Source organism: Stegostoma tigrinum, chromosome 15 (assembly GCF_030684315.1).
Source record: "Stegostoma tigrinum isolate sSteTig4 chromosome 15, sSteTig4.hap1, whole genome shotgun sequence".
NCBI classification, from domain to species: domain Eukaryota; kingdom Metazoa; phylum Chordata; class Chondrichthyes; order Orectolobiformes; family Stegostomatidae; genus Stegostoma; species Stegostoma tigrinum.
Genome location: NC_081368.1, coordinates 63,564,446 through 63,636,534, shown reverse-complemented (window position 1 = coordinate 63,636,534; position 72,089 = coordinate 63,564,446). Strand labels below are relative to the sequence as shown.

Here is a 72,089-nt window from a genome sequence, read left to right as displayed (position 1 = left end):
CTGCTTTTCACCTCCCAGAAGAAAGAATGGAGAAGCAAAGGTAATACTTGATAATGAAGGTAATGATCATATTGGAGTGCCATTTTGAGCTACAAAAAAGACCAGTACAGGTATGCGTCATTCTCAAATTTCATTTTTTTCCTTTCTCGGCAGTGCAAAAATATGCAATGAGGTTAAAGTAAATTAATCACATGAGAAACTCAACCCGTGCTCCACACAGAAGTACCTCCCAATTTTAGGCTTGCCTATGCACTTAGTTTCAAATAAAAATAAATGAAGTAATGCATGATAAAAATTGGGCAGTCTGCACATGCACTGATGCTGACTTCAGTGTGCATGGAACTGCACATGCACAGATACATCCTGAAACCTATCACAGTCAGCTGATGCCACACGACGAATCTGTGCACATGACAATATTCAGTGTAATCACTCCATTCATTTATTGGCGACCTGCCACTTATGAGCAGGTAGCCCTGTTGCAGTCACCCTCTACCTATACACATTCAGAATTGTCTGGTCATACTGAAATTACTGGGGGTCCAAAACTGGAGCTATTGAATGTGAATGGGGTGGTTTTACAATTACATCCTCTGATTATATGGTTGCTGCATCTAAATCTGAACATGTGAAGCTTTGAATCAACACTGGATTAAATTGCTATTTTTAAATTTCGTAGTATGACTTCATTCTCCTAATCTCCTCAATCCAAGTCATCAGAATTCTTGAACTAAGTGGATTTGAAATATTATAATGCAAGTTAATGCCACAGAAAGTATAATCAAAATAAGCTCAAGTTTGAAGTGAACCCTGAAGATACATAATTAAAGACTTTTACTTTCATTGATGTCTCACATCTGCTTAGAATCAAATGGTAAGGATTGGAGGTAACCATTAAAAAAAAAGCTATCAAGTTAATAGAAAGTCCCTATTCTTTCCCAATAACATAGCCAAAGTTCCCCTCTTGAGTTCTCTTTTGAAAATTACCAGTATAACCTGATGTGTCAGCTGTGATTCACGTGATAGCATTCTTATCTTCCAGAAAGAATGTTGTGGATCCAAGTCCTCGTCCAAGGTCTGAGTTTAAAAACATAAACTAACACTTTAAAGCAATGCTGAAGTACAATTGTTGGAAGTGCTGTTTTTTGGATGAGACATTAAGCAAAGATCCCACCAACCCTATCAGGTGGACCTAAAAAGGCTCCCACTACTTCAAAGAAGAGCAGAGGGTTCCTCCCTAGGGTCCTGACCAATCAATATTACAAAATCAGCTAATATTGTCATTATCATATTGCCGTTTGTGGAAAAAGAGCAAAAATTGGCTCTTGTTGTTTTTAATTTTACAACACCTTTTAAACTTAATTGGTGGATGAAAATTTCATTTGTGAATGAAAAGTTCTATATAAAATCAAGACCTTCTCAATCTTTTCTTTTCTGCTTCTATCATCCTTGCAGGCATTAAATTCTGAATAACAAAACAAAAAAAACTGGATAAGAAACAAAATCTCATGACAAGTCTGGTTCTTTTTCCAGTTACCTTAAATTTGTATCCCTTGGTTACCAATCATTCTGCCAGTTTGAAATTTTCTCCCCTTCACCTAAAGTATGTGAGAGAGGTAACTGGAGTGGGAAAGAAGGAATTCTTAATAGGTCGTTGATGGGGGAACGGTCATTTTCACTTACTGGCAGGGCAGTGAATTTGCGAGAGGCTGCAGTGAAAGAAAGCTAAAAGGGTAATGGCGCAGTTGGTGACAATCTTCGTTTTCTAGGCTCTGAGGGGTGGCCTATGAATCTGAGGAATCTGGCTCATTTTGTTTGCACTTATCCTCTTTATCCATTCAGTGGGCAGAGTGATTTGGAAGAGGGCCTTGTAAGACTATATTGATAAATTAGTACTTATAACCTAATACATAAACCCGCTAACTGTTTATATTTATAACAACTTCCACTTATATATTTTTTGTTGTAAATATTATTTTCCTTAGGTACGTAAGAAACAGATACCAGGCAGTAATATGAAAAAGTACCGAAGGAAAGCAGGGATGGAGGCTGACTAAAAGTATTATGATCCAAGATGACGCTAACACTGGACTAGTCATATTTCAGAGTGAAACCTGGTTTAATGGACTATATGTTTTAGTTTTAAAATTTGGTCACCATAGTGGTGAGTCTTTGAACATTATTACAAGACGCTGCCACTTTAACAAGAAGACACATGTATGAAACAAGATTTTTTTTTAAAAAAACAAAGATACATCAGACAATTTGGAAAGATCTTATCATAGCAGCACAAAGAAAGATTCAACCCTTTTACTCCACCAATATTGTTTACATAAGGTCAAACCACCCTAAGAATCTTTGACACCTTCACCTTCAAACTTCATACTCAATAGAAAAGGCTGCAAGTGTTTCCTTTCAGTCCATTTCTGCACATTCATCAAAAGTGCTTCTTCCCATTACGTCTTGAAACACCGACGCAGACAATACTCACTAATTTTTTTCACAGAATATTAAGAATAAAATCAGGGCATAAACTACTTTCAACCTGCAAAACATCCCACCTGTTGATATTGATCATTAGTTCTGTATTGAACCTGCCTTTAGCTTTTAGCTTTTCTTTCTCTTTCTTTAGGACATTGAATCTCAACGTACTAAACATATCAATAATTATCTCGCCAGATAGCTTCTCTAGTCACGTGGTTTCTTGGCTAGGCTGTTTTGACTTGCTGCCAAACAAAACTTTCTGACTCTCAAAAAAATTCTTTCAAAGAACTAGAAACCAAAAGTCCATTTACCTCGATTTTTATATCCAAGTTTCCAAATGAAACTAATCATATATGGGTAAAGAATAAGCTTTGAGACAAATTTAAGAATGGAGAAAAGAAAATAGTAGAAAGATGCCTGTCATGCTCTCAGATACTACACCACAATATACTAATATACTTTCTGGCTATTGAAATACTTTTGAAAAATAATAAGTATTATAATTTAGCAACATGGAAGCTTCCACAGTATGGGGAAAAGAAGATGGAATAAAGGACAGATGTCAGTAAGGGATGTATTAGAAAGCAGAATTAAAACAGGAAAAGGTTAGCATTGCCTTCTCAGACTGGAGGAGTTCATAGAGGGAGGACCAAATCTACAGGCATTTATAGAAGACGCCTGACAGCACAGCTATGGTGGGCCTCACTGCATGTGATGGCATATTCTATAAATGCACATATGTTCCTTGCATATAACATTACTAGGGGCAAATATTAGAGCAAAAAGACTTGAACTTACACAGTACCTTTAATGCTAATCTGAATGCCTCCTGGTGCTTTACAGAGGCTTAAGTAATAGGAGTGGCTCTTGTCATATTCTTGCATTATTTTCATCAACATTGAATTATCATATGGGATTGATTAGTAGATTAGGCTCAATAAACCTGCCAACGTGGAACAAGTTAATTAATTGACAAATTGATAAATTGTACTTCCAGAACAATTTATGTACACGTCCTCAGTCCATGCTGCTGTTTGGAGTCCTCATTGCTACTTGTCATGTGGTGTCACCCTGGTCAGTGGCTCATTGCCATTCAGCTCTGAAAGCAGTAACACCACACTCCTTCCTTATAAGATAAAACTGCATTCTCAAAGACTGAAAATATTATATTATGTAGTTTCAAAGCTATTTATACAGAAACAACACCTGTAAAATTTATGAAATTAAGAGTCTAAGAGTCTGTATAACTGTGTACTTTAGATATAAGACCATAAGACATAGGAGTAGAAGTAAGGCCATTCGGCCCATCAAGTCCACTCCGCCATTTAAATCATGGCTGATGGGCATTTCAACTCCACTTCCCTGCACTCTCCCCATAGCCTCCCTGTATCTCTGCGAGTTCCTTGGATAGGACGTCTGACTCTCACCTTCTGTCCTAATTATAATTTGGACAGTTCTACACTTGCATGTTAGTCATGAACAACTATGTTTGGTCCTCACAGAAGCTGTCAGGCCTGCTGAGTTTCTTCAGCAATTTCTATTTTTGTGTCAGATCTCCAAAATCTGCAGATTTTTTTGTTATCTCACTTCTTTGTCGAGAAGTTGATGTACTTCTGAGAATCTGTACAGGTGATGCCTTAGCAATATTGTCCTAACCTTGCCTTCCCACATGATCCTTACTGGTGACTATCAGTTCACATTCCAGAGGGGCAGTTCTTAAGTGTTGCATAGAAATACAAACATCTAGTTTTGCCACCCTCCACTTCACAGTAAGTGCTCTTACAATGTGAACAGTTCACTGAGCATGACTGTTGGATCTGTTGGGATAATGTGGAGAGGCTGCCACATGATTTATACCACATTTGGCACATATACCCCTAAAATGTCTGTTTATATATTGTGGTCCATTATCAGAAATAACCTGTTTAGGTGTACTGAACAATCTGAACATGGCACTCACTGTGTCTAAAACAGCAGGCTTGTAGTTTCCTTTAACTATCAGACAATTAGAAGTTTGAAAAATAATTGGTGGATGGAGAAAATCATCACCACGTATGATAATTAAATCTGTCGTGATTTAGATGAATGAAATGTTGGTATCCTGTGAGAGTGTAGCGACTCTTTGGGTTACAGTGGTTGGTTACTCTGAAATACCTCACTCATCCTGTCTTCTCCATTACTGTTAATTCCTGGCCAATGCACTTGTTCACTTGTTATGATCATATCTCCCTGACGTAGCGGTTCTGGGAGCAAGTGCTTGTTCCCCTTTCAAAAGTGCATTCCTCATGACATACCAAGTTCATATCTCTACTGCGTATCTAGTTCATGACCAAAAGCATCTGACAAAGTCCGTCACTGCATGTATCATGCCAGGCCTTTCTTCTACAACAACTTTCCATACTACATCTTCAGTTGTGAATCATTGGCAATTTCTTCCTGAATTCGGCTGCATTTGTGCTGACCAAAATTCATCAAATGGGACCTTGAGCATATCTTCCACCTCATTGCTGTATCATTTACTGTCAAATATAGTGGAATTTCTACATTCTTCCTCACATTCAGTGATCTGCTCAGTATGTTCAAGTTAACCATTTTGGTACTAGGTTTGTAAGTGTCAAAGTCACACTCCTATATGAAAAGTTGCTACAGTCTAGGTGAAATACTGTCAATGGTTTGCACCAAACCATTTCGAATAGTTGGTGATTGATGAATTGCTAATTGACAAAATACTATTGAAATCTTGTGATAATGAGTACGGGAGTAAATATTTCATAATGGAATAATAGTTTGCACTTGTAACAGACATTGGATATAAGTACAACCGGTTTACCACCTTGCATGATGCACACTCCAAGGCCTTTCTAAGATGCACAGACTTTCAGAATTGTCTTTTTTAGATCATAGTGCTGTAGACTACAGATTTCTGCTGACGATACTTAAGTGGTTACAACTTGTGTTACTGGTTCTCCTACTATACAAATGGTGCGGGGAGAGGGTCTTTCCTTATGATGATGCTTTGTGGGAAAGGCTGGGTACCTATTGTCATAAGAAATTGTAAAAATCAAGATCTCTGAAAATTGTCTTACCTTGGGGAGTAGGCATGTGTCATACAACTTTGAATGGGTTGGGCTAGATCATATAACCTGAAAATGTAGAATCAAAATGTAGAATCAAACCTGATTGACATTTACCAGCACTTCTTGCTGTTTAAGATAGGTCCTTCAGAATAAGCTACTGCCATTAGGAACTGTTGATTTTTGTCATGCTCTTCTTTGGTCTTGCAAGTATCATAATATCATCAAAAATGCATACGCATCTAGGAGCGCTTCCTGAAATCATGTCTGACTGACAGATAGACCAAGAGGGAGCCTCTGGAAGAAAATCTGTGAAACGGTGATCTGAAAATAATGGTTTCTTGAAGTTCTTTTGCTGTGTTAACTACCCAGCATCAACACTGATTATCCTGCTTGTGCAACTGTAGAAGGATTGTTACTTCTACGAAGCAGTCGAGAAAGGTGTCAGGAAATACAAGTTATAGAATTCTAAAAGAACACAGTTTCAAAGGGAATTCCAATTTCAACAAAAGTCCTTAACTCAGTACTTACCTCTGGATGACTAATGAATGCTAGGAAACTTGGTAGTCATCTTGTCTTATTCAAATATTATCGATGCACAAGGCATTCGCAGTAGCATGACTAAAAGGCTATTCCATGTGGAAATTCAGCAACGCTGCAGTGCCTCTATTGTTTTTCACTAAGTCATTTCAAGTTCATACAGCTGCCTTCATTTTTAAGAAATGCCACCACTGATCACCAAGATAAATTCTTGTGTTTCGTATCACAAAAGTACCACCCTCATACTGGAATTATAAGCAGCACAGGTTCAATATTTTCAAAAATCATAAACAGGTTTACTTAATTGATAATCTGCTGTTCCAGAGCAATTTACATACATATCCTTAGCCTATCAAGCTACTGCTTGGAATTTTCAATTATGCCGCTCATGTCGTGTAATCCTGGTCATGGCTCATTAGCATACTCAACTCTTAAAGCAGTAACACGATGCATAGTGTCTAAAATGTGGAGATATTAATCTTGCTAACCAAAATTCTAGTCAGATTCACTGGTTTTAAAATTGAAGCTAAAGAGGGAATTGGGAAACTGAGTGATTTGGTGAGGGAATTCCAGATTGTAAGGCTTGGTCACTGCAACCGATGGTGTGGGAAAGAAAGGAGGTCAAAGTCAAGGGAACAATACTTTCATGGAGGAGGTAAACATGTCATACAGCATCTTTTCTGCCCTTGCATAATGTTACAGCATAGCTGCTCATAAATAGATAACAGATTATATATGTCCTTTGTCACTGAGCAGATATTGGTGAAAGTGGTGTGTATGAGCAAACATCTGTCAAATTCACTCTTTAAAAAGATTTTCCACATCAAGCCACTGGGAGCCAGCATTTCTCCAAAGAAAAAGGTTTTTCATTTCCATGGCAGTTTATAATAATTTCTATGTATAATCCTTGACTAGTTGACAATTGGCAATGAGTCTGGCTTTTGGAGAATCAGTTCAATAACCTCAGGTTTCCAAGGTTACTAACAGCCTCCTTCTGCAAGACTCGCACTTTGTGACAGGAAACAATTGACTTCTAAAACAAATATTTATTAGAAGAAACTCTTATCCCAAATAATTGACTCTAACCATGCAAACAGTCTTCTTCATGAATTTGACATTATTTATCATTGCTGGCTTTTGCTCACTGAGCAAAATTAAAAGCCATGCTGTGGTGGCTGGCTAAAGACTAACCAGGATCCTTCTAATAATGCTTTGTCACGAGCTACTGGGAATTATACAAATATGACATGCCAACTAATTTTCTATTAAAGTGTTCTCTTCCTGTGGGGAAGCAGAGGCTCAGTCTTCCGCTGACACTGGGGCCATAAGAGGCTTTTACAAAACAAAAATGATTTGGATATATACAATGCTTTTAGCTCATATTTAAAAGAGTTTCGCTAGGCGTTATCAGGAAGAATTTGACACCAGACCACATAAGGAAATAACAGAACAAATGACCAAAATCTTGCCTAAAAAGCTAGGTTTTAAAAGTGTCTTAAAGAAGAAGAGATTGGTAGAAAAGCAAATAGGACAAAGCACATCTCTTAAAGCCACAGCATCATCACATTATATATAAGAATATAAAAGGCAAGAGCAGGAGATTCAGTCTTTTGGACCTACTCCACCATTCATTAAGATAATGGTTGATCTGGTTGTGGTCTTAACTCCACATTTTACCCTGCCCCTTTTAGCCATCAACTGACAATCCTGTCAATTCTTGTCCCCTGTATGAAAGGAAATGCAGAGCTGGAGTCTAAACAGTTGAAGGCATAGCTAGCAACAGTGAAGTGATGAAACTCAGAGATCAGGAGGCCAGGAGTGCAAATAGCTTTCATGGTTTTAGTGCCAAAAGAGTTTGCAGAAATAGAGAGAGGTGAGAGTATGGAAAGGTTTGAAACCTAACATGAGTATTTTTATATCAATTTGGTGAGTGATTGGGGCAAATGCAAGTTAGGCCACTCACAGCAGGGTTTCAAGTAATCTCGAGTTTATTGTGGATGAAATGTAGGAAACCATGCAGGAGTGAATTAGAAATGTCAAGTCTATAGATAAAAGAGTATGAATGAGAGTTTCAATAGCAGACTATCTGAGATGGGGCAGAATGAGAGCATGTTATGGAAGCAGAAATAGGCAGTCCGTGCAATGGTGCAGACTTGAAGTTGCAAAATCACCTCAGGGCCTAAAGTAACATAAGGTTGTAAACAATCTGCATTAGTTTCTGTCAGTTGCAAGAGAGAGGAATGGACTCAAGGGGCAGGGAACAAAGCTTGTGGCGGCTCTGAAAATGAGAGTTTTATCATTCTTTTGCTAATCTGAGAAAATTTCTGCTCATCTAGTATTGCAGTAAATTTGAAGTTGTAAGACATTTTGTTATCAAACAAAATTAATGCACGGAAATTACTATGTCAGAAAATATTAAGATCAAAGGTTTGGACTAATATATAGGTTTTAACTATATGTACAGAAGTGGAGATATACATGGAGGAAATCCCAAGATATGGCCACCAATAGTAGAACAATTAACATTGGAAATGCTGAAGAGGTCAGAATTAGAAGAGTGCATGTTATAGTCATAGAGTCATACAGTATGGTTACAGAAACTTTGATCCAACTACTTCACGCCAACTTTGTTCCCAAACTAAACCAGTCCGACTTGCCTGCATTTGACACAGGTCACTCCAAACCTTTCCTATTCATGTACTTATTCAAATGCCTTTTAAATGTTGTAACTTAACCTGCATCCACCGCTTCCTCTGGCAGTTCATTCCACACACAAACTACTCTCTGTATAAAAACGTTATTCCTCACATCCTTTTTAAAACTTTCTCCTCTCATCTTAAAAATATGCTCCCTAGTTTCAAACTCCCCTAACCTAGGGCAAAGGTCCTGCTATACAACTTATCTATGACCCTTGTGATTTTATAAACATCTAAAAGGTCACACTGTTGGAGCAGACTGTAGAGATAATGCCGGGTAAGACCATGGAAGGATTTGAAATGTTATAAAGACAGCTGCATAAAAACACTGCATTAAATTGGCATTTCCCATGTTAGGGGATTAGAATTCCTTTGTCTAGAAAGTGATAAGATCAAGAGTAACAACAGTAGCATAACTTCACAAATTAACTATCCTCCACACCATCAGCTTATGGGTACCATTATGATAGGGGATTGGGCCCAGTGACAGTAACATGGAGGTTGTCAGATCAGACAGAGGGGTGTGTGTCAGATCTTGGGACGCAGGTGTCAGGAAGGAGTGTCTAGTCCTCGGACATGGTTGTCAGGTCCTAGGAGCTGTCAGATCACAGTCTTGGGTGTGTAAGTCATCAGGAGAAGGTGTCGTTTGGTGTGTTTGAAGGAAGTATGAGGTCAGTTTAGCAGTAAATCAGGAGTTCAGCTATGTATTTAAATGTCTAACATTTCCTGAGTAACCATTTTACTTAATTCACCATCTAAAGCTTGTGATTTTTAATCATGAATTTTAGTAGATTCCAGGTATATAGAAATTACCCAGAGGAAGACTAAATTTGCTGGGCACTTCCTTCAGAGCCACCACAATGAGGATTCTGCACCATGCCCATGTACAACACTGATTTACGCTTCCATAATGACTATTTGGTCAGTGTAAAATCTGCTCAGTTATGTTTTGGAACTGTGCCTTTAACTTGGAGTAAAATGAAGAGGGTCAGGTGACATGTTTTGAAATATACCTGACAACAGGTACGGGTGACGTGGTTGTTAATGATTAAGGGTAGGCCCAAATAGATTTGCTGGGAAGAAGGTGAAAGCTGTTCACATTTGGAGTTAACAGCATTTACAGTGGTAAGATTGATGCTGTCCAGAGTCATGGAAGATACTGAAAATATACAATTGCAAATCGTAATGGTTTAAACGTTCAAGGTAAACGAGAAATTACATCTGAAAGATAGCTGATCAGCATTGTTTCCTGGAATAAAGACAATGTACCGAGATTTAAGAAAATCCTCCTCTTTGCAAGGCAATTTATATAAAATTCACCGTATTTTTGTTTTTTTTTGGACTTCATACTTTGCAAAGGCTTTTCTGATGAAGGGTCTAGGCCCGAAATGTCAGCTTTTGTGCTCCTAAGATGTTGCTTGGTCTGCTATGTTCATCTAGCTCCACACTTTGTTATCTTAAGTGAATTATACAAATGCATTTTTCTCAGTAATTTGACATCTGATGTATGTATGTCTTACATCTCACAAAAGCATGGTAATCTGACAATCTGTCAAGTCTCCCTGTTTACAAGGACCTCAAACTCAGATTTCCTTTTGGCTCAGAGATCCAAAGGAACAAACGTATGATGGGTAACTTAATTAGTTTGCGTGACTGAAAGAATCAGTTATGTTTCATAGCTAAGAAGTCAGTTTCATTGGCACCCCAAGTTGCTCAATCCAAGTTGCAAAGCAGAACTTCATTACTTATATCTATGCATGTCCAACCGCACAGCTGTGTGGCACGATTAGATGAAATGATGTCCAACCAAGTATCTGTTTGTAAAAGGGAACTGCTGAAATTCACCCAAGCTCAGTCAGATTCAGAAAGGGAGAAGAGAGAATAAAGTTGATAAAGAACATATGTTCATTTTTGTTTTTGACACACACTTCTATTTATTTCAAGAGTATTTTCTGAACACAAATATTTAGTCCTTAGTCCTGCTCTTTCTTAGCACCAGCTCTTGATTATCACCGCTACATCATATTTCCAGTGGTTATTTGTACCTGCAGCTCACCAATGTATTTAACACACTCCATGTGTTTACATACATGAACAGTAAATCTAATTTGACATTATTACAATCTCTCTTACTTTATCTCTTCCCAATAGCCTAATATTTTCTACTCCAATGACATCTATCTCTCACCTTTGTTTTTCCTCTCCAATGTTACCCACTGGTTCCAACACTTCTGCCAAGTTAGTCTAAACACATTCTTTGCACGAGCAAATTCCCCAGCAAGGACATTGATCCCAGTTCTATTCAAGTGCAACCCTCTGACATAACTGTAAGTGTCCCAGCTTTTCCAAAACTAGTCTTAAAAAATTTCAAAGCACCATGTCTCCAGCTACACATTTATCAGTCCTACATCTATACTCACAAGTACTGCAAGGACTAATCTAGAGATTACTACCTTTGTGATTCGCTACCTGCTTGGTAGTTTTGTTTCCCCTCGCTCCCTACACTCAACCTATAGAATTTCATCTTGTTTTCTAATATGTTTTGGTTGTTCATTGACCACAACTACTGGCTATTGACCCTCCCCTTCTTACATGACCCTATAATCAGGGAAGAAGCACACCATTCTGAACTCATGATTGCAAACTCTACCCCCATTTAAATAGGAGACTATTTGGAAATGAGAGAGAGAGGGTTTTACAAGAAAACAGCAGGAATTTTATTTCTGTTGCTTTGGCTTTGCTCCAATCTGGCATGCAAATCTATCTTGATCATCTCTCAACAACCCTTTCTACCAAGCCTGTTTGATTGCATGTTCCTGCAGTCACAGGGTGTTGATGGGATATTAGTGCAAAAATAATTCATCACAGGACTTGCTCTTTACTCTGGTGTTGGTCAAATCTATGACTGAACATCCTTTGTCATTTACACCACAGCCCTTTTCTTTATTATTCTCACATAGTCGGCTTGCACTGAATAGCTTTCTAGTGAATTGTCTCAAAATGTCTATGGTTTAACCAAACACAATGAATGTGGATTTTAAAATAGAAAGCCACTTTTAAAAATTTATTTCTGACTTATGATGCAACACATTATTTCTGTTAATAAATTCATTATTAACGATATCAACTAAACAAATATTAGGTGTTGAGTCATAACTTCATTCCTTGCCCTACCTTTCCCTTCATTGCCCCACCTATGGTCTGGTTTGCCTTTGATAAAAGGTGACACCCTGTGCTGGTGGGAACTTATACAGAAGCAGCAATAATGGTCTTATTATTTTCCTCTTTCAAGCTGAGAATTGTTTTATTTTAATGTTGAAGGAATTGTCATCATGAAAAGCATTGGGAAGGGATGGCACTAAGAAATGTACAACATTTCAGCTATGATGTTATATGAAGAGAATATTTCCAATCAGACCAAAACATTCTTTGATGCAAAACAATCAAAATCTAAAATGGTGTCAAACAAAAACAGAAAGAACTGTGGATGCTGTATATCAGAAACAACAACAGAAATTGCTGGAATAGCTCAGCAGGTCTGGCAGCATCTATGGAGAAAAATCAGAGTTAATGTTTCGGGTTTAGTGACCCTTCCGCAGTCACTCTTCCTTAGAACACCTCTAAAATGTTCACAGTTCACCTCTCAAATTATTCACAGTGCAAAATTTGGAATCAAAAACGAAACAATAGTATTTCATATTTGTTGTCTCTGGGATGACATTTCATCTTCCATTTCAAAAAGAAATGTGAAAACCTACAATGCTGTTTGAAAAAGCACAGGGGATTTCCCCCCTAATATTTTGTCCAATATTTATTCTTCAGTCAACATCAATGAAATCAATACTCTGGTCTTTCACTGCTGTATGTGAGATCCTGGTGCATAAATTGACTATCATGGTTTCTGAATTAAAACAGTTTAGTTCAAGAGTATGTCACTGATAGTAATGTGCTTTGGAACAAGGTTGTAAAAGGCACTTCTGAAATATAACCTCTGCTTTGTTTTAAAAAAAAGGACGACATGTGCCTGAAGTTGATGTTCGAACAGACCTGTTGCCATCCCTCAAGACTGCTGTGACAATATTTAAGAAATCATGGCACAGTTTCCACAACAATGTTTTGGCACTGCAGCCTTTTAAATATTTTTCAAACCTAATTTGGAATAGGGCAGATAGCCAAGTATTGGTGATATTAATGTTCTGGATCTACAATAATTCTTTGGGTAATTTTATCTTGTTTGACAAAATGTATTGAATGAAAATCTTAGATGATCAATTATAAAAGTTATACGTGTAGGAGCTTCCTTTTTTTCTGTACACCAGGAAACACATTACGTTCTTTGTAATGCATCAGATTGAAAGTTCTTTCTTGACTGCAGACATTTGCAGGGCCCAGAATTTTCAATAAACTCATCCTGCTCCCTCACTGGACTAATTCTAAAGTGTAGCAAAAAACCCATCCACTGATACAATGTTTTGCCACTTTTCCGGTAAAACTGCAATACTGGGTAAAATATCCGTCCAAAGGAAATTAACAGCTGCATTAAAATTTTTCTCCACCATTCTAATTTTTGGCTTAAATCCATTTTATACATTTATTCTTTCATGATATATGATTGTTGCTGACTGGGCTAATATTTGATCCCCCTTCATGACTGGCCTTGATGAGATGGTGGAGAGCCACCTTGATTAACCAGTGCAGTCATTTGGTATATGTAAATCTACTGTGCTATGAGAAGAGGATTGCCAATATTTTAACTCAGCCATACTATCAAGACAGAATGATGTGTGGCTTGGAGGGATACTTGCAGTTGGTAGTTCTCCCGTGCATCTGCCGCCCTATCTTAAATGGTAGACGTCATTACTTTGAAAGGTCGTGTCAAATGAGCCTTGGAAAGTTGCTGCAATGCTTGTATAAGGTACACACTGCAGCCACTCTGTACTGGTGCAGGAGGGAGTGAACGTTCAGGGTGGTGAATGATGTATTGATCAGTGGATTGGATGGTATTGATGGCAGCACCAGCAAGGCAGGTAGTGTTTAGGCTCCTGGGCTCATCTGCTCCAGGCTGGCTGCTTCCTTCCTCTTTCCTTGCCCTTCTCAAGTTCCTCACCCCTTGTATCTTCCTTATTTTTCTTTTTCTTCATCTGCTTCCTGTTTATGGCAGTGAAAAGATGACATTGCGGAGGACGGCGGCCAGAGTGGGAGTCTTGGCAGGACGGCGGCCCAGTCTAGCAACAAAGCCAGGGACTTCTGGTTGTGTTAGGCCTCAAGGTGGCAGCAGTGTGGTATGCCTAGACAGGGGGACTCCAGGTGTCAGTGAGACAGCGATAACAGTTCCTGATTGTGGTGGGTCCAGAGCCGAGGGCGCCTGGTTGTGGCACAAGTGTGAGTGTAGCCTTGGATTGGTGGCTTGTCACTGAGGTGGGCCCAAGCAACGAAGAGATAGTGCGTGAAAGTGGCTAATCTGACATTGGTAGGTGCGTCGCTAAAGGTGTTGGTCAGCCGGCTCAGGGCTCAGGACTCGTGCTGGATACGGCAAAATGAAAATGGAGTTTCTATCAGCTATATCTTTTTATTCTTAAACTGTTCAAAATGGTGCTGGATTGTGGTGGCAGTTGAAGCTTTTCATTCTATTTTACAATGTTGTTTATTGTCCAGTACAAATGACAATAAATCATCATACATTCTTTAGTGTTGCCAGAACACTCATCAAGGCAAGTGGTAATTATTCCCTCACACTCCTGACTTGAGCATATTAAACATGTTTTGCAGAGTCACGAAGTGAGTTACACTTTACAGAATTACCAGCTTCCAACTTACTCTTTATTGCAATGGTATATGTATGGGGAATGAAATTAGATCCAGCTCAATGGTGGCCCTGAGGATGTTGATGGTTAGGGACTCATCAATGGTAACATTATTGAATCTGCTCAGTGTTGAGAAGCCATATCATGGCATCAATAGTCGTTGAACTTCAAGAATTAATCATGCATGTAAAATGTTTGGAGGTGTTTCTCAGAGATATGCTACTTTTTTATATCTATACATGGAATATGAGCATTACTGACTGGGCCAGTATTTATTGTCCATCTTTACTTTGCCTTGAAAAGGTGGTAAGCTGCCATCTTGAACTAGTTCCAGTACGTCGACAATGTGTTAGGGATGGAGAGAATTCAAGGTTTATGATCCAGTGACACTGAAGGAAAGGCAATACATTTGCAAATCAGGATGGTGAGTGGGCTAGAGTGGAACTTGCAGATGCTCATGTTCTCATGTATCTGCTGCACGTGTCCTTCTAAATGGTTGTGGTCATGTGTTTGGTAGGCAGTGTCTGAGGAGACTTTCTGCAATGCATCTTATAGATGGTATAGATAGCTGCTACTGTGCATCAGTGATGTGTGGGCAGCTTTGTCCTGGATGTTTGGGGCTGTGTTCAGACAGGTAAATGCAGAGTATTCCATCTCATTCCTGACTTATGCCAAATAGATGGCTGGCAGGTTCTGGGGTGTCAGGAGCTGAGTTATTCACTGTAGGGTTCCTAAAGAACAAACAACAGTACAGCACAGGATCAGGCCCTTTAGCCCACTAAGCCTGCGAAGACACATGACACCTTTCTGAACGAAAAAACCTTCTGTCTCATCACAGTTCATTTCCCTCTATTCCCTGCCTATTCATGTATCTGTCAGGATGTCTCTTACATGTTGCTGTTACTATCTCCTTCTATCACTAGCTAAAAGACTTAGCTGTCACATCTCCTAGTTTCTAACCTACTGTTGTAGCCACAGTACGTATATGGCTGATCCAGTTCAGATTCTGGTCAATAGATCAAGTTTTCCTTGATGTTCAGTGTATTCAGTGATTGTAATGCCATTGAATGTCAAGAAATGATGGTTAGATTCTTGTTGGAGATGAAAATTTTCTGGCACTTACATGGTGTGAGTTACTGCGGCATGTTTGCAAGGAATACTGCCATGTTTTCAGTCATAATGAGATTGGTTAGTTTTTTTTCCAGATATATCAGTGCTATGCCATAGAGTAGATGCACTGCCCCTGTAGCCACTGGCAGCTGTAAACAGTTCCTCATGGTTGTTAGATAACAAGGTGTAGAGCTGGATGAACATAGCAGACCAAGCAGCATCAGAGGAGCAGGAAAGCTGACATTTCAGGCCTAGGCCCTTCTTCCTGCTCCTCTGATGCTGCTTGGCCTGCTATGTTCATCCAGCTCTACATCTTGTTATCTAAGATTTCCAGATCTGCAGTTCCCACGATCTCCTCATGGTTTTTGCCAGGTACATTTGACAGGAAATAGCTTATATGACTGATGACTGCAATATATTAATCTGCGACCCAAGGTTCCTCTGCATAACAGCAGCGGCCACCTCTGCTTACAATCTGTGAAAAGAGCTGTATAGTAAAAAAAATTGCAATGGTCCCCAGCTATTTTCAGGGGCAAAACCCAGCTCAAGTGCCAGGATTGTACGTTTAGCCCTCGTGCTATTTGAGAGGTGTAAGGGGCTGAAACTTCCTATGCTGGACAACCTCAGTTTTACAGAAGGTAGAATGTTGGAGGCATGCTCAAATAATCAAGTACTGAGGTAACAAACGAACAGAGGGTCTCAATAAAAGATTAGGTAAAATAGGGTAAGGTCAAGAGATGTTAAGTTGAAAACAAGCAATTTTAACAGATGCTCATTGTAGCTGCAGTCTCAAATCATATGAAACTGAAGTTGCAAACAGTCCACGTCAGCCTGAGCTAACTATCAGAGGATGAAATCAGGCACATGTAGGTAGAGTTTGAGGTAGCAACTGTTGATAATGGCTGCTGCTTTTCCAATTGTTAATTCGACAAAGTTTCTATTTGTCCGGTACTTGAAGCAAGAAAGGTAAACTGACAGTGTACAGACTGTAGATGGAGTGACAGGCATGGAAAAGGACATCATCAGTGTGTGTATGAAAGATAACATTTTCAGATGGCAGATGGATGAGAAATAGGAGGGGAGTCTCTCAGGATCGAGGTTGACTTGCTCCTGCTCCAATTTGATGGGCTCTTTCAATAAGTCTATATGTGGGCTGGTGATTCTTCAAAGTTCAGATCGATGAATTGCTTAGAAGTTCCTGTGTTCTCCAATGGTTCACTCTCATCTCTGAATTCCTTAAATAAGTATCTTGACGTGCTTGGTACATTCCCGTATGAACCTTCTTCATGTTGGCCAGTCATAAGTCAAGGGTTGACATGCATCAATGGGGATATTTGATTCCTACAGAGATGCTTTGAGGACATCACTCAAGTGGTTCAAATACCCTCCTGGGAATCTCCTGCCATGACTGAGTTGTGAGTAAAGAAGTTTCCTCAAGATCCTTTACGAGCATCAGAGATAACTGCGTGAGTTTGGAAAGATCAGAAGCTTACTTGAATCCAGCACAACTGGCACAGGGCTTTGCACAATGTTTGGTGCCCATACTTTCTAGTGCAGAAAAGTTGGTTATCTTCATTAACAAACATGTGGAGCCCAAACACAATGCACCATCGGATGGTCGATGCTTCAACTCCAGCATAAACAGTATTCACTCAACATCTGAATGCTGCAGCAGAAGTTTATATTGCTGCTATCAGGATTCTCTGTACCAATGTCAATGGAGCCTCAAAGTGTTAGAGAACCCTCACTTTCAATTGTCCAACTAATCTACTCCCTAAAGACCATGTGCAGATGTGCCCATCTGCTGAAAATCCTTTCTCCCCGACTTCCTCCTTAAATTCGGTAACAGGTTCAGAAACCATGCTCATTCTTCCAGTCATGCTCAATGCCAAAAGGAAATCTAACAAGGCCATTAATATCTGAGAGCAACTAATATGTGCAGAAACCTTGCAGACAGCAAAAAGAACATTAGCTTTTGCTATACCACTTGCTGTAAACATTTGTAACTTGAAGCAACCATGGAAAGTACCATTCACAGAACTGTAGAAGGCATCAACTAGCATCTAATTTGCAAGTCATTGATTAAAAACCAATGAACTACAGATGTTGTAAATCAGAAACAAAAACGAAATTTGCTGGAAAAGCTCATCACGTCTGGCAGCATCTGTGAAAAGAAATCAGAGTTAACGTTTCAGGTCCAGTGATCGTTCTTCAGAACATATGTTCAGTTGTGTGAAGCATGGAGTTTCAAAATGACACTGCATGTATCAAATCAGCATTGCATATAGATTAACCTCAAGATCTTCCTGCTATCCCTACTTCCAACCAACATACTGCCCTCACCATTATGGTGTCTGGAGCAATGCATAACAAATGTGCACACATGCAATAAGCACTATGTTAGTCCCCGTGTCATTGTCAGACTCAAACTATAAGTGCTATGAAGCCCAGTTTTGCATCCAAGGAGTTTAAAATGAGATATTATCCAGGTCATAAATTTGACCCAAACATATAAATCATCATTACTCAAAAATATTTGGTTGTCTGAATGATTAAGCAAAAAACTCACTTTGAACAAATACAGACACTGCGGAAGTACATTCCCACAGAGATTCTGCTAGTAGATCACTGTAACTTTGACAGAAGAACAGCAGAAATCTGTTACCTCTTAGTTTTACTGTCCAATACCCTCCTAGCCAATTTCCCACTTTACAAACTTAAGCTCATCAAAAGCTCAACTGCTCACACTTTAAAATGCACAAGTAGCATATACCTATGTTCATTAACTTAGACATTTCAACAATAACATTTCATCTTTATTTTTAATTACTTCAAGCTTTCACATCCTCTCTGTCTCCTCAAATTTTGTTAGCCCTATTTTACACTTCTCCAATTCAGATCTCTTAAGCATTCTTAAATCTCTAAGCTTCATTGTGTCTTCAGCTGTCTCTATGCTAAGGTTTTGCAAATTCCCATCTAAACCTTACCACGTTGCTTTCATCCCATAAATCACTTCCTGATGCCTAACCAATGGACCAAACTTTCTCCATTTCCCAATAGCTTGTTGTGTTGTTGGCGTCAATTGGCTGATTATGCACAAGTGAGGTGTAAGGCACCTGATTGGGTTTTAATTGCTGTGTCATTAGCTATGATAATCAATGAGAGGATAAAATAAAGAAAAAAGAACATTGTTTTTAAGGTGCCAATTCAGCCTTCAGCCAACTCAGGTAACAAATAACGACCAAGATCTTTAACCTGGTTCTAAGATTGTAGTTTACTCATCCGTGGTCCCCTACGATGGAGACTTGGATAACAGGAACCTTAAAAGACTAGAGGAAATATCACATCATCTTTCAAATCTGGTGTCATAGAGGCAGCCTAACAGCTATCCTCTCCTGAGTCAGTTTTTTCCCACTTCAAGATGCTAAACACTCAAATCCAGTTCAACTGAGCAGAACATGTTGTTCATATGTAGACACCAGGCTTTTGAAGTGGCTGTTCTACTCAGAACTTAGTTGTGGCAGAAGGTGCCAGAAGGAATGCAAAAGCACCTCAAGAATATCCTCAAAACACCCTGAAGAAGTCAACACCCTTATCAACTCAAAGAAGTCTCTGACTTTTCGCTCACAACGGAGAAGGTAAATTCAAAAAGGCATAAAACAGATCAAGGAGCACACAATGGCAAAAAATTGGGCCGGAGAATGCACACAAACTTTCAACTCGTCCACCAAACCAACTAACCACCTACTGCCCTATGTGTGGCAGAATCTGCAGATCATGCTTTAGACTTAGCCACCTCAGAACTCAACAAACAAGTCATCCTCAAATCTGAGGAACTGCCTAAAAGGAATACATATGTTCACACACATTTAAACAATACAGAAATAGGAGAGCGTGAGATTAACTGGAGAGATGGTAAGTAGAAGTGTCAGGGACCTAAAATGAACTGGAGTGGGTGAGATCAGGAAATGTGACTCTACGTCATACCCAGTTCAAAACGACATTAATATGATTCCACAATGCTAAGCAGGAATACCAGCCTCTTTTTTTAAGAAAATCTAAATCAAAATGGCTTCAAATAGAGTATATAAAAGTGGGCACGTCCTTGATACTTTTGCCTCTAAATGGTGCACAACTAACAGTTGGGAGAAAGAAGCATCTCATTGATCGGAAGTTTCGGTGGCCTTTGATCTAACAAAATGATTTGGTTGGTTTCTGAAAAAGCTGTCACTTCAGCTTTTAAAAAAAAGATACTGACGAATTTAGCACACTGTCAACTTCATAAGTTTGGTCTGCAGACAATGTGAACTAAAGTAAAAGTGCGTACCACAATCTCAATGAATTGTACTTAAGTGTTGATGATGAAGTGTTAGTATCTCTGGTCTCGCAGAGAGGTCTACTTCCATAATGTTACGTCTGGAAAGAAGCTTGTGATAGTCCGAAATACTTGGTTAACATCAGAATTGACCGCACCCTGTTATATTTTGAATTGCAGCATAGCATAATGACTGTCACTATGATTCAGTTTCCTAAGCAACATGTTTACAAAATGAAAACTCCCTCAGCAGGAAGGAGTTTATCCATAGGGCAGGTTAAGACAGAAAAAAAATGCAGGATAAAACGCATCAGCTTTAGCTGTGCTTATTGTTCATCTAAATAAGCCCACTTTGAGACATGGTGAGACTTGATAAAGGGTTTTATGATCGGAGACATCACATGCGCATAAATTGCAGACGGGAAAGCAGACTGTCAACATCAGGGATGTGTTTTGCGTGGGATTTATAATTAAATAGGGTGGATCGACTTTCCCGTCACACGAGGGTGTGTTTGTTTTTAAAAGAAGAGTGAGACCACATGAAAATAGATGACGTGTTTCCGCGCTCACCCCAAGTGTATCTGCGACAAAGCAACTCCGACGGTCAAAGAGCGTTGGCAAAATACTCCCATCAACGGCCCTTTTAAAGGCTGTTAGGACCGTGACCTTTCACCTTTTGGTTTCTGTCCGCTCAGTGAATCGGCAGAGTCGGCGAGCGGGGCACTGAGTCTGCGCGGCGTCTTCCGGCGGTCAGTGAGTTTGCGCAGCGCTTCTATCTCAAGAGAGCCCGTTAGAGCGAGTGCGTCACAGCGGCCCAGACTTGGAGCCGCCGCGATCGTTGTAAGCTTTCTGCTCGCTCGTTTGATCGATTGCCCGCAGATATGGTCAAGATCGGCTTCAACTCGCCTGTCGCTCAGAAGGATGGGAAAGGTGCTCTTCTGGTGCCCGAGCCGGTAAGTACGGACTGGCGAGTCGCGGGGAGCGTGACGGAAAGAAGTTCCCCGGGATATGGCGCATCCGGCGGCTGCTTCACTGGACCTGAGCCGAGCCTCAAACCCGTGGGGGCGAAGCTGCTTCGGAGGGTTATTTCTCCACGGCTTGTGTTTTCGGGGTGGGGGGTGGTCGGGAAATTGCTGGAGGTATCGGTTGGGTGTGCCCCTGTTCCATTGCTTTTGGTGTCTTTGAGTTTGCGTCCTATCTTCGTCTGATCCTATATATAGAATATAGAAAAGTACAGCGCAGTACAGGCCCTTCGGCCCACGATGTTGTGCCGTGGAATAATCTTGATTGAGAGAGCTCTAACTAACTGCCCCTGAATTTATTCAACTCCCTCACTGCAAAATGGGAAGGATGGCTTCCAATTTCCGTTATTGTGGATGTTTCCTCTGCTGTCCAATGTTTCTGGTGGTCGCTGTCTCTCTTCCGAGTACCTAAGCGCTTTCCATTGTCAATAAGTGCCTGGTAAACATGGAGACTGCATTACCCAAAGCAATCAGATCAATGGCCATACAATCTCTGGGCTATCAGAATGTTTTCAATCAAGCAATTGAAGGGCTGAATAAGATTCACATTGTGGCATCTTCGGGTAATATCCCTGGCTAGATAAAATAAAACGCTTTGGATGTTTCTTGATGACATCTCTACTGCAGTCTATAAGAATCTTCTTTGAGTGCCTTGAGTACTGTTTGCATGAACAGACACTCTTAAAACTGTTCTGTAAGTAAAATTAGGTGCCAACCAGATCTTTCCAGACTGAAAGCACAGTGCTGTGGATTCTGGAGATATGAAATAAGGCAGAGTTGGAAAGGTTCAATAGGTCTGGAAACATTTGTGGAGCAAATATTAATTAAGATTTCAAGCACAGTATCCTCTTTGGATCAGTTTGATGGAAGATTCATATGAATTGCCACATTAACTCTGGCAACATCTGTGGAGGGAGAAACTGACCAGCAGGGTTTCTCTAGCACTTTTTATTGTAGATATTCATAGAATTTTGATTGTTCACTTCTTTTCTAGTAAAACAATCTGCTCTAGGAAGTGATTGAGGTCCATTAGAGGTTTTCTTACAAATTAATTATAGATTTTTGGCTTTGGGTGTTTAAAGAATTTCACTGAAAGTAAATTTCAAAGATGTCACTGCTTTGAAATATGCAGGATGTATCATATAAATAAACATATCTGTGGAATTGTTTTTTCACTGCTCCTTTTTAAGTGTGTGTTCTACTTTCCTATAGATTATATAATAAAACCTTACTCCTGCTTTAAATTTAATGTGAAGCATGTTTTAGAAATATCTTGGAAATGTGAATACTTGTCTAAATACTCTCTTTTTATTGAACAGGTCCAGCTTTATGACACATACTAAAATTAGCCTTTTTATTAATTGTAACCTAGTTAATTGATGCAGTAAGGCATACGTAACTTTATAAGAAAGCTGCTAGTGTGTACTTTCTTAATCACTGTTCTACTTAACTACTCTTGACAAGTCACATTGTTATAGCAATATTGTGAAAATGTATTTTGGCATTTTTAAAATAAGTCAGTGAAATTTGCATGGATACTCAGGTGTATAATGCAAGTATAATTGTGTTAATGTAAGAGTACACTAGTGAAAATAATTGTTGCATGTGACTTATTTTCCATATTGCTCTGTCTCTCTCATTTTGATGGAGAAACTCTATGCAACCTAATTATCGTTTAATGATTCATGGTAATTAATTTTTTTAGAGATATTATGTCTAACTGGAATGATGCACTTCCTTTTTGATCTTTGCTCTGGAATTGATCAACAATTGAATAATGTGCCTTATCTTTTTATTCTTTTAGACTGAACTTAATAATTTCTGGAAGGTTGATTAACCTATAGTATAATTGAGTTAGATTGGGCAACAAGAGGATTGGTTGAATAATAGAATTTATTCCAGTGGTATGTAGTTATAATCAAAATTCTGATAAGACACCCAAATTGCATGTTATCACTTTTGGGTTTTCCTAATATACACAAATTAAGTTTCAAGAGATGAAGCAATTTTAGCAGGACTTTATGAAACCATACGCAGCATCCTGTTTTTCTAACTACCCTGTACTAGAAATGTGTATGTGGTGCACTGTAATAGTTTTTTGAACAAAATCTATTGTTGCAGCATTTTTATGGGGTAGAAACAGTCATTAGCTAGAACAAATGTTCCAAACATGTAAACTTATGAATTCAGAGCAGAAGTAGAGCATTTGTCGTCTTGAACCTGCTCTGAAATTCACAACTGATCTTCTCTGTTTCTGTTTGAATTCCGTATTCCAATACGCTCCAAGTAACCCAAAATTTTTGTGAGGAAAGCGAATCAATTTACCTCCAATTAAAATGTTAAAAGATTTTACCTTCTAAGGCACAGAGTACTAAAGTTGCATACTCCTCAAAAAATAAATTTAATCTTGCCTCAAAACAACAACCTCTAATTTTAAGACAGCAACCCCTAGTTCTGTACTATTCAAAAGAGGATATATCATTTCAATGTTCCCCTTGTTAGTACTATTCACGATTTTATAATTCAATCAAGCCACCTCTCTCTTAAACGCCAGTGAAAATAAACCCAGTATATTCAACCTATCTTCATAGAACAGCCTACTGGTTATGTAGCTTGTAAACCTCCTCTGAAATGCTTCCAGTACATTTCATCCTTTCTTAATTGAGATATTGATGTGTGGTCTCATCAGTGCCCTGTTTAATTGAAGCATAACATTTTGGTTTTATGTTCAGGTCCTTTCCTAATAAAGGATAAAGTTCTTAGAACTACCTTAAATTCTTGATGTATGTGTATGCTAAACTGTGTCTTGTGCACAGGACACAGTGTACGGTTCTGGAATCCACAGTACAGGAGGAATGTCATTGCACTCTAGAGGATACGGAGGAGATCTACCAGCATGTTGCCTGGGCTAGAGTTGTATTAATAAAAATGGGTTGAAAAGGGACGAGCTGATTTTCTTAGAGCAGACGAGACTGAGGGGCAACATGATTGAGATGTATAAAACCTATGTGAGGGATAGATAGGATAGACAGGAAGGATCAGTGATTGGAGGGGACAGACCTTAAGGTAAAGGGTAAGGTTTAGGTATGATACCATTTAGAAGGGATGTGAGGAAAATCTTTTCACTGAGATTGTGATGGAAATTTGGAATACACTGCCTCCAAGGATGGTAGAGGCAGAAACCATCTAACATTTAAGAAGTATTTAGATATGCATTTGTAATGGCTAGGCAAACAAGGCGAAGGACCAAATGCTGGAAAATGGGATTAGGATAGTTTGGTTGTATTTGACCAGTACAGACTCAAGGTGAATTGGCATTTTTCTGTGCTTTAGACCTAAATTATGACACCTAGATCCCCATGAACGTCAAAATTCTGCAGTCCCTCTTTATTTAGGTAATACTCTGCTTTTCTTACTTTTCGTGCCAAAGTGAATAATTTTTTACTGTCCCACATTGTATTCACAGATCTGTCAGATTTTTGTCTGAATGCTCTCATTATCTATGTCTGTCTGTAATCTCATTGTGTCCTCTTCATATCATACATTCTTACCTATCTTTGTCTCCTCATCTAAGTCATTCATATCAATTGTAAAATGTTCAGGCCCCAGCATGGACCCTACTCATCATTTCCTGCTAATCAGAATAAGACCCACTTATGTAAGCTGCTTTCTGCCAACCAGGTAACCACCTCACCTTGCTGGTACGTTGCCGTTTCTCGACCTATTTATACTGTGTGGTATAATCTTCTTTTGTGACACCTTATCAAATGCCTTCTGAAAATCCAAGTACAACATGCATGCAGGCGCCTCTTAGCCAGAGCGTGTGTTACTTCCTCAAAGAACTCCAATAATCTGGAGAACCATAATTTCCCTTTCATAAACCCATGCTTGACTCTTCCTAATTTTATTTTTGAATTTTTCTAAGTGCCGAACTATTACCTCCTTAACGATCAGCATCTTGTGTACATATCTAAAACTTGTTTCCTTTCAAAGGTTCCTTTCGTAAAATCCTTGAAATCAATGAAGTGGCACAATGAAATGTGAAAGCTGGAGTCGAACAGTTTCTTCCAAAATTGGTTGATATTAATTTACGTTTATTTTATATATTTTTGGATGTTGACATCACTGGTAAAGCTGCTATTTATCGCTCACCCATAATTGTGTCTTGCAGTGGTGGTGAACCACCTTGTTGAGTCACTACCGTTCAATTGATGCATCCACTGTGCTTTTAAGAAGGGAGTTCCAGCGTATCAATTTAAATATCCAGATTTTTAATTAGCATTAAATTAAAATAAACAGTTCACAACAGATTCTCGAACTGGGCAGCAGTATTTTAGGTTAATTGAATTTGGTGACCATTTACCATACACTAAGAAATAGCCAGTCAATGGTGAATTCTAATTTTAAGATGTAATGATTTTTATTGCAGCAGCTGTAGATGATACCAGTATGCAGCATTTTGACAGCTACGTTACAGAGTAGTAATTTTAGATGCAGTTGTTAGCAGCAGAATGTTTAGAAAGGGTTGGGAAATAAGATAATTATATGGCTAATACAGATTAAGGAACTTTACCTAACAAATCTGTTCGTTATATTTCAATACATCTATTATTATCTTACTAACTAAGTTAATCTTCTGTATGCAGCAACTGATTTAAATATGTAAATTTCAGTTTACATCACCCATGTGACATAGTGCTTCGGGATGAACTTCCTCGTAAGGACAACAAATCTTGGAATGATACACATATCTATCTAAATGCTTTGTGTGTGTGTGTATATAATATCAGACATGTAACGGTTGATTTTAATCCATGTCTGGAATTAGTTCTGACATGCTTGCAGCTGGTCTGGAATTTCTGATTAGTGAATTAGTTTTCTGATTTAGATATGTTTTAAACTCTTGTAAATTGTTCATATGCTTAGATTCCATGCTCTATATTTACTAACAAGTAGATTTAAATGTACATCTTTGGCACTGTGCTAAATTCCTAATGATGACTTAAGTAGAAATTTGTTATACCTTAGTGGTGTAGCAAGCTGAAATCAAATCTAGTCTTTCTAGAGTCGTCCCCAAAGTTAAATATTTTTGAAATTATGCAGAGTTCTCCCAATTTGCCTGTCTTCCAGCCCCAGATCGATACATGACTTGGATTGGGTTTCTGTACTTAAGAATTTTTATTTATTGCAAATGAATGGATCCAACTACAAGTAAACAACTAATGGATGTTAGTATTTCTCTCGCGCTCACGCTGTCTCACAGCTGCGATTACATGAAGGGCACGACTGGAATTGGTCAGAATGTTTGTTTGTATCTTCAGATAGTTTTAGTTGTTTGGTGGAGACAGGGTGAATGGGTCCACTTAGAAAGGTCTTTGACTTATCAAGTAAAAGTCGCAACTCTCAGCAATTGGAAAGGTACATTGAACTCATTGTCCCCGGGCTCGAGATCATTTTTCCAGCAATGAAAAGCAACAGCTTCTCCTCTTGCAGAAATCCTATCACCTCTCTTTAACATTCACGCATCCAAGCTGTTCAGCTGCCTGGGAGTTAGTTTTGGGTAGCAGAAAGCCTTTGTATTTGAAAACTGATCACAACTCCACAGGCCATTCAGCTATTGCTGGTCGGTCAAAGCTCCATTTATACTTAACCCTTAACTCCAGCTCATCTGCAAATGAGGCTTCTGCACCTACATGAACAAGAACTTGCATACAGTACTTACGAGTGTCAGGTTAGTTGCTTTTAAACAGTACAGCAATTCTTCAACAATCCTTGGTCTTCTGATTCACAATCAAAATACAGAACATGAAAGGTGCAGTCCTTATATGCTGTGATAATGGGAACTGCAGATGCTGGAGAATGCAAGATAATAAAGTGTGAAACTGGATGAACACAGCAGGCCAAGCAGCATCTCAGGAGCGCAAAAGCTGACGTTTCGGGCCTAGACCCTTCAGACAGGGGGATGGGGAGAGGGTTCGGGAATAAATAGGGAGAGAGGGGGAGGTGGACTGAAGATGGAGAGGAGAGTGTAGGTAGGGAGGGGATAGGTCAGTCCAGGGAAGGTGGACAGGTCGAGGAGAAGTGATGAGGTTAGTAGGTAGGAAATAGAGGTGCGGCCTGAGGTGGGAGGAAGGGATGGGTGAGAGGAAGAACAGGTTAGGGAGGCAGAGACAGGCTGGGCTGGTTTTGGGATGCATTGAGGGGAGTGGATGAGCTGGTCTGGTCCTGGGACGCGGTGGGGGAAGGGGAGACCTTGAAGCTGGTGAAGTCCACATTGATACCATTGGGGCGCACGGTTCCCAAGCGGAATATGAGTTGCTGTTCCTGCAACCTTCGGGTGGCATCATTGTGGCACTGCAGGAGGCCCATGATGGACATGCCATCTAAAGAATGGGTGGGGGAGTTAAAATGGTTCGCAACTGGGAGGTGCAGTTGTTTATTGCGAACCGAGTGGAGGTGTTCTGCGAAGCAGTCCCCAAGCCTCCACTTGGTTTCCCGCCTCGCCAAACTCGTCCTCACCCTCAACAACTTCTCGTTTGATTCCTCTGACTTCCTACAGACAAAGGTGGTGGCCATGGGCACATGCATGGGCCCCAGCTATGCCTGCCTCTTTGTAGGTTACATGGAACAGCCCCTCTTCCGCACCTACACAGGCCCCAAACCCCACCTCTTCCTCCATTACATTGATGACTGTATCAGCGCCGCCTCTAGCTCCCCAGAGGCGCTCGAACAGTTCATCCACTTCACCAACACCTTCCACCCCAACCTCGAGTTCACCTGGGCCATCTCCAACACATCCCTCACCTTCCTGGACCTCTCAATCTCCATCTCGGGCAATCAGCTAGTAACTGATGTCCATTTCAAGCCCACTGACTCCCACAGCTACCTAGAATACACCTCCTCCCACCCACCCTTCTGCAAAAGTTCCATCCCCTATTCCCAATTCCTCCGCCTCCGCCGCATCTGCTCCCAGGATGAGGCATTCCACTCCCGCACATCCCAGATGACCTCGTTCTTCAAGGACCGCAACTTCCCCCCCGCAGTGGTTGAGAACGCCCTTGACCACGTCTCCTGCATTTCCCGCAACACATCCCTCACACCCCGCCCCCGCCACAACCGCCCAAAGAGGATCCCCCTCATTCTCTCACCACCGCACCAACCTCCGAATACAATGCATCATCCTCCGACACTTCCGCCATCTACAATCCGACCCCACCACCCAAGACATTTTTCCATCCCCACCCTTGTCTGCCTTCCGGGGAGACCACTCTATCGGTGACTCCCTTGTTCGCTCCACACGCCCCTCCAACCCCACCACACCCGGCACCTTCCCCGCAACCGCAGGAAGTGCTACACTTGCCCCCACACCACCTCCCTCACCCCCATCCCAGGCCCCAAGATGACTTTCCATATTCAGCAGAGGTTTGCCTGCGCACATCTGCCAATGTGGTATACTGTATCCATTGTACCTGGTGTGGCTTCCTGTACATTGGGGAAACCAAGCGGAGGCTTGGGGACCACTTTGCAGAAAACCTCCGCTTGGTTCCCAATAAACAACTGCACCTCCCAGTCACGAACCATTTTAACTCCCCCTCCCATTCTTTAGATGACATGTCCATCATGGGCCTCCTGCAGTGCCACAAGGATGCCACCAGAAGGTTGCAGGAACAGCAACTCATATTCCGCTTGGGAACCCTGCACCCCAATGGTATCAATGTGGACTTCACCAGCTTCAAGGTCTCCCCTTCCCCCACCGTGTCCCAGGACCAGCTCAGTTCGTACCCTCCCCCCACTGCATCGCACAACCAGCCCAGCTCATCCAATCCCCCCTCTGCACCCCAAAACCCGCCCAGCCTGTCTCTGCCTCCCTAACCTGTTCTTCCTCTCACCCAACCCTTCCTCCCACCTCAGGCCGCACCTCTATTTCCTACCTCATCCCACCTCCTTGACCTGTCCGTCTTCCCTGGACATACCTATCCCCTCCCTACCTCCCCACCTATACTCTCCTCTCCACCTATCTTCTTTTCTCTCCATCTTCTGTCCGCCTCCCCTCTCTCCCTATTTATTCCAGAACCCTCTCCCCATCCCCCGTCTGAAGGGTCTAGGCCCAAAACGTCAGCTTTTGTGCTCCTGAGATGCTGCTTGGCCTGCTGTGTTCATCCAGCTTCACACTTTGTCTTTATATGCTGTTTGGATTCATTAATTTGTGGATTTCAGTAGTAGATCTTTGACCTTTTTAGCATAGATGCAATATTGCTGTCTTGATTAGTGAATCCATCGAATTTGTCAGAACAAGTATCCTTCATTCTATGCTCAGTAGAATTTAAAAGTTATGTTTTAATTTCAGAGTTTTGCAAACTATAGTAACTACCTGAAAATGTTTTTTTCTCTTAATCCTTTTGTCCTCTCTCACTGTCAAAACATTTGGATAGTTCCTGGGAAGAAGGTTGTCTTGTTTTGATGACTCATTGCCTGAATAGTTTACTTGATACTGATCTGAAAATTCAAAGCTGTCCTGAATTTACAAATTAATGGGAATAGTATAACTAACAATATTCTCCTTAACAACCTCTCCTCTTGCCTGAGGCATTATGAACCTCAGGTTAAACCAACACCAGTTAGCGCTCTCTAGTGAAAGAGTATTGTTATGGCCTGGTTGGACAATGGCAACTTTACTTTCAAGTAACAATACACCAGAATACAATATTTGTAAGAGCATTGTGTTTTCCCCACCCCTGGTGATAATACAACTTCCTTGTCAAATTTGAGTTGTTAGTTACTAAAATTTTGAGGTTAGTGAGGTAAATGTGCTTTTGTCCCAATGTTCCTGGTTTTGCAGAATGTTCGTGTTCAGATATTTTGTATTGTGTATTTGGTGTTTACTCTAGATATGTCTGAGCAGCAGGTTGGTCGGTCGGTCGGTCGATACAAGCTATTACACACCGGAGCCAGAGGGACCGAAACATGGGCCGTCGGGCTCTAACCCATGATATCTGTACCAAACGGGTATTCGCATGTTTCACTTCAAAATTGGAAGGAATGTTCTCTTTTCCCATATCAAACTATTCAGAGATGCTTTTTAAATACACCTGTGGAGCAGGTGGTCCATGACCCCATCCCCCTGCCCCAACCATTCAGGGGTAGTGAGTGATACTACCACTGTACCACAAAGCAGCTCCCCCAGCAGCAGCCCTGAGTTGCTCTTGTTTACCTTGAGCCAAGAGTCCCAGGTTCAAGTTCCATGTGCTCCAGCGATGTGTAATAATGTTTCTGCACAGATTGATTAGTAATATAGGTTAAAGTTTTTTTTAAAAAAAACCCTTGTTCAAAGTGAATTATTTAATTTTAGCACCAGTTGTGTTAGCACTGGAGCCAAGATTAGCATGGTGAATTTCAAAATATCTCCCCTTGGTGAAGTGTAATGATATTTTCAATCTAGTATGTTATCCTGAAAGAAAATGATAATTTACTGTTGAGAAGATGCAAGTATTCTATGCTAGGTTCATCATGCTTACTTCTAGTTTGGCTGTCCAAACTAGCTCCTTCAGATTGTGTTACAATGAGAAAATGGGACTGTTTCCGCTGGGTTATTTGGATAATAATGAAAATGAAAGATTAGTATATAATCTCCTGCAGCATCCAGTTATTTTTACCAATTGCCATTAGATTTTTAAAAATACCGTGATCTAAGCAGTATGTTGGAGAAGTAAACTCAGCTTAGTACAGCGTACAGCTTTGCTCAAGGAGAGCCCCAACTTGCTCTGGAACGTTCAGAAGTTTCACTGGGAAAGTTCCTGTGTTGAAGGAGTTGTCATATGAAGAAAAGTTGGGCCTTTATTTATCAGTATTGAAACAGAAGATTGCAGATGAATGACAGAATAAATTCTAAGAAAATGTTTCCCCTGATGGGAGGAATCTAGAATTAGGCAACAGTTTCACAATAAGGAGTCTCCCATTCAAGACAGAGATTAGGAAACATTCCATCCTCAGGGTGTTAATATTGGGAAATGTCTTTCCTAATAATCAGTGTCGTGTGCATATTCTTGGCTGTGTTAGATGAATTTTCAGTTAACAAGAAAGCTGAGCATCAGACAGGAAAATAGTTTTAAATCCACAATCAAATCGACCATAGTAGGGAATGGCGGAGTCAGCTTTGCGGATGAACAGCCTACTCCTCCTGGCTTAATTTTTATTTTTGTTCAGCAATCATGTGTTCTAATTAAGCAGAATTTGAGTTGCCTAAAAATTTGTACACATTAGATCTGTGTAAAGATGGAAGTCATTTTTATATTTCAGGTTTGGTTAGCTCAGTTGGTTGGATAGCTGGTTAACAATGCAGTTATGCCAACAGTGTGGCTTCAATTCCCACACCAGCAAAGGTTACACTGAAGGTCCTGCTTTCTCAACCTTGCCCCTCCTCTGAGGCATGGGGGCGCACGGTGGTTCAGTGGTTAGGACTGCAGCCTGACAGTGCAAGGGACTCTGGTTCAGTTCCAGCCTCGGATGACTGTTTGTGCAGAGTTTGCACGTCCTCCCTGTGTCTGTTGGTTTCCTCCCACAGTTCAAAGATGTGCAGGCTAGGTGGGTTGGCCATGCTAAAATTGCCCATAGTGTTCAGGGATGTGTGGGTCATAGGGGGATGGGTTTGGGTGGGCAACTCCAAGGGTTGGCGTGGGTATGTTGGGCTGAAGGGCTAGTTTGCACACTGTGTGTAGGGATTCTATAATTCCAATACTAAGTTGAATTCACTACTGGTTGGCTCTCTGCAAGCAACCCTGTGGTCCTGGATCATAGTGACTTCACTTCTACCTTTTACCTTCTACCTCAGATTTACTACATCTAGTTATTTCCCAGCACTCCAATGACCCCTACACTTTGTATTGTGGAAACTGTCCCCAAGCTTTTTCCCCAGAATATTTGTCAACCTCTCCTACATGAATCTGTTTCTAGTTATTGAGTTGAAGATGCACACTATAAAAACGTTTTGTGGACTGGCTCTTCAGAATTCAAAGTACCCCTAAAAATATTCACTAGGAGCAGGAGCAAGTCTCTCAAACTTATTCTGCCATTCAATAAGATTACAGTCAAACTGCATCAATAATGATATCACCACACCCCTTGATTCCATTAGTGCCCAAGAATTTATCACATGCAACTTTCAGTGTGCTCCACAACTGAGTATTTGTAGCGCTCTCAGTTACTCGGTCACTTCTCATTGGACAGTTATTCCATTCTGGAAATCAGATTGCAAAGAAGATTTACTGTGTTAAGGAAGGGACCGAAATTACACACAGTGCTACACATGTGGGTTCACCAAAGCTGTATATCATTGCAGCAAGATTTTGCTCCTATTAGACTCTAATTGAAAAGGTTTCAGAATAACACATCATTTGCCTGTGCAAATGCTATACCTGCAAAGTTAGAGCTAAGATTGTCTGAATGGCTTGTTAGAGTTTGCATGTTGGGACAGGCTACATTGCTAAAACCAGTTTTCTATTTGAGCTATGTCTGGTTCTCTTACTATTGTTAACGTTTCAGGTCATTAATTTTTTTATCTTCAAACATGAAGACACTGAATTTGCAGTACTTGCAAAGTTCTAAAATCAACAAAATTCAAGTTTAGTATTTCATTTGTGAAGTGTACTCCTTTCTCACTATTTCTGTTGCAACAAAGTTCTTGTAATACTGTTAAATGATATTTTTGGATCATTTCAAATCTTGATGCGCAAACTGTTGTAGACTTTCTATAATTCAGTAGATCTGCCAATTTGGGTGAATTATAAACTGATTTCAGTGCTTAACTTGCAATTGGCAATTGTTTTCTGAACTTGTGTGTGAATATTTGATGACAGTTTGCAAAACGTTTTGCATTCAGAATTTTGTTCCTAAAATTGTTGGTATATATATCATGCCTGTTGACAACAAGTAGGCTTTCTACTTAATCATTACAAGCCTTTTAAATAGAATTCATGTCAAAGGACTTACTGAGGCAATTAGTCTCTGTGCTGTAGAAAATACCACATCCTCGATCTTGATAGAGGAAGCAGGTGCAGCCTGTAGTTAAAACAGACTACATGAACAAAAACAATGGTTAATTTTTCTTGATCAGTTGAGCAAAAGACCTGGAGCAGTGTTGTTTATACATTAAAGTTCATGTATTTTTGTACTCTCAGACTATAAATCTGGTTACCTAAAAATTGGCAGTTTCCAAAAAACAGGTGTTTTATAGTCTATAATTTTATAATTGACTAGAACTAAACTGGACAATTGGATTCGGCACCGCATTGGCATAATGATCTGATAGCAGCTTAGTCAGTTAATACATCAACTTATCCTGCATTCCAAGTGACACTTGACCCCATCCAACATTGTACGGCTCAAATATCCAACTTCCTGAGCCAAAATTTGAAAGTATCCTGATTCTGAAGGTGCCAGATTTAACGTTCTGTACCTGTATTGCATGCTTTTATGTTAATACGTAAATTTGAATTTATTCCAAACCTTGCCTTGTGGCTGGAATTCCTAATGATTGTTTCAATGTTTTATTTAGTAATATTGATGACAATATCATTGGCAGTACTTAAGAATTTTCATCACTGCAATCAATTTCCATGCAGAGAAGTCCCACAAAGAACAATGTGCAAGTGACCAGAAAATGATGATTTTAAAATCCAGGAATAAGAATCGAACAACACAATGGGGACAACTTCCTCCGGCTCCTCTAAATTAGTGCTGCTATGGTTGCGAGTTGTTTATAGTTACTGGAAAACAATGGCTGGACACTGTATGATCAAGAATTTAGAAATGCATGGAGCATGGGTAATACAATGATAACAGACTACTCCAGTTGTCAAAGGTGAATTCTTGAACCGTGTGTAAGATGTGCTTCTGGAATAGTAAGAACAATAGAGGATCAGATTATTTTGAAGTTTGTCTTATTGTGATGAGGAAGAGTTCATTAATAATGTTGCTAAAAAGGAGACACTGAGAAATAGTGACCAAGGTAGGATTACATGATGTTTGGTACACTTGGATTTTTAAATCGGAGCAAAGGGAACTGTGAATGCGTGAGATAGTAGGAACTGCACATGCCGAAGTCAGAGATAAGTGTTGAGCTGAGAAACACAGCAGGACATACGGCATCAGAGGAGCCGGAAAGTTGACGTTTCAGGTCGGGACCCTTTCTGAAGAAGGGTCCCGACCTGAAATGTCAACTTTCTTGCTTCTCTGATGTTGCCTGGCCTGCTGTGGTCCTCTGGCTCCATACTGTTGCCTCTAATGTATGGTTGGGACAGTACGATACATGAAAAGCCACGATGGTCCAGACAGTGGCTAGTATTTCAAGGAAAATTGCATACGTGAGATATACACTCTGAGACAAACACTGAAAGGGAAAGGTGCGTCAGTTATGCCTAAGAAAATAGATTTGAATTAACTCCAAGGACAGCAGAAGAACTGGTAAGCCTGAAGACTGGGAGCAATTTAGAACCCAGCAAAGGAGCAACAAGAAACAGATGGCAAAAGGAAAAAGAGTATGAATGCAAGATGGTATGGAACCTAAATGTTGAATCTAGTAGCGAGTTTTGAGAAGATTTGTAACTCGGGTTGAGGTTCTGGATGTAAGTTTGCTTGCTGAGCTGGAAGGTTCGTTTTCAGACGTTTTGTCACCATTCTAGGTAACATCATAAGTGAGCCTCCGGTGAAGCGCTGGTGTTGTGTCCCGGACAGGTCTAGTGGGCGGGATGAGGTTGGTAGGGAGGAAATGGAGTTGTGGCTTGAGGTGGGAGGACAATATCCCAAAACCAGCCCAGTTCGTACCCACCTGCCTAACCTGTTCTTCCTCTCACCTATCCCCTCCTCCAACCTCCAGCCGCGCCTACATTTCCTGCCATCCAACTTCATTCTGCCCCCTTGACCTGTCCGTCCTCTCCGGACTGACTTATTCCCTCCCTGTCTCCCCACCCATACTCTCCTCTCCACCTGTCTCCTCCTCTATCCATCTTCGGTCCACCTCTTCTTCCCCCCGATTTATTTCAGAATCTTCTCCCCATCCCCCTTTTTTCAGATCAAGGGTCTAGGCCCGAAACGTCAGCTTTTGTACTCCTATGATGCTGCTTGGCCAGCTGTGTTCATCCAGCTCCACACTTTGTTAGTATTGGGGCACTGTGCTAGAGTACTTCTATCGGTATAGATTATTACTAATGTAGTTCCCATCCACTTTCTTGAGGGTGGTTCCTGAGGTAGTGATAAAGTAAACTCTGTCTGGCTATGAGTAGAAGTACCTTCCATTTAAAGTTGCTACCAACTTTGCTACCTGGTGGTTATTAATCTAAAATGCCCCCAAATTCAGCCCTGTTTTTTTGTAAACATTTGAGTGTTTGGACTGTAGATTGCAACAGTCTTAATTTGATATTTAAGAGCTGCTTGATTCCTGAATTATTTTAACTTGTTCAAACTAGGTGATGTAGCAAGTGGAATCATATACGTTGTGTTAAAAACTTGCGTGTTTGTGACTCTGCAGCCAACACTTAATCTTTTTGTATGTATAGGATCCGGAAGCTGCTGCAGTGTCTGGAAGAGAAAATTCCACTGGAAGATGTTTGTTTACTCTTCTTGGATTGGCTTTCATACTATCTGGATTGATAATTGGAGGAGCTTGCCTGTATCGATTCATTGTGCCAAAGGTAATTCATAGAGTTGTAGAGATGAACAGTACGGAAATAGATCCTTCGCTCTAACTCATCCGTGCTGACCAGATATCCAAAGTTAATTTAGTTGCATTTGCCACCATGTGGCCCATATCCCTGTAAATCCTTCATATTATGTACCTATCCAGATGTCTTTTAAATAATGTAATTGTACCAGCCTTCACTATTCTGGCAGTTCATTCTACACCTTGTGAAAAGATTACCCTTAGGCCCCTTTTATCTTTCCTATGCTCTCTAGCTTTGGACTCCCCTACCCTGGGGAAAAGACCATGACTCTTCACCCTATCCATGTCCCTCATGATTTTATAAACCTTTATACTGTCACCCCTCCACCTCCGCCACTGCATGGAAAATAGCCCCAACCTCTTCCTAAAGCTGTAAGCCTGGCAACATCCTTGTAAATTTTTCTGACCCTTTCAAGTTTAACCATGTCATTTTTCCTTACTATTGTATTGTGTATACTGGGTAAAATACTTAAGACTTTAGGAGAATTTTGGACATTAATCACCTGATGGAAGTTTACAGTAATTTTCTTTTAATGTAGGGTTATTTTTGAGTGCAAGAAAATGATTTGCAGTGTATTCCCTGCGTTTTCTGGCTACAATTTGTTGTGGTCTGTGCCGCCGCTAGGTGGAGCATCATATGCATTTGCACATAATTACAATTGCTGTGACACACCAGTAAACAGCTGACTACTCAACAGCTAGCTGCATTCATCACAACTGCCAGTCAAAAACAGCTTTATTCTGAAGTCACCAGGGGTTACTCCAAATTAATATGACAATTTACATTGTGTCATCAATGAATAGTTAAGCTTTAAGTATTTGGAAAAGGAAAATAACCTTGTTAATACTTTATATATAGTATAACTGCACAAATTGAGTTGGGGTCAGTAGGTTTCAGTGGGCCCATTGCACATGTATTAAGATTTGCAGGCCAGTGTAACATATACTGTTGTTTGGCCAAAATTTTGTATTTTACGTGTGCACCTAATTTCACCTTAGTGTTGCTGTCTTGGATACATCCACTTCTTCAGTTATAGTTAGTTTGTTCCTAAGCAAATGCTTCAAAAGTTAGTATTCCTGCACAGGAAAATTCACCACAGCATCTCTCAAATCACACATAGTTGCATAGAGACTGCTCTAGTTTGTCATCTTGAATGACAGCTGGCATTAGGAACAGAAACTTTCTGATCTGTATTGGCCTTAGTGAAATGCTTCTGGCAGATGTTCCCCTAGAGCACAAATCTTGTACAAAATCTGATCTAAATAATGTTAAGATTCTTTCATTATTAATTTTGTTGACTATTCATGTTTTAAAGAATTGTGAAAATTGGTTTATTTGAAATTTTGGAGGATTATGTTTTAAACAAAAAACAAATTTAGTTTTAAATGACACTAAGCCATATGTATAAACAGAAAGAACTACGGATGCTGTAAATCAGGAACAAAAAAAGTTTCTGGGAAAGCTCAGCAGGTCCAGCAGTGTCTCTGAAGGAAAAAGAAGAGTTAACATCTTGGGTCTGGTGACTCCTATTGTGCTCACAGACTAAGATGACTCTCAAAATTATAATTGAGTTTGCAGTGCATTTCTGACTTTGAAATCCTTGGCACCTATCAGGTGTGAAATTCCAGGATCTCCCCCAGTGTTGAAGGTAATCCACAGAAGCCTTCTACGCAGTCACTGGATTACATTGTTCAGTATGTACACATTCAGTCATGTTTGATTATGCACCTTTTTTAAAAATGTATGAAAAGTTCTATATGTCCATAAGTGTCCTGGGGTTATCATGACAGTATAATTGGCTACTTTGTAAACTCATTAAAACATTTAAATAGGTGATGTGACTGGTAGCATATTGAGGCTAGAGAGATTGTGCATTTCTCCTACCCTGATAATAGCAATAACAATTGGTTTTTGTTCTTTTGTAGAAAAACAACCTTTTTGTTACTTCATTTGACAACCTTATTATAAGATTACCTGCGCATTGAAAACTAACAAATGTTAATGTCTAATGGGTTCTTAGTTTTGGCTATTATTAATAATAGCAAAGAATTGATGGTTTAAGTTGTATGAATTATTTTATGGCTAAATCCAACCAAATTACTCAATATTTGAAACTCTTAACTTTAGACAGATTCTAAATTCTTTTAGCCAACAAATGTGTGCATGGTTGCTTCTCAGTTTAAGGTCTCCATAATATCTTCAACCTCTTTGAATGCTGTACCCCTTTGTTTTTGTTGCAATAATATTGTAATAAGCTGATCTTTTTTTGATTTGCCATTAGAACAAAGTGTTCCATGGTCGCATGCAGTACTTGGACTCACGTATCCTATCAGATGACCCTGAAACAGAGGCTCCTTATTCTTTTGCTACAGAGGATGTGCAGTTCTTGGGACATGATGGGAATGTGGCATTTATTGATGTTCCCGTTCCTGAATTTGATGATGCTGATCCAGCAGTCATTATTCATGATTTTGAGTTGGTAAGGTTTTATGTTAAATTTGTAAATCTTCTAAAAAGACTGACTAGAAAGTGAGAAAATTCTTAAGCCAAGAAGGAATACAGTAAAAATCCAAATGGTCCTTTAATTTCAAAATTTTCTTTTTAGAACTAATGTTGTTTAGTGGGAATATGCAGATGATGCTGTTTCTGTGTGTGTGCTGCCCTCGGTGATAGAGGTGGCAGATTTGCAAGGTGTCATTGGAAGAGGCATTGGTGAATTATTGCAGTGTATTATGTAAATTTCTATGCACTGCTTCCGCTGTCCATTATTGATGGAAGGAGTGAGTGGTGAAGGTAGTAAATGAGATCCAATCAAGCTTCTTGAATGAATAGCTTTGAAGTATCACTCATCCAGGCAAGTAGAGAGGGTTGCATTACACAGCTGACTTGTTGGGCAGGATTTGGGAGTAAAGAAGTGACTTAATTACCTGTCTGAATATATTCAAACTGGTTCTATATCTTGATCATTTTAGTTGAATTCAGTATTTGCACCTGTTAACAACTGGATCCTTGACTGGAGATAAATTAATGTTATGGTCCAGTGCCATTTGGTAAATTAGGTGTAACTAGTAGCATATTTTTAAAACCTAGGTTCGTGAACTCCCTGGATGTAATTGCTATTGAGTGTTTCAGTTATTGAAACATGGGAATATTAGTTGAAAACTACAAATTATTTTGGTACGAAGTATTAGTTTGCACGTTGGATACAAAGAATAGGTAATGTCCAGTGTTCTCCTGAATGGTGCTTTCCTTTCATAGTAGTAATTTTCTGATGTAGAACAGGATAACCAAATAGTGATGTAGACAGCATGTGCAATGCATATCAGATTCCTATTGCTGAACTCAGTTGAACAATTTGAATGTTAGATTATTTGCTCTATTCGGTGATCCATTCTTATCATTGAATCCCTACGGTGTGGAAACAGACCTTTCGGCCTGACAAGTCCACACCAACCCTTAGAGCATCCCATCCAGACCCATCCCCCTATAAACCCACACATCCCTGAACACTAGGGGCAATTTAGCATGGCCAGTGCACCTAACCTGCACATCTTTGGACTGTGGGTGGAAACTGGAGTACCTGGAGGAAACTCACACAGACACGTGGAGAATGTGCAAACTCTGCACAGACAGTCGCCCAAGGCTGGAATCGAACCCTGATCCTTGGTACTGTGAGGCTGCAATGCAAACCACTGAACCACTGTGCTGCCCTGAATATATTGTCAAGTAGGAAATATAATTCAGAAGCAAACTGGATACAGAATATTGTTACTTAATTGTGTTGAATAATAGAAGCAGTGTATTTTGGACCTTCAGCCAGCCTTGTGATAGAGGGATCAGTGTGCCAAACTGTGGTCTGAAATCCTGACAGTATAGGCAGAAGTCATGCCAGATCATTATTTTTTAATTTCATTAGATGATAAGCAGGAAGACTTGCAAATAAAGTTCTTAAAAATTCACCTCATTAGATAAACATATCTTGATGATTTGATTTCTCTGAGCATATTTTCAAATGTATGCAAACCAATTTTGTTAGCTAAGAATGATTTGCACCTAGATTGCTTAACAGCAATCTTAAATATGAACTCTGCTTCTGGATGAGATTATCTGTGAAGAATGTCAAGTAACTTCTGAGATTTGTTTTGAATCTTAGGGAAACTTAACAGCGTTAAGTTTATTCTAATTAAATGAGTTAAGTTTTATACTTATTGAAGCAAATGTTTTAATGGTACATGATACTGTATTTTTAAATATTGCGTTTTAAATGTACTCGAATCTACTTCTAGATCCTAACTGCTTATCTTGATCTGAAATTGGATAACTGCTATGTGATTACTTTGAATACTTCTGTCATCATGCCTCCGCGCAACCTGCTCGAATTGTTCATGAGACTTGCAGTAGGTATCAGTAAATGCTATTTCAGTATTGTCTGAAGTGAATTGTATGTTTTAACTTATTTGCTAATCTCAGCCCAGTTGATGCATGATTCTCCTTATTTTGTTTCTCTCCTTGTTCTCATTCATTTTTCCATCCTAATTATCAGTTGTTACTGTTCATGATATGTAGTAAGGGCAATTACTGAATATAATTGGCTTGCCTTTGGATACCTGCCACTGAAGTTGAAGTCAAAGGAGTCTTCATTTGGGAGAAAAACAAGAACTCAACTGAAAATATTGAGTTAGCATAGATCCTGATTAGTAAGATGACGGAAGGAAAGTTTATCTGAATGTATGTCGTAATAGGGTTAGACTGGCAAATGCAACTTGGATCATGTCACCTTGCATACCATAAGATATTTCAAGAGATTTCCAAAGAGAAGGTCATAACAGTAAATTATATGTTGATAATTTTACAAGTATCTTTCACTGCCCTTTGCTGATTAGGAAAAATAAATTTTAAACTTTTTTAAAATCTTTCCACAAAAGAAGCAAAACCTACAAAATATTTACAAGAATATTTCTGGGATTGAAGAGTTTAAGCAATATGGAGAGGCTGAATAGACTGGGGCCGTTTTCCCTGGAGTGCTGGAATTTGAGGGGTAACCTAATGGAGGTTTATAAAATGAGGTGAATGAATACAGTGAATGGCCAAGGTCCTCTTTCCCAGGATAGGGGAGTCCAAAATAGAGGGTATAGGTTTACATTGAGAGGGGAAAGACGGAAAAGGAACCTAAGGGGGCACCTTTTTCGGGCAGAAGGTGGTGCCTGTGTTGAATGAGCATCAAAGGAGGTGGTGGAAGTTGGTACAACTGCAGTATTTAAAAGGGATATGTTTCACACGTGAATAGGATGGTTTTAAAGGGATGTGAGCCAAATGCTAGCTAATGGGACAAGATTCACCTCAGATATCTGATTGGCATGGAGTAGTTCGACCAAAGGGTCTGTTTCTGTCCTGTAGCAACTCATGATTCTTTGATTGTATAAGAATATTACGCAAAAAAAGTCACTTTGTCACAGCTCAAAAGTTGGTACAAGTCATGTTCAGGAATTGTAGCATTATGGCACAAGTCGTTTTCTCTGAGCTGTTCATCATAAATTGGGGTTCTGTTTTATATAATGTAGTTGCAAATTTCCTCGTAAGTTTGCATCTCTGCATGCCAAGCATTTCAATATAATTTAATGTAGCTAATTATTATGAAGTCTCAGGAGATCCTTAAATTTTCTAGATTTACTTTTTAATGACACATTTTAGAAATCAAAGCTGAAGTCGGTACATTTTACTCCATTACAGGGTTTCATGGGTTGTGGTAATTTTGAGTACCTCACTCTCATACTCGTCATGCTCACTTTCTGCCCTGTCCAACTGTATTAAATGTTGACAGTGATGTCTGTGGCGATAACTTTATCCATACCATTACTTGGAAGCTCAGGTAAGAGAGGGGATGCCACTTTCCAGAGCAAGCATTAAATAAATAAATGCCCAAATCTTGTATCTTCAATCGTGACCTTCAACTTTCTCAGGGAAGGAAAAGTGTCATGTTAGGTGTACCTGATGAAGTGTATTTTAATTGGAAGTAAACTTCAAAAACATTAACTGTGTGTAAAAGTTTACTTGTAAACAGTAAATATAGAACTAAAGGTTACAAACTGTCTGATCCAGCTTTTTGTCAAATAACTCAGAGCTTGAGGCAGGGACATTAACTTTGCTCGACATTATTTAATGAGACTATCCAATGTTAAGCATCTTTCAGTTAACCATTTGAAAATTTGTAGACAGTAGAGGAATCAAGAGATAGAGCTGGATTTCATCAGTATGTGAGTGAAGTGACTTGATTTGGATGTCACAGGAAATGGAAATAATGCAAGGGCATATTTTTGGGCAACAGTATGGGGAATGCATTTGGAAGCTATTGTAGCCTACTCTCTGGATGCAGTTAGATACCTAAGAACAAAGCCAAGTGTGTCTCACCCCATCAGTTGGATGACAGTGGTGGATGTTCTAACTAAATGTGGTTTTACATATTGCCATTATCTAAAAAAACCTCTTATCTCAGAATGGTGCCTCATCTGTACTGGGTCATGAATCTTGTACCACTAATCACTAGCCTCAAGACAAAGAAGAATTGATATCAGTGAACTCTGTTAAATAACCATAATCAAGTGCCATATATTGGTAGTGATGACAAAGATCACGAGGTCAACTGCAAGAATACAACAGTGGAAAGATATTTATTGAGAGGCATAATTAAGGCAGCTTTGAAGGAGAACAGGACAGAAACTGAGGACAAAAATTTCCAAAATCCCAACTAACATGAGTGCCAGGTCATTGAGTTATTCGGATTAGGGCCATGGGCCGTTTTGACCATTGTTAGCTCAGAACATGTGAGAAATAGGAGAGAAACCTGAAAAGATCTGAGCTTATAGGTGGAGGAATTTTGGTCCAGTGGACAAGGGAAAGAGACTGAAGCAGGAATGACAGCTGAATATTTGGCCTCAAGGAAAAATTAAAACATGAACTCCTTGCATTAATTGAAGACGTGAAAAGGGTTGTTACGATGATGGATTTGCAATAATTTAAAGCACTAAGGTTCTCTTTGCAATCTGTGATGCTCCTTGAGTAGTTAGTAGGATCTGCTCCTACTGATTCAACCAAATGTGGTGTTGATTAGTTAGATCAGTTGTCAGTCATGTCCTTTCAAATCTCCATCCTTTTGGAGTAAGGGAGTGCAGAGGAGGGCTGCATTTTGATGACTGGTCCAGGATGAAAAGATAATGGTTTGAGAAATTAGGACAATTGTAGTATTGGGGAGGATGTGATTCAAGAGATTGGCTGTACTACAGAGTGTGTGGGGAAGGGATTAAAGATTTACTGTAAGTTTTTTTTAAAAGACATGCAGTTGGTAGTCATCAAACTTCTACACAAGGATGAAACAAACTTTATTTGATTGTAGCACTAGTAATTGCCTTACCAAAATAACTTCCCTGTAACTGTAAGAGCAACATTCAAAAATAAACTTGTTTCTCATGGTATCTCCCAACTGTCCAGAGATGGAAAAAATGCATCAATGCCAAAGTACCTGATACAATGACCAAATTTTCTTGAAGGCTGAAAGTATTCTACAATGTTGTGGCAAGCTGCTATACCAAGTTATATTTGCCACGATTTGATCCTGCATAAGATGAGGTGACTGATCTCAATGATTAAAGGGGTACATTTCCTCTCTTAATTGACCATTTGTTGTAATACTGGAAATATTGTATGGGAGCTGTGAATTTGAATTTTTTTATAGCAACAGTTAGTTTTCTTGCATGTAGTTGCTTTCTTTTTAATTTCATGAAAATTTATGATTGACGTTCCAATAGAGTTAGTCTAATTGAGTTTTCCATGCTCAAGGTTAAAACTGAACTTCTGAACAATCCTATGTTTTAAACTGGAAGTTATTAATAAACTACTTGTTCACCCAAAAAAGGAAAATCCTTTCAAATGCCATTGCACAGTTGCTGATTTTTTTTTCTAAATGTAATGTCATTTTGGGAATGTCTTATTTTCCAACAGACAGGTGACTACTTGCCTCAGACCTACCTTGTTCATGAAGATCTGATGGTCACTGAACGCATTGACAATGTTGATCAGCTGGGTTATTTCATCGACCGTCTCTGTTCAGGGAAAAAGACCTACAGATTGCAGCACAGAAATATGCTGAAAGGTACAGTTCTACTGTTAAAATGTCCATATTTTTCATAATGATAAACCAAGGTCAAAACTATAAATTCAGCAGTTTGAGCTGTCATAAACCAATAAACTTGTGTTGTTTTTAAATTGCACTGTAATTAAAGCTTTATTTTATTTCAATAGGTATCCAGAAACGCTCAACAGAAAACTGTCACAGAATCAAGCACTTCGCTAATAACTTTGTGCTTGATACCTTGATCTGTGAACCATATGGAATTTAAATGAGGGATGCTATTTTTACCCAGCTGACTGTAGAAGCTTTCCACGTGCAGTACACGTAATCTATAAGTAATGTGTGACAATCAAAAGCCTTATTAGCTTTGCTTTGCAGTTTGTATTCCAGTGCAAATACTGTTGCTTCACTAAAAGGCTTTTCAGATGCAGCTTTTGTTTGCACTGTTTATTCAATAGATTTATCGACATCTGTTCTTACAAATTTGCAATGCTGTTTTTATTCTCAATGTAATCGGACTACTCAAAGGAAATTAAGAAGTGTACTGATGTCAGGGAATGGAAAGTCCATTTTTTTTTCTTTAATGGTAATACCTTTCAAAGTGTGTTTCGAAAGATTGGCATTCACATGGAAAGCAAAATTAGAATTTGTGCACCTACTGTATTGAAGTTGTTTTGTAATGTAAACATTTGAAAGTGAGATTTACCTTGTTTTTGTGATGTATCATGGAATAGTTTGATGTTCGCACAATAATATAACAGTTTTGCATAAAAGTGGAGAATCTACTCAACAGAAAAAGTTTGATTTTAGATACTCAGCTGTGGTTAATTCTAATTAATTCTTACAATTTAATAAATAAATTCTGCAGCCTGCATGTTGTTAGAGCTCCACTTGGATGTCATCTGATTTGACAGAAGGTGGAAAAAATCAAATTGGAAGATATCTGTCTAGTTAACTTTCCAGCAATTTTATTGAACACAGGACTACATTACAGTTGAGGTTAAATTTGTGTTACTTACCCTGTGGACCATGTAATGTATTTTCTCAGTATTGTAACATTTATTAAATGTCCTTTTAAAATTATTGGAGCTTGTTGTTTTCCTATTCCATGTTAACCGGAAAATCTGGTGTACCAGAACAGTGTCATGCAACTGTTAGTTCTATGAGATATGTACTGTAAAGTACAATTCATTTAGAATTGTATGGCATAGGCAGAACATGTAACTTTATCAAACAATGTTCTCAATTGTTGCAAGTTCTTCCCAAGGTATCTTGAATTAATAGCATCTTGGTTGATGCGAAGCTGGAAAAGAAATTTAGTGAATTTTGAGAAGATTTTGTAGCTCAGGTTGAGGTTCTGGATGTGAGTTTGCTCACTGAGCTGGAAGGTTAGTTTTCAGACGTTTCGTCACCATTCTAGGTAACATCATCAGTGAGCCTCCGACGAAGCGCTGGTGTTATGTCCTGCTTTCTATTTAGGTTTCCGTGGGTTGGTGATGTCATTTCCTGCGTTGGTGATGCCATTTCCTGTTCTTTTTCTCAGAGGGTGGTAGATTGGCTCCAAACAAGCAAAATGAACGTCATCTACAAAATATCTTGCAAAAACTGTGACAAACACTGCACTGGACAAAAAAGGCAGAAAGTTAGCCACCAGGATACATGAACATCAACTAGCCACAAAACGACATGACCCACTATCACTCGTGTTCTTACACACAGATGAGGAAGGACACCACTTTGATTGGGACAACACATCCATCCTAGGACAGGCCAAACAGAGACACCCACGAGAATTCCTAGAAGCATGGCATTCCAACCGGAACACCACCAACAAACACACTGATTTGGAGCAAATCTACTACCCTGTGAGAAAAAAACAGGACATGACATCACCAACACAGGAAATGACATCACCAACCCAAGGAGACCTAAACAGATAAATAGAAAGTGGGACATAACACCAGCGCTTTGTCAGAGGCTCACTGATGTTACCCAGCATGGTGACAAAACGTCTGAAAACTAACCTTCCAGCTCAGCGAGCAAACTCACATCCAGAAATTTAGTATTGACTTTGCACCCTTTAAGAATCAAGAACAGTAAGGTAAATTTCTGATTAATCTGTATTCTAAATTTTGAAACTGGACACCAATCAAACTCTTAGGCTATTGTAGTATATTTCAAGTAAATCCAGTCAATTTACAGATCCTTTCGATAACATCCCATTGTGGTGGCAAAACACCTGAGCATAATTAAGATCCAATAACGAGATTTTTTTAAATGCAATCTGGGAGTGTTAAAATTCACTTTAGATATCAACAGTCAGTAGTTGACTGATTCACAGTTTCTCAACTAGTTTCTTTACCTTCTACAAAAAGTAGGAACAGATCTTGTCAACTGCAGTTTTCTGTAAAGTATTAGAGATGTACTCCACATCTGGAGAGATGACCACTGTTCATTTAATGAACAGAAATACATTAAATTGAGCATATCCTCTATGGCAGTATTTCTCAGGTTAATGAATTCTTATCTTGTTTATTCAGAGCCCACTTCTGTACGTGTGATTTATTTAAGTGAAATAAGCTTTATATTCTCCTATTGTCATTGACCTAATGAGCTCGGAACAGTTCTTCTTATCTTGCAATTGAGCTACATTATCAATCCGCAGCTGCTATCTGAATAACACGTTAGAAGTTTGGAAAGTAGTCAAAATCATGACTGGTTTAGGTGGAGTAGAAAAATTATCTCTATTTTGGAGAAATACAGGATACTGATTTAACATAGACAGAAGAATTAACAGTGATGTGAGTTTTTTAACACTAGGTTCTGGAATGCACTGTCTGAGCATTTGGTGGAGCACATGTATGACTTTCAGATGGAGTTGGATAAGCATCTGAAGACAGCATTTGCACGGCCATAGGAAAGTGAGAGGGAAATAAGATTAGCTAATTTGCTTTTGCAGAACGTTTCCAATGATATGGGCAAAATTGCACCTGCCTGATTTTAAATGTTCAATAATTCTATGCCTTGAAGAGGAAATGCAGTTTAATGTGCACACTGCGCATGCATTGTGTTCTGAGCACATTAGTACCTCGCTGTGGGAGCAGGACTTAATGATTTCAATCCTTTTTTCATAAATACGGTAACATTAACAAAAAATAGAATGGCAGTTTATAGTGTCTAATAACATATCAACAATAGGCAGAAAAGAGTTTCTCATGCAGGCATAATATTCAGAGGAAGTTGGAGTAGATTGCTAGAAGAATGCTGATGTCTCTCTGACTTAAGATGTTTAAGTCTGTTTCAAACAGACTTTGAGCATGGATTCAAAGTTGCTGTAGTTCTGACAACAGTTTAAATGTTTATCTTCAAAGCTGAACAAATGGTTAAGTGCAAATAGCAACAGATAGTGTAATGTTTTTCTAAATTCAGGTTAACTGCAGACTAACTCCAATTTCTGTCAGTAGTGGCATTGTTTTTAAAGGAACAAACAAATGGACTGACTCTTGAGCAAGTTCCAATAAAACAGTTGGGTTTACTTCTGCTTTTTTGTGAATTATTTAAATGTGGAGTCAAGATTCTGTATCTACAAGCCAATGATCCTTGTGCATCGACTGTCAACAATGCATTAAGCACAAAGTGTGAATTGTTTTATGTAACTCGGTGGAATGTCTGATGTAAGTAGAAACCCAAGACTATCATTAAAGTCTTCAAATTTCTAAAAGCTATACCTTTCTTCGGTGGTTCCTCACTAAGTTAAGGGAACATTGTCAGTGTGAGGAAAAAGAGAATTACTGGAATTTTGGGCTTTCAGGGAAAGAGTGCCGAAAGGTTATTCCAGAAAATTGAAGTGCGATAAGTGAGTTCGATTTAATGAGGGAAGATGGAGATGGGTTCTTCTCTTCCCCCCGGCCCCACTTATTTTTCCAGCCTCTAGCATTTGATTTTTAATTTTGTGCAGCAGAAGGAGCAGGCAAATCTAGCTGGTATTATTATAAACCAGGTTTGTGTCAGTATTTTATGTACATTGTTTCATTGCTGTTGTAAAATTTACCGATAGTCCTAATACATTTTGGAGGTGTACCTGTATTAATTTTAAATTAACAATTACTAATAAATTTGCATAATTGGAGATGACAAAAAAGTGATATGCTGCACTTTTCAGAATTTAGACATTTCTAGATGCCAGTGTGATCCAAGGCAAATGCATCTCCATTTAAGGTTGCAGGATCTTCAGCTCAGTTAATTGGGCTGGAGGCAGAGCTGCAGACACTGGCATATCAAAGAGGGAGAAAGTTACCTGGGCACATTATTCCAGGATATGGTCATACACCTTGTCTTCTGATTGCCTAAAACGGTTGTGGAAAGCTGGCTGTTACTGGAGGTGAAAAGGCTAAAGCAACCCAGAGAGCAAGAGCTTTACCCTTTTGAAGTTGTTCAAGCTCAAGCTGTTCTTGTTTAACTCGATGAGGGCTGCAGGGTTGAGGACCTGATTGTCGCCATGGCACCATGAATAGGAATCCCTTCAAGAGTGTGGAGTAAGAAGGAATATAGTTGTAGGAACAGCCTAATGTGGGGAATTGATATTGAAGCAAAGAACATAAATGCCCAGTGAGTAGTTTTTGGACAACTGGGCTGGAGAATAATTCTCGGGTGAAGGGACTGGTGCTGCTTCATATCAATGACAGGTAAAATGAGGCTGTGTTGATGGTATGTGGAAATCTGGATGCTAAATTCAAAGCAGAATGTTAACGGTGTATGAGCAAATTATTGTAGATGCTGGAATCTTTACTGAAAACAACAAATGCTGGTGATCACTGCAAGTCAGGCAGCATCCATTGAGAGAGAGCATACTAACTTCAGAGCTAAAGAGTCATGTAGTCTTGAAACATTAACCTGCTGCCTCTCCATGAATGCTGCTTGACCTGCTGTGATCTCCAGCATTTTTTGTTTTCAGAACCTTCATAGGAGAGTCTGGCCTTTCTCAGGACAGTTGGAATATAAATGCAGTGATGTGCTTTTGAGACTTTATGAAGCTCTAATTTAGGCCCCATTTAGAATACTGTGTCCAATTTTGGGCCCCGCACCTCAGGAAGGACACGCACTGGAGCATGTCCAGCAAAGATTCACATGGTTGATCCCTGCAATGGTAGGTTTAACATACAATGAATGGCTAAGGATCCTGGGATTGTATTCTTTAGAGTTTATTAGGTTGAGGAGAGACCTAATAGAAACTTACAAGATAACGTATGGCTTAGAAAGGCTAGATGCTGGGAAGTTGTTTCCGTTAGGTGGGGAGATTAAAACCAGTGGGCACAGCCTTAGAAATGGTGGGTGTAAATTTGAAAACGGAAATGAGACATTTTCTTCAGCCAGAGAGTGGTGGGCCTGTGGAATTAATTGCCAGGGAGTGCAGTGGAAGCTGGGACATTAACTGCCTTCAAGGCAGAGATCGATTAAATTCTTGACCTCATAAGGAATCGGGGCTATGAGGAGAGTGCAGGGAAGTGGAGTAGTGAAATGCCCATCAGCCATGATTTAAATGGCAGAGTGGATTCGATGGGCTGAATGGCCTTACTTCCATTCCTTTATCTTAGATAATGATCCAGAGATAAGACCCTGAGCAAAGTGCAAATTCTGTAAGGTGAATAAGAGAAGTGAATGCATGACTCAAAAGTTTGTGGGAGAAGTGGTTTGTTTTGTAAGGAACTGGCACCAGTACTTGGGTAAGTGGAGTCAGTACTGTTGATACAGTCTCCAACTGAACAATGATGGATTTGATTTTGCGATCCATTAACTTGGGTGGTAGAGAGCTTTAATTGGCAGTGGGAGGAGGGCATTGAGGGATCAAGCTTTTTTTTTAAATGTAGCCAATAAGGGCAAGTCGAAACAGCAGTGAAATACTAATATGGAAAATAAAGGTCAGGAGGACAGGAAATGATAAAATATGAATATGCTAGCAGTCAAGACAATTTGTTACAAAGCCAACGAGATGAGTGGTTTTGTCTCAACATGTGTAAATTGATACCACATAATTGAAATGAATACATACAAATCTGATAGCAGGTTAGAGATGTGGCTGCAGAATAAGGACGAAGTTATGAATATTGAGGGATATATTACATTCAAAAAGAAAAGAAAGCTAGGTAGAGATGGCGGAATTTCTTCATTTATAGTGGAGAGTATCCTTGAGGGAGGCAGGAAACGATGGGTCAATTAGCTTTGCATCAGCTGTGAAGCAAGTAGATGTGATCATTAGGGAAGTTGTTCTTGAGCACTTAACCTTGGGTTTGGTTTTCATCGGGAAGAATCGGCATTTTTTAAAAATTCATTCACAAGATTGGGGGCATTGCTGGCTGGGCCAATATTTGTTGCCCCTCCTGAATTACCTGGGGGGTTGGTCATCAAAAGTCATCCACGTTGCTTTGAGTCTGGAGTCAGATGTCAGCCAGACCAGGTAAGGATGGTAGTTTCCTTCCCTAAAGGAGGTTAGTGAACCAGATGGGTTTTTACTTTACTACAATCAACCATGGCTTCATGGTCATCATTAGACTCTTAATTTCAGATGTTTTTTTTCTTATTGAATTGCATTCCACCATCTGCCTTGGTGAGATTCAAACCAGGTCCCCAGAACATTACTTACTTGGGTCTCTAGATCAACAGTCTAGCAATAATACTAGTAGGCCATCGCCTCCCTTAAAGGAAAATCATGTTTCACCATTTTACATGAATACTTTGTGGGAATAAAATGCACTGTGTCCAATGGGAGCACATTGATGTACTGGACAGTGGAGCATTGGACAAGTTTTCATATTAAAATTTAGTATGCAAATTAGCTCATTGCCCATAACACATGATCATGGATGATTGGCTGATAGGAAGTAAGAATGTGCATAAATGGGGCTTTTCCTGATTTGAAAGGATATAAGTGAGGTTCCACAGGGGTCTGTGCTAGGCCCTTAAGATTTTCAGGTTATGTTAGACTAGACAATTGAAAATTTGTTGGTTAAATTTGCAGGTGATACAAAGGAGAGTATATTGTGAAAGCACATTGTTAACTCATTGGTCTACTTCTCGAGTGCATCATCCATTCAGCCCCTCAAGCCTGCTGTAATCAACACCTCCTTTGTGCTAGCTCAGCATAGCTGTCAACTCCCTGACTTGTCTAAAATTCTGTCTACCTCCTCTTTTAAATACTTCTAGCCTCCACAACACTCTGGAGCAGAGGGGTCCAGACATTCACTGTCCTCTGAGAGAACAAATACCTTCATATTTTAATTTTAAATGTGTTTTGATTTATTGTAGTCACGGGTACCTAAGGACAGTGAAAAGCTTTGTATTCCTCGCTCTAAACGCCCTACGATCTGCCTGTACTACTTGCAAAACAATGTTACGGCTGCATAGGATGTGCATAAAGACCACCATTAGCAAGATTAACATTTATTTGAAGTTAGAGAGATCCATTCAGCAGTCTAATAATGGCAGGGAAGAAGCAGTTCTTGAGCCTGTTGGTACATGTGTTCAAGCTTCTGTCTTGTGCTGACCGAAGAGGTTGAAAAAGAGCATTTTCAGGGTTGGAGAGGTCTTTTATAATTTTGGCAACCTTTCTGCAGCAATGAGAGTGTAAATGGAGTCCATGGATGGGAAGTTAGCTTCTGTGCTGGCCTGGGTTATGTACACAACCTTCTGTGGTTTCATAAGGCCATGGCCAGAACAGTTGCCATTACCAGGATGTGTACCGGATAGAATGCTTTTAATGATGCATCTTTGGAAGTTGGTGAGGGTCCTTGATCCATGCTGAATTTCCCAAGTCACCTGAGAAAGAAGAGGCGTTGTCGTACCTTCTTGACTGTTGCATCTACGTGGGAAGTCCAGGACATTTATCGGTTATCGTCACTCCTATGAACTTAACACTCCCGACCCTTTCCACCAACATTCCGTTGATGTTAACAAAAGCGAGTTCTCCTTTCTTCCTGAAATCACTGATCAGTTCTTTTGTTTTGCCAACATTGAAAGCGTAGTTATTGTCACTGACTGCATCAAGCACACTCTCCATGCTGTATTCTGACTCATTCCATCCTCCACAGTGATGTTGTCAGCAAACTTGTGTATGGCATTTGTTCGGAATTTGGCTACGCAGCCATGGCTATACAGGGAGTACAGTAGGGGGTTGAGAATGCATCCTTGAGGCACTTGTGTTGAGGATTATTTTGGAGCAAGTGCTGTTCTCTATCCTCACAGATGTGGTCTGTGTCAGGAAGCTGAGGATCCAGTTGCAAAGGATGGAACGGAGACCAAGGTCTTGGAGTCTTGAGATCAGTCTGGAAAGCATTATGATATTGAAGGCAGAACTGTAGTTGATGAGTAGGAGTTTGACAAGTGTTCTTGCAAACCACGTGTTCCAGGGATGAGTGTAGGGCTAGAGAAATGGCATCTGCTGTGGATTTGTTTTGACGGTAGTCAAATTTCAGGGGTTTGATTTGGGCTGGGAGGCTTGGGTTGATGTTGGCCATGACCACACTATTGAAGCACTTATGATAATGGAGTTCACAGTCACTGGATCGTAGTCATTCAGGCATGTTGTATGTGTTGTTTCTTTGGTACTGGGATAATGGCGATCTTCTTGAAGCAGATGTGGGCTTCAGTCTGTAGCAAGGAGAGGTTGAAGATGTCAGTGAATACCTCCACCAGCTGGATCTAAGTGCATGGCCAGGGACACTGTCTAGGCCCTTCGCTTTCTTCGGGTTGACTCTTGGGAAGACCGAACTGACACCTGCAGCAGTGAAAAAGGGAACAGGCACGTCCGGGGCTGCCAGAGCAGGTGACACCATGCCTCAGGCTTTCTGCTTGAAACTAGTATAGAAAGCATTGAGCACATCATGGAGGGATGTATTTTTGTTTGCTATCATGTCCTGCTTCATTTTGTATGCCATCATGTTATGCCACAGGTGTAACACAGTTGACTGTTTTGTTGGTCTTGGTCTTTAACTTTAACTTGGCATCTCTGGCTTTCCAGAAGTCATGTCTCTTTTAATCTGTAATTATGTTCCCTGGTTCCCTACTCGTAGAAACATCATGTCAACATCCTGTCGAGCCCCTTCAGAAGTTCATATGATTCAATAAGTTAACCCCTCATTCTTCTAAACTCTAAAGCAAGAAGGCCTAACCTGTTTAGCTGTTCTTGACATCTCATCCCTTCAAACCAGGAATGAATCTCTTAAATCTCTTGAACTGCCTCAGTGTATGCCAGTCTGTATGTCCTACTTTAAATATAGGGATCAAAGCTGTGCACAGTACTCCAGGTGCAGCATCACCAACACACTACACAATTGGAACAATACTTCTCTACTTATTAAGTTCAATTTGCTGGCAATAAAGATCAAAATTTCATTTACTTTCTTGATGATTTGCCCTTCAAGTCTGCTCTGCCAATCAGTAGCATCATGGTTGATCTGCTGGAGGCCTCAACTCCTTTTTTCTGCTCACTCTGCACGCTAACTTTTTGTGTTTCATGTACAAGAATACCTAAATCCCTCAACGCTGTACTGTTTTGGCATTTCTCTTTAATAGAATAATAATTGCCCTTTTATTCATTCTACCAAAGCATATGAATCATGTTAACCTCCACCTGCCAAGTTTTTACCTACTCACAAAGTATCAATATCCATTGCAAATTCCTTAAGTCCTCATCACAACATGCCTGCTACAATTTATGTATCGTCAGTAAATTTGGATATGATAGACTCTGTCCCCTTCCTTAAGTTATTAATATAGATTGAAAGTGATTGAGGGCCTAGGACCAGTCACTGTGCTGTTCCACTCGCTACATCTTTCCAACCTGAGTAAGATTTATCAATACTGACTTTGTATTCTGTGTTTTATGCAATCCTCAATACCTGCTAATGTATTTCTCCAATACTATAAGCTCCTAAAATCCCAACTGTTACTGCCTTATTATTCTTACAGTTCTCTAAAATTTGCTTAGATATTTGATCTTTATCTCTCCCTGACTGTGGGCTGATAGTACATATGCAATTGGATGTTTACCTTCTCGTATTATTTTTTATTTCTGCACATTTAGCCTCATTTGATTATCTTTCCAAGATAACATCCCTCCCCACTGCTAAAATTGATTTTCCAGATCAATGCTGTGACCTCTATCTTCTATTCTGTCAATGTTGAGCTGCCAATTTGTAACCAAGTTTCGATCATAGCTATCTGATGTAATTCCATGACATCCTTGATCCCGGCACCCGGATGGCAACATACCATCCTGGAGTCATCTCTTTTCGCTTCAAAAGTACTTGTCTACTTCCTTCACTAATGCCACTATTGCCTTTCCATACATTACTGTGCCCCTCCCACCCAACCCAACCGTGTCCCCCCCCCAACAAGCTGCTGGACCCTCCCACAGTGCCATACCCTTGGTTGTGGCTGGCCTAGAGAAACAGAAACTCTTGCCATTTTCCAAGGCCAAGAAATAGTTTGTGAGCACAATTCATTTGAGTCACTTCATCTTTATCCACCTGGTCCCTTTTATTCTGTTCGGCAGTCACCCATTCCCTCTCTGCTTGATTTTCCTACAGCCTAGGGAATACATCATGATGTCCCACTGCCCTAAAGCTCCAATGCCCCAAGCTTGAGTTGCTCTAGCCATGGGCACCTGCTGCACACGTTCATCCAGACTGCCAGTCCCACGCAAGTACCTCACTGGTCTGTCGGCTTCTGGGACCTCTCCCCGTTTTCAGTTCCTTTTAAACTTAGCTGCTACCACACCCAAGATCTTTCACCCATACGTCTCACCTCTCCTGCTCCGCTTGATGATACTTATTGCCTGTGTCAGGGCCTCAGCTATCCCATTCCTCTCAGTGATGCTGACTACTTGTCTCGGGGTCCTCACCTGGCCTATTCCCTTCTGTCCTATGATATATCCAAGATAGGTTACCCTTGCTTTTGTGAATTCACTTGGTCAGATTTATTACTCAGCCAACTGTAATAAACAGTTCACATTTGTTATTATATATTTCACAGCATCTAAATAAACTACACAGTTGATAGTGCAGCTACACCTTGATTCAGGAGTCTTGGCCGGGCAGGGCTGGTGTTTAAATCCAAATGTCATAAATCAACATTGATGCAACATATTTAGAATGACAAAGGCAGATGTTTCAAAGCTTTTGATTTTAATGGTATTTGGCAGTATCCTCTTAATAGACCAGGAACTAATACCACTGGTGACCTCTAACTGCTTTGGCTAGGTTCAATCAAGTGATTTTCCAGCATGTGTTTAATCTCTGTTCCCAACTGGTCTTGTTTCTGTGAACTTAAACCAATGCAGGTATTGATTTATTACTACCGAGTCTCCAGTAGCCACTTCATGTTGTAATAGCCCTCCAATTCTGTTCTTTGTTTCATATCCAGAAATGCTATTAGACATATCTGAGTGACTTTGCCACCACCAAAATCACTGTGACTTTGTTTCTTTAGTAATTTACAAATCACTGCTGGGAATCACTCATGTGGCCCATTAAATATTACAAGCAAAGCCCAGTATGGGCAATGCAAACCATCAAAAGTGAAGGAGGAGAGCGGGAAGTGGCAAGTTCAATCTTCTTAGCTCTGCCAGGCAATTCTGCTTTAATTTACTTAATAATTCAATCAACCTGACCTTTGTGATCTATTTTAAGTTCATCATGGACAGCTTATCCACCTGTGGAAGAACAAAGAACAATACATCACAGGAACAGGCCCTTTGGACTACAAAGCCTGCGCTTGGTGAAGACTTTCATTGCTTCTAGTGCTATTTAATTTTTATTTAGAACAAAATCTAATGTTATTGTGTTAACATTTAGCACTCTAACTTGATGCCCAATCTCACGTCTTTGCAACAATGTCCCAGCTAAAGAGGCCCTAAACTTTGTCATGATTCACGCAGGTAGTGCACTGAGCCTGAGTTGAGGATATATTTTGGGGAATTCAGAGACAACGTGGAAATAGAACAGCTAAATCTCTTGCCATTTTAAAAAGCTTAAAATTCAGTAGTCACATGAAAAGTTTAATAAAAGTAGCTCACTAAGGGACAGTTATTGGTCTAAGAACGTGAAGCCTGAATAGGTCCTCAATAGGCGATAGGTACTATTGAAGGCAACTAGTGTGCGTCATCTCGCCTCAGCTCTACTTAGGAGAGGGCCTGGTGAAAGCGCACAGTTAGTAAACTTTGCACAGTCAAGAAGCAGCAATCATGTTTACAGTGAAACACAGCACGAGTGAGAATATTAAAAAAAAACAAAATTGCGGATGCAAATTAAGGAACAAAAACAAAGTTGCTGGAAAAGCTCAGCAGATCTGGCAGCATCTGTGAAGGAGAAAACAGTTAACATTTCGGGTCCGGTGACCCTTCCTCAGAACTCGTGTCTGACGAGTGAGACCTTATGGAGGTTTATAAAATAATGATGGGGAAGGACAAGGTGAATGGTCAATGTTTTTTCCCTAAGGTGGGGGATTTCAAGACTAAGGGTCATATTTTTAAGATGAGAAGAGAAAGATTTTTAAACGACATGAGGGGCGACTTGTTTACACAGCCAGTGGATTGTGCGTGGAATGAATTTCCAGAGGTAATGGTGAATGCTGATACAGTTAAGATGTTTAAGAGACATCTGGGTAAATACGTGAATACGAAATGTTTGGAGGGATATGAGCCAAGTGCAGGCAGATGGGACTAGTTTAGTTTAGGATCATGGTCGGTCTGAACTGGTTGGACCGAAGGATCTGTTTTGGTGCTGCATGTCTCTATGATTCGATGAAAGAGGATCTGCTGAGGGGAAATGATCAGTCAGGAACTAAATTATAAAGCAGAGCCAAAAAAGGTTATAATCCCGGGTTGCTACCTGAGCCACAAACAAACTGGCACAGACTCAACAAGTTTAAAGAGGTAAACATGTGGCTCAAAGATTCGTGTGGGAGAAACAGATTCAAATTCATGGGGTGTTATACGGGGAAAGGAGGGAGCTGTTCTGATGGGAGAGACTCCACCTGGATCATGCTGGGACTAGAGTCCTGGCAAATTGTATAACGAGGGCAATGGAGAAAGCTTTGAAATAAACAGTGGGGGGAGGGGTTTCATTTGCTTGGAAAATTATAGAAAATGTTAATGGGGCAATGGCAGTCTCAGCAGAGATTATTATAGATTGCAGAACCACTAATAGAACACAGAGTCTGGAAAGGCTCAGGAGGCTAATTTCAGGGTCAGAAGATAAGGGGGCAACTATGTTATGGGCCAGTCAACACAGGGCTGAGGTCATTGTACTTAAATGCATGCAATATACGAAACACAGTAAATGAGCTTGTAGTGCGGATTGAAATTAGTGGATACCATGTTGTGTGTGGGGGAAAAAGGGACTGGGGTTGCCTTGTTGGGAAGAAATAAAATTAAATTGATAGCAACAAGTGATATAGTCACAATGTGTTGAATCTGAGTGGATAGAGTTGAGAAACTGGAAAAGAAAGAAAAAGTTATATACAGGTCTCCTAGCAGTAGTCAGGATGTGAGGGAAAAAATAAATCAGCTAGAAAAGGCATGTTAAAAAGCACTATTACATTAATCATGGGGAATTTCAACATGCAGGTGGACTGGAAAAATCAGGTTAGTGGATCTCAAGGAAAGGAATTCATGAAATATCTTTGAGATTTTCTTTGGAGTAGCTTGTGGTAGAGACCAGCAGGGAACAGATAATTTTAGATTTAGTGTTGTGAAATGAGTTGGACTTGATTAGGGAGTTTGAAGGGGAGGAATCCTTAAGGGCCAGTGGTCATAGTATGATAAAATTGGGAGGGAAAAGTTTAAATCAGATGGAACAATATTACAATTGAGTAAAGGTAACCACAAGGACATGAGGGAGGAGCTGGCCAGAGTTGACTGGAAGGGGACCCTAGGAGGGAAGACAATGGAATAACAGAGCCAGGGGTTCTGTGAGTAATTTAGGAGGCACAGCAGAAATTTATCCCAAGGAAAAAGAAATGTGTTAACGGGAGAACAAGATCACCCTGGCTGTTATGGGAAGTTAAGGACAGCACAAGGATAAAAAGCATACATTGTGGTGAAGATTAGTGGGAAGCTAGAGGATTTTGAAGCCTTTAAAAAAACAGACAAAGATAGCTTATAAAAACAATGGATTGGGGGGGGGGGTGCAAGAAGAGAGTTAGCTGCTAGTAATATAAAAGAAGACGGCAAAAGTTTTGTTTTAAATACCTAATAGGTAAGAGAGAGACAGGCAAGAGTGGTCACTGGGCCACTGGAAAATCAGGCTGGAGAAGTAGTAATGTGGAACAAAGAAATGGCAGAGGAACTGAATAGGTACTTTGCATTAGTTTTCACAGTAGGAGATACCATCAGCATACCAGTACTTCAAGAGAGTCGGGGGACAGACGTGAGTGTAGTGGCCATCGCTAAGGAGAAGGTGCTGGGGATACTGAAATGTCTGAAGGTGCTGGGATGGCATGGTTGGCTTCGTGGTTAGCACTGTTGACTTACAGCACCAGAGACCTGAGTTCAATTCCACCCTCAGGTGAGTGTGTGGAGTTTGTGCATTCTCCCTGTGTCTGCATGCGTTTCCTCCGGGTGCTCCGGTTTCCTGGATGTGTATGGTAGGTGGACTGCTAGGTAGGTGCTAAATTGCCTGTAGTGTCCAAGGATGTTTAGGTTAGTTGGGTTAGACAAACGCAGGCGTAAAGGGAATGAGTCGGGGTGGGATGCTCTTCGGAGGGACGGTGTGGACTTGTTGGGCTGGATGGCCTGTTTCCACGCTGTAGGGATTCTATGAAATCACTGGGACCAAATAGACAACACCCTAGAGTTCTGACGGATACAGCTGACATTATAGAGGCATTGATAGTGATCTTTCAGGAATCACTGGAGTCAGGGAGGGTCCACGAGGACTGGAACATGTTAAGAAGGGAGGGGGGGCGATGGCGGAAAGATATAGATCACTAAGTCTGACCTCACTCAGTGGTAAAATTTAGAGCCCATTATTAAGCATGAGATTGTGGAGAACGTGAAAGTACGTGATAAAATAGAGCTGAGTCAATATGACTTTGTCAAGAGGATGTCATGCCTGAGAAATCCATTGAAATTCTTTGAGGAGGTGATGAACAAGCTAGACAAAGGAGAGGCAATGCATGGCAGCCAGTGATGAGTGGAATTCCACAGGGTCAGTGTTGAGACCACAACTATTCACATTATACATTAACAATCTGGACAATGACATAATCACTAAATTTATAGATGTCACAAAGATAGGTGTATTGAGGAAGCTGTGAGGCTGAAGAAACACGTTGATATGATAGTGAGTGGGCAAAGCAGCAGCAGTTGGAATACAACATAAGACACTGTGAGATTATATACTTTTTGGTAGGAAGAATAGACATGTAGACTATTTTCTAAGTAGGGCAACGCTTTGGAAATCTGAAGTACAAAGGAACTTGCGAGTATTAGTTCAGGATTCTATTAAGGTTAAGTAGGAAGTCAAACGCAATCAGAGATAATGGGAACTGCAGATGCTGGAGAATCCGAGATAACAAAGTGTGGAGCTGGATGAACACAGCAGGCCAAGCAACATCTCAGGAGCACAAAAGCTGATGTTTCGGGCCTAGATGTTTTACTCCAATTTCAGAATTTCCAGTTTGCGGGCTCCAGCTGCCTCCACTTGACCTCGGGCATGCAATCCCTTTCATATCCACCTGATCAGGATGGTCTCAAGGCTTTCTGCTTCTTTCTAGAGCAAGGGCCTGAACTGTCCCCACCCTCCTCCACTTGGCTGAGCTCATCCTCACCCTCAACAACTCTTTTAATTCCTCTTATTTTCTTCAGGTCAGAGGGACCATGCGTATACCCACATGGGTCCCTGTTATACCTGTCTCTTCATGGGATACATGGAACATTCCTTGTTCCACTCCTATTCTGGCCCTCACCGCTCGACTGAAATTGGAAAAATTCATCAATTTCGCTTCCAATTTCCACCTTGCCTTCATTTTCATTTAGTCTATCTCTGACTCCTCCCTTCCCCTCCTCAACATCTCTGATTCCATTGTCCAGGATATACTGGCCACTAATATCCACTATAAACCCGCCAACTCCCACAGCTACCTGGACTATACATCCTTGCGCTCTGCTTCCTGTAAAGACTTCATTCCATTCTCCTCTGTCTCTTTTGCTTATATTCTGATGAGGTAAATTTCAACAAGGGAGCCTACGAAATGTCAACCTTTATCCTACCCGAGAATTCCCCAGCTCCGTGGTCGATAGGGTCCTCAACCAGGTCCAAACCATTTCCTGCACCTCCGCTCTCACCCCATCTTTCCCCTCCTGCAACAGCAATAGGGCTCCCCTTGTCCTCCCCTACTATCCCACCAGCATCCACATCTATAAGATCACCAGACGCCATTTCTGATAACTCCAGCGAGATGCCACCACTGGACACATAATCCCCTCCCCTTCCTTGTCTGCCTTCTGCAGGGATCAGTTCCTCTGGGACATCCTGGTCCACACTTCCTTCACACCCAACTCCTCCTCACAGCCCTACAGCACTTTCCCCTGTAACCAGTAAAGGTGCAACACCTGCCCATCTACCTCCTCCCTCCCAAGCACCCAAAGGCCCAAACATACCTTCCAGATGAAGCAGCACTTTACCTGCACTTCCCACAATCTAATCCACTGCATTCGCTGTTCACAATGTGGTCTCCTCTACACTGGGGAAATGAAGCATAGACTAGGTAACAGCTTCACAGGACCCGGACATTCATCTCACAAAAAGATCCTGAGCTTCCAGCTGCCTGCCAATTTAACACACCACCCTGTTCCCTGGCCACCATCTCTGCCTCAAGCTTGCTGCAGTTTTCCAGCGAAGCTCAGTGCAAGTTGGAAGAACAGCACCTTAATTTTTGCTTGGGGGCCCTGCAGCCCTCTAGTCTCAATATTGAGTTCAATAATTTTAGGGCCTGAACTCTCCCATCGTCCCACCCCCCTGCCCAACACACCAGGCCTTGTTATCACACAGCCTGCCATTACACACTACTTATTGTTAGTCACTAACGGACCCCATTAACAGCTATTCACCTTCGTAGCCAGATTGTTGTCGACTTCTTTGTCTGTCCAACTGTTCTTCTCTATCTTTGGGCTCTATCCCCATCTATCATTTAGTCCTTATCCCCTCCACCCACCCTATCTTCTGCATATAAACCGATATTTTCCTAAATACTGTCAGTTCTGAGGGAGGGTCACTGGTCCTGAAACATTATTTCTGCGTTTTTTTCACAGATTCTGCAAGAGCTGCTGAGCTTTTCCAGCAACTCCTGTTTTAAATCCTGATTTACAGCATGCAATTCTTTTGGATTTAACAAGGGTATAGCCACCTGCCCAGACACCAATCAATAACTTGTCACTAGCCTGAGTGCTCCTGAACCCCCACATCTAGTCCATTGAAAAACTGAAAGACTGACTGAAAAAATATTCCTCTTGATACACACACACACACACACACACACACACACACACACACACACACACACACACACACACACACACGGTGCTGATGTTTTTAACATTCTCCTCTGCTGCTCACGATGTCATTGAGCCATAGAGTCGTACAGCATGGAAACAGTCTGTTTGGCCCAAGTCATCCATGCCAACCAACATCTCAATCTCACCTTGTCTCATTTGCCAGCATGTGGCCCATCTCCCTCTAAACTCTTCATATTTGTATATCCATCCAGATGCCTTTTAAATGTTGCAATTGTACCTGCCTCCACCACTTCTTCTGGTAGCTCATTCCATACAAGCACCACCATCTGTAGGAAAAAGTTACTCCTCGGGGCCTTTCTCAATTTTCCCCATCTCACCCTAAACCTGTGCCCTCTAGATTTGGACTCTCCTAACCTGGGGACAAAAAGACCTTGGCTATTCACCACATCGATTCCCCTCAGGATTTTGTATACTTCTATAAGGTTACACTTTAGTCTCCAAATCTCCAGGGAAAACAGCCCGAGCCTATGAAACAATTTATACAATTCACAATGTATTCTAGTCAGCACCTCATTTTAAAACTGCAAACGTCATCTTCCACTGTTTTCTGGGTTTAAATCAGTGCCTTTTCCCACTTTTTAGTTCATAGGCCAAAAAAAAAGCTGTCTTTGCAGATGACATAACAAGAATACAGACCAATTTAGATAAGTTGTTAGTGGACAAAGATCTTTTAGATGGAGAATAATGTGGGACAATGTGAAGTTATTCACCCTGGCAGGATGAATAAAAAATTATGACTTAAACAATGAACAACTGCAGGTTCATAAAATAGAAGGAATCACAGAATTCCTACAGTGCAGAGAGAGGGAGCTTGGCCCATTGAGTCTGCATTGATCCTCTGAAGACTACCTCCCCAGATACAGCCCCATGCCCTACACTCATAACCCTGCATTTCCTATAGCTAATCCACATAGTCTACACATCCCTGGACACTAAGGGACAATTTAGGACAGCCTATACATCTTTGAACGGTGGGAAGGAACTGGAATACCTGAAAGAAACACACACAGACACAGGGAGAATGTGAAAAATCTGCACTGACATAGAAACAAAGAAATTAGTTACAGGAGTACGCCATTTAGCCCTCTGAGCCTGCACCACCATTCAATATGATCATGACTGATCGTGCAATCTCAGTATCTCATTCCCGCCCTCTCCCCGTACCCCTTGATCCCTTTAGCAACAAGGACCATGTCCACCTCCCTCTTGAATATATTTAATGAATTGGCCCAATGGCTTCCTGTGGGGGAGAATTCCACAGGTTCTCAAATCTCTGAGTGAAGAAATTCTTCCTCATCTCAGTCCTGAATGGCTTGCCCATTAATTCTTCGATTGTGACCCCAATCACCTGAGGCTAGAATCAAACCTGGTCCCTGGTGCTTTGAAGCAGAATGCTAACCACTGAGTCACCATGCCGCCCAAAGCTACTGATGTGTAAAAGATTTTCTAATGTGTCAATCACAAAATATTGGTTTACAAGTATAGCGTATAATCAAGAAGATTATTGGACAGCTAACCTTTAGTAGCACAGGAATTGAACATAGCAAGTAAGGATCTTCTGTTTTTATTACACAGGGCACTGAGGAATGATAGGAATGTATTGAAGGCAGTTCAGGGGAGGTTTATTGGACTGATATATGAAATAAGTGGGTTATCTAATGAGGAAAGGCTGAACAGGTTGGGATTATTTATTCTAGAGTTTAGAAGAGTGAGTGGTGACTGCATTGCTATTTATAAGGTCCTGGATGGCTTTAACCAGTTGGACCTAGGAAGAATGTTTCCTCTTGTAGTTAAGTGCTGAACTGACTGTTTAAAATTAGAGGTCACCTTTTTCGGATGGAGATGGAGGTTGTGTGACTTTGGAGCTCTCTACCTCAGAGTGCAGTGGAGGTGAGGATTTTAAAGATGGAGGCAGATATATTCTTATTAACCAAGGAAATCAATGGATATCAGGGACAGATGGAAATATGGAATTTGGAACACACAATTATGATCTTGTTGAATGGCAGACAAGTGCCAAAAGGCCTACTTAGCTCTTCATTGCTATATTTATATGTAACGTGCTTCCATTCCAGTGTGATGGGTTGTAAGCTGTGACAAGTCCATTATATGAACTGCAGACTTCTTGATATGTGTGAAGCAGATTGTGTTTGGAGGTTTAGGTAGATGAGCTGTTGGGAGGTTTATTCGCTCATTGTGATACCTCAGCTTTGCCTCTTTATGTTCAGTGCCTTCCTGAATTAGCACTTTATTTTGGGCAGTCACGAACCAGGGACTCCCATGAGTTGACTGAATGTTTGAAGGCATCCCTAACATGTTTCCATTGTCCACCTGGGAATTTCCTGTCATCACAGAGTTCCGAACAGAGCAGTCATTTGGGGAGCCAAGAATCAGCCATTTGAACATATCCTGCCTAGCACAGCTGGTTTTAGGAGATTAACACTTTGATACTGGGCAAGGGGGCATGGGAGATGATGCTGTTGGAGGGTCATTTTTGCCATTGGACTTGGAGGTAACTCTACTGATATCTCCTACATTCTTTGAGGTGTCTGCTAATTCCAAATTTCCAAAACATTTTTCCTATTCTCATATATTCTTATTTCTCATATTTTCTTACATGAGTTACTAGAAGGGTTTAAAATTGATTAGAGTAAGGCATTGATAAACTCTCTGTTTTTAAAGTTGATAAGGTACTGGAGCAGAGAGATGCTACAAAAATATTGAAGGAAGAGAGACTGGAATTTGCAGGGACACTGGCAAATCTTTTTCACTCATCCCTAAAAGTTAAAGAAATTGATGAAATACCGCATATTTTCTCAATTCAAAACTAAAGCCTGTCCTAGATGTTACTTTGAATAGAACAGTAATGGCATCTCCAGTTAAGTAGCCCAGAAACAAATCCCTTGAACATATTTTCTACTTACAGAATATTGATGTTGAATGGTCATAGCTCAAAGACCAAACAGGCACTCTTAAACCAATATATCAGATTTTACTTTGAAGTATCTTATCCATTTTAAGTTTCCAATTGCTCATCTTCCTACCGCAAAATTACTCACCAAGAAGACAATATATACATATCTTCAGTCCTTGTGTTGTTTAGACCATTTAATTAAGCATAAAAAGAGGTTTTCCTATAATACTGATGACTTTGTTTTAAATTGTTTCCTATGTGATAATCTTTGTCTTTAAACCCTGAGAGTGCTGTGCTCAAAGTCTGCTTCAATATTGCCATTCTCCATGATTCACTTTCAAGAAGGTTACCTCTCTCAAATAGGGGGCCATGGGTTCAAATAATCCTCCAGTGACTTGAGAATAGAATCTAGGTTGATACGTCAGTGCATCCCTGACGGATTGCTATTGCTGAATGCATTCTTCTAGTTCAAACATTATACCAAGGCCCCATTTTCCCACACAGGTGAATAAAAACAAATCTATGACAAGAGATAATGGGAACTGCAAGTGCTGGAGAATCCAAGATAACAAAGTGTGAAGCTGGATGAACACAGCAGGCCAAGCAGCATCCCAGGAGCACAAAAGCTGACGTTTTGGGCCTAGACCCTTCATCAGAGTGACAATTTTGGGTTTGTCCTCCTTAAAGCAGAACATGGAGGTTCCATCAAGATGTTCAAAATGATGAGAAGTTTTCAGTAGAGTAACTTTGGAGAAGACTCTCAGTGGTAGATATATCAGTAATCAGAGAATAAATGCTTAAAAGAAACAGAGGATTTTTCTTCGTAAGGAATTTTGATCTGGAATGTAGTGATCAGTGGCAGATCCAGTCATTTTGAATGGCAAAGTGAATAACTGTCACAGTTTGGCAACACGGTGGCTCAGTGGTTCGCACTGCTATCTTACAGCATGAGGGACACGGGTTTGATCCCAACCTCAGGTGATTGTCTGTGTGGAATTTACACATTCTCCCAGTATCTGCATGGATTTTCTCTGGGTGCTCTGGTTTCCTCCCACAGTCCAAAGATGTGCAGGCAAGGTGGATTGGCCATGTTAAATTGCCCACAGTGTTCAAGGGTGTGTAGATTAGGTGGGTTATGCAGAATGGGTGTGGGTGGATACTCTGAGGTCAGTGTGGACTTGTTAGGCTGAAGGACCTGTTTCCACACTGCAGGGGTTCTAAGAAAGAGTTTACAGAGCTTTGGATGAGAAAAGCAGGGATGAGATTATTTTGATAATTCTTTCAAAGAGTATTATGGATCAAATGGCTGTCTCCTGTCTTCCATTCCCTACATGAAGCTGTTTTTACATTTGGACATTAATCAAGACTGAAGAATCAGAATTCACACAATTGATATTAAGGAGACCATTCTGCCTGCTGAGCCTGTACTGCCTCTTATGAAGATGTTCTGTATTTAATACTGCTCAAGAGGGCTGAAGTTTTGAAGAATTATGGAAAAAGGAATTTGTTTCAATAAAACAAAGAAATGCAGTGCTAGATAAAACAAAAACAGAAATTGCTACAGAAACTCAGCAGGTCTGGCAGCATCTGTGAAGAGAAAACAAGTTAATGTTTTGAGTCCAGAAATTTCTTCAGAAGTGATAGCAATTGATAGGAAAGGGAGGTATTTATGCTGATGACAGGGGTGGAGCTGGAGGGAGTAGGAGCATGAAGAGAATGGATAGGTGGAGTTAGAGCCCGGAGAGAGAGTGGGCAAAATGATTGTAGATAGTAAACCAAGGAAGAAGAGAAACTAGATAGGTGATATTGGGGGCTGGGACTAGGTGAAAATGGAATGAAAGCAACCCACTTCATGACAGGACCAGGGTGTCGGGGTGGGTAATTTCTATAATGGGACCTTATGATGCTTCCCCAAGGCTACTCACTTCCAATGTTTACCTTGTTCAACCTGGGTTTTAGTTCCTTAAAAATCTGATTCAGAATCAGGGATTACAGCTTTATATAAATACTGTATTTCTAGTAAGATTCACTGGCAATCTCGGTGCAATTTGTCCTTAGTATCACTAAGATTGTATAGTGTATTATTGTATCGTTATTAATGTGCATTGTGGAATCTTTAAGAAGAACGTAGAGTGAGATAATATGAACTTCCTGGAGAGAAGGCAGTTGGTATAATATCATGTTTAACAGATGGGGATTATAAAATAATAAGGAAAAGGAACAGAAGTAGGTCATTCAGCTCTTCAGGCCTTACTCCTCCATTCAATAGGATCATGGCTGATTTGACGTTCCTCATGCCTACTTTCCTGCATTTGCACCATAACCGCTGATTACCCCACTGATCAAGAATCTATCTCACTTAGCCTTAAATACACACGGACTCTGCCCTAACAGCTCTCAGTGGCAAGGAGTTCTAAAGTCTCTCAAGAAGTTCCTCCTCATCTCAGCCTCAAATTGGTAACCCTGAGACTATGCCCCCCAGTTGTCGACTCTCCCACTGGGGAAATCAACCTCTCAGCATTTACCCTGTCAAGCACCTAAAGAATCCTACATGTCCCAATGAGAACATGCCTCATTTATCAGTGAGTAGATTCCCAATCTATTTAGCCTTTGCTCATAAGACAATCCCTCCATATCAGGAATCATCCTAGTGAACTTCCTCTGAACTGCCTCCAATGATACCTTTCCTGAAATAAAGGGACCAAAACAGCTCATAGTACTCCAGCTTCGGTCTCACCAGCACCTTGTACAGTTGCAGGAAGACTTTCCTACTCCATTACTCCAACCACTTTGAAATAAGGGCCAGCATTCCATTAGCCTTCCTGATTACCTGCTGCACCAATGTGCTCATGTTAAATACCTCCAAGTCCCTTTGAGTTGCGGCTTTCTGCAGTTTTTCTCCATTACGATAATGCTGTTCTTTTGTTCTCCATTCCAAATTGAATAACTTCACATTTTCCCACATTATACTCCATTTGCCAACTTTTTCCCCACTTACTTAACCTAAATATCTCTCTGTAAACTATTTAGTCCCTCTCACAACTTGCTTTTCTATCCATTTTTGAGTTGTCTGCAAATTTGTCTGTAGCACCATTTGCTTCCTTCCTCCAATTCATCAATATATATTGTAAACAGTTACAGCATCATTACTGATCCCTGTGGAATCCCACTGGTTACAGGCTGCCAACCTGAAACCCTTATTCTCACAGAAATAGTAGGAACTGCAGATGCTGGAGAATCTGAGATAACAAGGCATAGAGCTGGATGAACACAGCAGGCCAAACAGCATCAGAGGAGCAGGAAGACTGGAGTTTTGGGTCTGGACCCTTCTTCAGAAATGGGGGAGGGGAAGGGGTTTCTGAAAAAAATGGTGACAGATGGGGAGGCGGACAGAAGATGGATAAAGGAGAAGATAGGTGGGGAGGAAACAGACCGATCAATGAGGCGGGTATGGAGTCAGTAAAGGTGAGTGTAGTTGGGGATGTAGGGAGGGGATAGGTCAGCCCACAGAGGACAGACAAGTCAAGGGGGCAGGATGAGGTAGTAGGTAGGAGATGGGGTGGGACTTGAGGTGGGAGGAGTGGATAGGTGGAAGGAAGGACAAGTTAGGGAGGCGGGGATGAGCTGGGCTGGTTTTAGGATGTGGTAGGGGGAGGGCAGTTTTGAAGCTTGTGAAGTCCACATTGATACCATTGGGCTGCAGGGTTCCCAAGTGGAATATGAGCTGCTGTTCCTGCAACCTTTGGGTAGCATCATTGTGGCCCTTATTCTCACTTGCTGTTTTCTGTCAATCAGCCATTAGCCCACAATCATACAATCATTCTTACAAGCATATCTAGATCCAAATCTCTATTGCCCAGATTAAAGGTTACAGATTTAAGGCCTTCTATTGTCTGTTGCTTTTTGAGATATTAATATATTTTTCTTTATTTTTGTACCTTTCTCCCTTTGATTTATTCATTCCTTCGTTTAATTAGTCAGCTTTTTGATAGCTCATTCCAACTTTGAAGATACATGAGCCAAAATAATGGTGTCAAAAATAATATGTGCAAATTTTTTTCAATTGTCAGGTATTAAACTGTATATCATAACTGTTGGTGTTGTAACTTTGGAGTCTGCTGCAATAGGGCTTCTATGGGATCCCCAGTGAGCAACTCCCTTCTACTCTGGAATAATGATTGCCTACCCAGTGGAAAATCCAGGCCAACCTTTCTTCATTCCATCTTTACTCTCGATTCATCTAGAATCCATCAATTGACCTAGATTCCCGATTCCAGGAATGACCACCAGTTTGGAACTTGTCTGAATTTAGTCAGATTCCAGTCTTCTCCTAAGGTAAATTCTCAAGTGGGAATGATTACATTTTCAGCAAGGCCTTGACAGATCCTTCCTCAATCTATCATAAGTTCTTGGCAACTCAAGAGCCCAATTCCTTTGGAAGTAATGCAGCCAACTTTTGACTTTCTGAAAATATCACAGGGCAGCAACAAAGTGGGTAGTAAGATTATGTTTAATCTTGGATTTCTGTGGCTTGAGAAGATGAGGCAATTGCTTTAAAAAAAGCTTGCCAACATCAGAACTAAATTTGGTCTTAGAATTCTACATCAACTCCACTCATTGATCTGCATGTGCAGCACAAATAATTTCGTAATGTACCAATGTTTTTCTCTACCCCTTCCCCTCCCCCTCACTCCGTTGTGAGCTCTAATTTGGAACAGCATTCTCACGAATCAAAACGGTGACAAATTACAGTTAGAAAGTTCACATCTTCATTTTCTTTCAACTACAAATTATAACTGCACCATTAATGAGAAGCTGGAAACTTATTTTCAGCTAATTAAGAGAACGGTTAGTGAAACTGGGATGCCTTCAATAGAAACAGACAAAAGAATTTTGTTTTTAACATTTCTAAACTTCCATTTAAACATTAATATTCGCTTTATCAATTCTAAAACATCTAATGTAAGGTAAGTAGCCATGTTGAAGATGAATCTTGCAGTTAAAATTAAGTATTGTTGACCACTATATGGTGCTGTTGAACAAAATTTGTTCTAAGTGATTCTATTCTGCTGCTTCAAATCTGCTAATTTAAATTGTATTTTTCAAACTATATTTTTGTTCCAAATTCCTTGCAGTTAATATAAATTAATGGCAGCAGATTGAAAATAATTGTGGATAAATATTTTCACCTATTTGGGGGCTATTTCTGTTCCTTGAGAAGTACCCTTAACAAACCCAGATATGATACTGAATTGGCAAGGCGATGCTAATGATGACTGTCCAACCTATTCGAAGATTATTTATACTTGACCCAAGTCAATTTAGTTTTGCACTAATGTTGGAGTTGCAGAGGTATCTAGACCAAGGATGTAATCTGAAATAAAAATGGAGAACGAACCCTCATTGTATTTTACTCCAGAGTGCAATGGGATCCCAAATCTTAGCCCTGCTCAATATTTATCCATCATTGAAGTCACAAAAAAACAGATTATCTGGTCACAATCTCATTGCTGTTTGTGGGAATATGCTAAACACAAACAAGATGTCATATTACCTAGATCGCAACATGACTAACTATGCCCAAATAAGTACTTCATTGGTTGTAAAGCACTTTGAATGAGGTTTGAAAGTACTATATAAACTTATTTTTTGTCAATATAACAGTACAGGTGCAAAAAGAAATTTCTTCACATGTTGCCACTCTTGTCATTTTGGCATCATCATCATTGAAATCTTCAATATCGACATCCTGCATGTTACAATAAATCAGAATCTTAACTAAATTAGCCATTAGAGCACTGCGATTACACATGCTGGGTGTTCTGTAGGGAGCAGTTCATCACTGAGTCTTCAAAGATTTCTCACCAACTACTAAGCCTAAATCATAAGTCCTCTGGAACACTTTCCATTTGCCTGGATCAATGCAGCTCCAACAGCACTTAAGAATCTCAATACCATTGTGGATAAAGCATGACACTCCATCCGACACTTTAAACATTCACTCTCTCCATCACCAGTTCACAACATTGTATTATGTACATTCAATCAAGAAGCAGCAACACAAAACTGTATTTTTTGACAAAATCTCACAAACCCACAAATTTGACCAGGTGAAGTACAAAGGCAGCAGATCTTCGGGAGCACCATCACTTAGAGCCATAGAGTCATAGAGCTATACAGCACAGAAACAGGCCCTTCAGTCCAACTCGTCCATGCTGACCAAACACCCTAAATTAATCTGCATTTGCCAGCATTTGGCCCATATCCCTCCAAACCCTTCTTATTCATATTCCCATTCAGATACCTTTTAAATATCGTAATTGTACCACTCTCCACCACTTCCTCTGGCCACTCATTCTGAACACGTGTCACCCTTTTCATGGAAAAATTACCCTTTTGGTCCCTTTTAAATTTTTCCCCTTCACTTTAAACCTCTGGCCTCTAGTTTTGGTCTCCCCTACCCGGGGGAGAAATCTTTAACTATTCACCCTATCCATCCCCTCATGATTTTATAAACTTCTATATGGTCACCCCTTAGCCTCTGATGCTCCAGGGAAAATAGCCCCAGCCTATTCAGCCTCTCCCTATAGCTCAAACCCTCAAACCCAGGTAACATCCTTGCACATCTTTTCTGAACCATTTTGAGTTTCACAACTTCTTTCCAAAGGCAGGAGACCAGAATTGCACGCAGTATTCCAAAGTGGCCTAACCAATATCCTATACAGCCACAATATGATGTCCCAACTCCTATACTCTTTGCACTGACGAATAACGGTATATGTACTAAACGCCATTTCTGAAGAAGAGTAGTCACCCGAAAAGTCAACTTTCCTGCTTCTCTGATGCTGCCTCTCCAGCTGTGTTCCTCCACCTCCACGCTGTGTTATCTCTGATTCTAGAATTGGCAGTTCTTACTGTCTCTGCCTTTTTTCACTGCCCTGTTTACCTGTAACCCCATGAATTATGAACCTGGACTCCAAGGTCTCTTTGCTTGACAATACTCCCCAGGACCTTACCATTAAGTGTATAAGTCCTGCCCTGACTTGTCCTACCAAAATGTAGCACCTCACATTTATGTAGTGCAAGTTTCCCATCAATTTACAAACCATTCTGACTCGGAGATATATTACTATCCCTCCGTGCTTGTTGGTTCAGAATACCGGTAATATCTTCAACCCGTCGACCACCACAGTTCTCAAAGGTAGCTCATCACCACAATTTGAAGGGCAGTTAATGATGGGTAACATACACTGGTATTGACAGTGACATCCCTATGAATTGATAACATTGTAAATGCATATTAAAAATGGTTTTAAAAACTTCAAGATCAATATCACTCTTGCACAATTATAGAATATTTTTAAAAGGCTTGGTCTAGTATTTTTGCCTCCTGAGTGTGCAGATTCCAAGTTGAACACCTACTTCAGGATTTCAGCACAAAATTTAAGCTAACCAATGTGATACAAATGGACTGTTGTAATTGCTAGGCTGTTGTTTTTTGGATGAGACATTATAACACAGTCCAGTTAGGGGAACCTAGAAGCTAGATTTTCCAAGGATGGGTAATCACACTCAGATTGCAACTTTTTTTATGTTAAGAAAGAGTTCTGCATTTTTGGTGCGCAATTCCAATCAGGGCTCCTTCAATAATGCAGAGCATACTTACAATCTGACAGGTCCTTTGTAGAGTAGCATAATTCAGGGGAAGTCAAAACATTC

The 72,089-nt window shown here is 40.3% G+C and overlaps 1 protein-coding gene across 1 annotated transcript; it reads left to right on the top strand.

The window, feature by feature from the left end:
- The first annotated feature begins 20,737 nt into the window (after positions 1-20,737).
- Positions 20,738-44,967, top strand: LOC125458798 (integral membrane protein 2A-like). Its single transcript, XM_048544479.2, has 6 exons — positions 20,738-20,976; positions 35,595-35,729; positions 38,041-38,238; positions 40,046-40,156; positions 43,755-43,905; positions 44,055-44,967. The coding sequence occupies exons 1-6, from the start codon at positions 20,905-20,907 to the stop codon at positions 44,150-44,152; spliced, it is 765 nt and encodes a 254-aa protein (XP_048400436.1). The 5' UTR covers positions 20,738-20,904; the 3' UTR covers positions 44,153-44,967.
- The last annotated feature ends 27,122 nt before the right edge of the window (positions 44,968-72,089 follow it).

Coding starts and splice junctions, on each gene's coding strand:
- LOC125458798 (XM_048544479.2), top strand. CDS start 20,905: ATGGTCAAGATCGGCTTCAACTCGCCTGTCGCTCAGAAGGATGGGAAA. Junction 35,730..38,040: donor ATCGATTCATTGTGCCAAAG/GTAATTCATAGA, acceptor ATTTGCCATTAG/AACAAAGTGTTCCATGGTCG. Junction 38,239..40,045: donor TTATTCATGATTTTGAGTTG/GTAAGGTTTTAT, acceptor ATCTACTTCTAG/ATCCTAACTGCTTATCTTGA.